The sequence below is a fragment of the Athene cunicularia genome, assembly GCF_003259725.1.
Source record: "Athene cunicularia isolate RWA chromosome 2 unlocalized genomic scaffold, athCun1 chr2_part1, whole genome shotgun sequence".
Classification (NCBI taxonomy): domain Eukaryota; kingdom Metazoa; phylum Chordata; class Aves; order Strigiformes; family Strigidae; genus Athene; species Athene cunicularia.
In genome coordinates, this window is record NW_020799095.1 from 33,420,270 (window position 1) to 33,487,588 (window position 67,319).

Consider the following 67,319-nt stretch of genomic DNA (forward strand, 5'->3'; position numbering starts at 1 on the left):
CAGCGCGGGGCTGCCGGGGCGCTTCCCTGGTTCCCCCTCTCCCGCCCCGTCCCCCCTCCGCGGCTGGCCGCTTACTCTCCAAGGATTTTTTTCCCCGCAGGATTTGGGGCGGCCCCGCGGTGCGAGGTCGAGTTTGCCGAGTCCCCCTGCGGCGCGGTGGGAAAGTTCATGACGCTGGTCAGCTGCAGGCGCGGGTTGCCCTACTCGTCTGCAGGGTTATTTCTGTGTTTGTATTGAGGTAGATGACTCTGGCTGTGATCTCATAATTTATTTTTATTTCAGGGAAAATTTCTCAGTATAACACACTTACTTCTTCGTTTACTTCCTCGTGCTCCCGTTATGGCTTTACATATAGTATAGGAAACGGGATTCCCGGTGAAGCCAGAGCTGACTTGCCAAGGAAAGCCTGCTTTAGAAGTAACTATTTTTATATGTGTTTTACAAGTTGTTCCTAAATTCTTCAACGCTTTTCGCCGGCGGATTTGCTCTGTTTAGGAGGGATTCGCTTTTTGTTATATTGCTGTCGTGGGATGTCATGAACCAAATTGAGCATTTTTAGAAACAGGAGCTGTGGGAGCACTTCTACCAGCTGTTGTGCTGCTGGCATCTGGCAGACCCACTCCGCTTGGCCGAAGTTCCTGGGCTTAAATGGAAAAAGAAATGCTCAGTAATTGATTACCCGAAAGACAGTTGGAAAAAGTGCTATAAATTGGTAGTTGGTTTACCATATGGTATTCATGAATTGGTTATGTTTTGGTTTGTCTTGATTTTGTTTTTAATACTTGTTCTCAAATCTAGTAAAGCTGTCAGTCTTTTCTGAGATACAGTAGGATCAAAAAAAAAGAAAAGAAACCCAATCATTTAAACACTTTCAACTTTCTGCTGTATTTACAAATTTTTGTTAAAATGGTTTTATTAAAAATCACTTAAATTCTTGTTAAAGAAACATTTGCTTTGATAATGGAAGTGGCATGTTGATACCAGGCCTTTTGTATTACCTTGCTATGTCTCTTGATTTTTATGTTTTTTTTTCACTCTTTCAGTGAGTTAATGTCACTGCCTTAGTTTGTAGAAATGATCATTGTTTACCAAAGGGACATCTTGGCTCTAGGAATAACTGATGCCTTATTTGTAAGAAGAGGTCACTCTGTCCTTTTACAGTGCTGGTTTTAGCTGCTCACAGAGAGATCCCCATTTAGGCAGGTTTCTTGCAGTTCAGTGTTTTGAGAAATGCAGAAAGTTTCTATTTTAAGAAAGCAAACCAAATGCCAAGCTAACTTTGATGACATTGTATTTCATCTTAAAATAATTATTTGATGTAATCTGGTTGGTAGCTTTACTGCAGAACTGATTTGTTTGTGTAGAAGAAATGACCAGTTCAGAGGCCTGAAATTTTCTTCTGCTCATAGCCGGCGTTGGTGTGAAGGTTAATTTTACAAGGATCAGACTTTGGGGTAGTAACATGGAAATGCGCATTTGTGTAGGTTATCATCCTTCTTGGCTTGTTCTGGTACTGAGCTGCTTTTTATCGTAGGCTTTGTTTTTTTCAGATGCTAGAAAAGAGGGGAATGTTGGCAAATACACTGTTCCCTATTACAGTTTCTTTGAATGGCTGAGGCCCACAAATATTCTACTGTATTCCCCAATTTATACCTTTAATTCATAGTAATAAAATTATAGCTGTTAGTTTTGAGCTTTTTTTGGATGTGCTGGATATAGATTTTAGAAACTCCTCCTAAATGAAAAGTGATTTTTAAAACCTCCCACCAAATGTGATTTGGTCCTTTTTTAAAGCACTTATACAAATATTTTGAGACATAAGTGTCTAGCAGATAACTGTCATACCTTTTATGGTCTTGATCGAGTGAGCTCTGGAGGAATGACTGGAGAAAGCTGTCTGTCTATGTATCTCTGTATAAATTCATATAGGAAAGGATTGGGAGCTCATTTGTTATTCTGGTAAAGAAAGTTAGCTATCTCTTAGGGAGGTCACTTTTAAGAAGACGTGGAAAGTCTTTGCCTGCTCATTTTCCCTTAGTTTTAGGAGTCAGAGGCAACTTGCTGAGTTCTTTGGTTGGATCTCAAGTATTGTTGGGATTTATCTTTTTCTGTCTTGAAGCATAAGGCAAGATTATAGTTACTCACATCCAAACAAAACTGAGCTCTTAAAATGTACTGTAGCGTATGCTTGTATTATTTGCCATGGTTTATATTCCTGGAATATCCAAAATTCAGACTGGCAGCAGTGAAAGATGACTGGTTAAGAATGAAGTGTTTGGTCCCATTTTTAGAAGTTCTGATAAATACTTAATATGTTGTAAGGAAAATAAATACTAGCTTGGGACCTTGTTCTTTGTGGAAGTGTCTCTGGATGCTATGCTAACATAATGAAAGATGGGATTGTGTATAAAAATGCAATTCTTTACTGCACTATAAGCCAGTTTCTGTGCTATTAAATTGGGTAGAAGCAGTGGTATTGCTGCAGTCTGCCATCTCCTACTTTGCAACATGGAGGGTAGCAAGTGGCCAGGGTCAGAGGTGGGAGTTTCTTATGCTGGTTTGGCTGTTGAGAAATCTTAAGGTACCATTATTTGGAGACTCCTGTGTAAGACCTGTAAGGAAAACTGGCAGGAACTGGCAACCTGGATAGAAGGTCAGAGACGGCCAACAGGAAACCCACCTTTTCCCAAGGTGTGTCTCTCTTCTGAGGTTTCTGGAGCTCTGGAGCTTCCTTTCCCACTGAGCAGAAACCCCAAAAGTGATTGTAATCAGGGAACTGGAATCTGGCCTTGGACTTTGACCCGTTTGCACAGCACTGGTGCTCTCATGGTCAGGAATGTCCTGGGGGGGTTAGTGCCTGGGAGCTCAGCAGCTTTCTGGTGGTGGGGAAGTGCAAGGAATGATCAGAGAAATTCCTTTGTCAGAACTCATTCCTATGTGTTTTCCAACTCTGTGGTTGGCTTTGATAAAGTTGTTCCTTATGATTGATTACTACCATGAATAATAATTGCGGGATTTGTCGTTTGAATGTTTTATTAATGGATACTTGGGGGAAAAAAATCTCCTCCAAAACTACTAAACTTTTTCCGTTTAGTAAATATATACTTGGAACAATGTCAGACAATTAATTTATCAAATCTTGTTTCTGGAGGGCTGCTGATGGATGGGAGAAGCTACTTTGATAGTAAAGGTTTTAAACATATTGTTTAAAAATAAATCTACTCAATTGGCAGCTACAGCTCATGAAGCTGTACTGTAATGCATTATTGAGCTCCACACCCCCTCATCCTTCCAAAATTTAAAATCTTAGAAACAGACCATTTTCAGTTATAATGGCAGATGAACTTAATCTCTCTTTCTTGTACTGAGATTTAGGCATCCTTCTGTTTTTTAGAGAATTTAGAAGAAAATCTGAACTGGTTCCGGTATGTTTCTAAGAGTGGTACTCACTGAAGGCCTAATTCTTCTTTCTTCATCTGCCTTGTGAAGTGCAGCACTGTGTAAATAAATAGAGTTTTGTTTTGATTTTTTTTTGGAGACATTTACAATTCAGCATTAATAAATGTGTCGGACTAAGACTTGAATTACTTCTGGATATTAATTTTTGTATTCTCTCATAGTATGAATTATTTATTTTGCAGTAGAGTTTGTGGTGATGGGATTGTTGCTTTTAATTTGTAAGTTATCTAAATTTTTAAGTTTTAAATTTTAAAGTTTTAATTTGTAAGTTATCTAAAGTTTTCTTGTGAAAGATATTACAAGATCTTTAACCCCTTTCTTGGAGCTGATCACATTCTTAAGCATAATGGCTGTGGAAGTCATAGGGAAAGCTGAGTCTGGAACATGGAAAAAGAAATTTGAAGCTGTGTGGTCTAGCGGCCTGTGTGTTGCCATGGGACTCTGTGTGCTGGGACCCTGCATACCTGGGTTCCTGTCTCACTGCTGCTGGGCAATTACTGTGTTGGGCAGATAACTTCAACTTCTGTTCCTCTGCCTTACCTACTTACTGGCCAGTCTGCTGGGTTCCACAAAAGTTCCAAAATATCAGTGTAGAGGAAGACCCTTTCCCAGCGAATCTCTTCCAACTGTCAACCCATTCCATCCAGCCACAACCCTGAGCTCAGGTCTTTCCCTCCAGCTTCGTATCAGTCTACTTCTGAGGCCTTACACTCCAGCATACAAGCTATATTCTGGGACTGAATCCTCTCCTTCTCTTTTACCTCTGGACATCATCTCTTGTACCTGTTCCTTACAACTCTGTTCACAAGAGGCTATAGCTTGGGGGCAGGGCTTGTCTGCGTCAGACCAGGGCTCCATCACATATTCTTGTGGCATGGCAGATTCTCCCTTACTTCATGGTCTGTTTTTTTGCAAGTAAAGGATGATGTCATGAGTTTTGGTTCTCTCCTGGCTTCAAAGCTATTCCACTGGCGACGGGTTTTAACAGTTGTGTTTCCAGGTCTGTGGAGTGGTTTTAGGAGTCTTATTTTTGAGAAAAGGCTGTTCAAATTCATTTCTCTCATCCAGTTACATCGAGTCTTTTTGCCCATGCTTTTCTCAACTTTTATTCCTAGAGTATGTATTCTAAATGTACCTAGTTTGAATGTGACTGTTGGACAGTTGGCCCTGTGTAAGGAGGATCAGACCCTGGAAAGGAATTTCAGGATGTAGTTCCACGTTTTAAGTAGTATTGAAGAATGTGCTCTGATAGCACAGTGCTTTGTAGAAAGCATGCTGGGAGCGTAGGGTGTGTAGGGAGGGTGACTGTTGAGTTAGCTGTGCAGAAAAAGAGCTGTTCCCTTAAAAAAATCTGTGCTCTTGTCCTGTCTGGACCTTGCAAGTGGATATGCATGGACAGACTCCAGTGCCCCCATATAGTGAGTTTCAACATTTGGGTTAATGCACCCTCCCTTGTGAAGGATGCACTTACCTTTTTTTTTTTTTTTTTTTTTTTTTTTAAAATTATGTTGAGTTAAAAGCTTTGCTGAGCTTTAGTGGGAAAAGTGGGAGAGAAGTATGCAGTGTGGCGTGAAAGGCAAAATGTTATCTTTGGAGTTGTAGTAGATCAAGTGAGGAGAGTGGCTTTTCTTGAGGCTTGATGGTGTGGTGGTGCCTGTTGAAGGGAAGAAGGAGGCTATGTATTAAGGAAAGTACCAGAGAGATGACAGAGAAGGAGAAAGTAAATACAGCTGAAGCTGGAGCACTGGCTTCTTCTATAACTCAATCAACTGAAAGCTCAACTGCTTTAGGATTCCTCCTCCTGTTGGCCTTCTGGCCTGTTTGGAGGAGATTTGCAAGTAAAATTTCAAAGCAAGAATTTATTAGGAACTTCAGTCTCGTCTTAACAAGTTAATTAAAAGAATGAAAAAGAAGCAATTCCTTGTGACCACCTTGGTTTTGGTGTGTCTCTGAAAGACTGCATGGTGGCCACTAACTAGCCCTGTGAAGGGCATCTTAAGAAACTCAGTCCTCTTGGAACAGGGTTAGTTCAGCTCCCTTAATGTAGAAACAGGGTCTGGGAAATGATCAGCCAGATCAGCTTTTAAGGGGCAGAAACTTATTGCTCCATGATCCTTTGGAAATCTCCAGCCCCTCTGTCAAACTGAATCTGCATTATATCCCATGCCATCTGGCAATTGCTGTATGAATTACTTGGTTACCCAGAGTCTCTATTACCAAACTGTATTTACGTTCCCTTTGATATTTGAAGGATTGTAGTTGTGGGATTGTGTTCCCTTTGATATTTGAAGGATTGTAGGAACCGTTGCAGTGAGGAGCCCTTTCTTGGGGTGAGTCACACTTGAGGAGTATGTACTTGAGACGTGCATACCATGTCATCTCTGAAAGAGGCTGTGTCGAGATGAGTGAGTGTGCAAGTTGTTCTCTCTCTCTCACTATTCTTCTGGGAAATTTGTTTCACTTTCCTACTTAAAACTCGCTGCTATGCTGCTTCTCAGAAAGGGTGGTTGAAGATAGGGAGTTGGGGTGAGGCAGAAATGATTTTCTGTTCTATCTCCTTGTTAGAGAAGCTGATTTTGATATCAGGAGCCCTGAAAAATCAAGGTGATATGATGAATGTTTGAGTGCTAATGTTAGCTTGGTGGATGTTCTTAGCGTAACAGCTAGCACACAAAAATGACAACATTATATTTGATCCAAAGCATAAATTAGGACAGCATCTTCAAGAGTGTGTCCGGAGACAACACTAACGTAGAATGACTTTTTTTTTCCACATTTACATTTTAAAACCAATAAATTTTGCTTTTAAGGAAGGGGAATAGTGTAGGAGTGGTCATCTTCAGGTGCAGAAATGCAGAGAATTTAAATATAGAGTGACATTTCTCTGACTTGTGACTTTTCATATTTGACAAGGGTTTGGTAGGGTTATGACTTATGACTTTTGACTTATGACTTATGACTCTGACTTATGACTTTTCATATTTGACAAGGGAGGAGAGTAGAGGGTTTCTGCATGACTTCCAGGTGGTTTTCCCCAAGAAATCGAAATGTCCAAATGAAGATTGCTATCTTCAGAATAGTGACTGTTTGTTTGGCTACAGAAACTTGGAATGAAAAAACCTGGAATCTGCTGCTGCCCTGAGTGTTGTGGGTTTTTTTTCTAGATAGGCAGCAGCCAGCATTTGCTTGCTAAAAGAAAGTGCATCAGGCCTGTGCACAACAGATCCACTTGAGAAGTGTGTGTCAAGGGTGATTCAGCTTCTAAAGGAAAATTGAGGATAGAAAGGGAAACCATTCCTTGCCCAAGGTCAGTGAAGGTTCAGTGATGCAAGGGAGAATATTTGGCAGTAATTCTTTGTTACCCTGTTTCTGAGTTGCTAGTGGGAACTCTTCCAAAACAAATCTAGTCCAGTGGTCTAAATGGCTTATTTTGTAGTTTAGTTTCTGTGTTGCTGCCTTTGAGTTCGAGTTAATGAATTTCCTACTTCTGTCACAACAGACTTATTTAGAAGAAGACCAAAGAGTTCTACTAAAGTTTTCAGCAGCGAGACACTGCTACTCTCTGCTCAGTATGGCCCTGTTCACTTGACTGAATGGTAGAGGTAAAAGGAAATTGTTGGAAGGTTCTTAGTGATTTTCCTGCTCTAAGATAATGTTAAATAAATTTGAATTTATTTCAAAATGGTGATAGGAATCCTGGTTTGGACCTCTTTGGAGAAGAGAGGTAGACTTTGCTGTAAACAAGACAGTCAAAAGAAAGGAAGAGATCAAATAGAGGAGGTCATCAAATACAGCTGTCTCTGGGAGAAGGAGCTTGGGTTGAGTCCAGGACAGGAAAGCCTCCTCAGGCACATCTGTCCTTTCCAGTACTATCTTCAAAAGTCATAAGGAGGACAGGGGGACATCTTGGCTTTCCTGTAGGTGTTTTAGTGGAGACCATACAATCTCGTTGTAGTTCTAAGTGTTGTAAAGAAATAAACACTCTCTTTGCTGAAGATATAAAAATCATGACAATGGTGAAAACTCCTCAAGCAGTTGATCTTTCAGGGTAGTCAGAGATGATGGATAGCATCTTGATGCAGAGAAAGAAACTGGTTTTAGAGGAGGTGGGAAGCAGAGGTAAAAGCTTTTAATTATGTTCAGTGCACAGGCATAATCTAGACCTATACGCTTCTCTCAATTCTCAGTTAATCTGATGTCAATATAAGGCTTGTACAGCAACAGGAATTGATTTTTCTTTTTCTTGTTCCTTCAAAGCTCTTGTCATGATAATTATTTGTTCACTGTCTTTTCTCACATTCAGACATCACTTTGGGAAAATACAGTCTCCTTGAAGATCAGCACATTTGCTATTATTTCTGAACCTTTTCCATCCATTCACTGTTATTTTCAACCCTGCTTGTGTCCTTTCTTCAAACAGTAACTCCCATTTCACTTTTCATCTGTTTCCTTGCCTTCAGTTTCATCAGCTAAAAAAATTGCAGTAGAATGTTTTGTGCTGACACTTAAATGTCATCACCAATCTTTACATGGTTTACACTACCATAAAATGAATGGTACTGGTCATGGGGAGGCATGCTGCTTGGAAGCATGTCCAGGCTCAAGGCTTTTTAGCCTATTCTAAAAGTGAAATCTGTATCAACTAATCTTGAAAATACAAATGATATAAATCTTATATTTGGGACAACTGAAAGCATATAATATGTAAAATTTCTTAAATGTGGTTTTACATTTCGTGGTATCTAGGTATGTCATGCAGACCAGAAACCTGTCACATGGTCTGGACCTAGCTCATGGGTTCCTCCTGGATAAAGTGGTTCTAGACTCTTTAAGTTTTGCTGGATTTTGAGACCATCACTAGAATTGAACTGTCTGCCACGTCCTGGTTGAATGTCCCACCCATCAGGCTCTTGGCTTTTCTGGGATCAGGACACTGCACAGTGAAGTGTTCCTTTCCCTCTCCCGCAACCACTTCTAACAGTCTCTTTATATTAGTAAAGCGATTTTTTTTTTTTTCCTGTTTATCAAATAATCTTGTTTTCATATTATCTCAAGTTAAGGTCTCATGTTAATATCTGTACACTAAATACAAGTCCTAACTGTTCTTGCTTTACTGAAATACCTTCAGTGTAAATGGAGTGAGAACAGCATGAAGTCCCCTTAGGAATTTCAGCAGCTGTTTGGCCATGCAACTGATGCTAGAGGGAAGGACAAGAAAATGCCCTCTCCTAGAGGGTACAGGTGACTTGCTAGAAGATAGTTCACTATAAATGTGAGTTGGGGCCAACCCCATCTATCATGTTTATTTGTTTTTACTTTTTATTTGTCACAGAAAGTACTTAGTGCATTTTGATATGAAGCATGATTTGCTAGTGGGACCATACCTGCGTGCGATCTGAGTGTTTGTGAGAAGATGTCAATATGATGACCACATTCTGAAGTAGTGATTTCTGTAAGTGCTAAATGAATTCACACAGATCTTATAATACTGGAGGATCTAGCTTTTGTCTGTTGGTACACAGGAGTCCTCTTTCAGCTCCAGGTGGGTTTGTCAGAAGTGTGAGCATGTTGCAGCTATACTACAGACCTATTTCTATAGGTTCTACATGTACATGTTCAATTAATTCATGTTACAGAACCATTTTTGGTGCTTCTGTAGTGCTATCAGACATCACAATTTCATTTTACTTCCCTCCTTTTACTGTGTGCCTCCCTGAGACCTATGTTATTTTGACTTGTGAACATCCTGGGAGCCTGTACCTCTCATGGCAGCTCAGCTTCTTTCTGGAGTATTGACCTTCCCAGAATAAATTCATTAGTGGTCAGCATGGCCTCCATGGTTAGTTTTACCCCCCATCACCACTCTTTCAGAGCCATGTATAGATTATTAGACTATTTTCTTCCTGCTGGGAGCAATTTGGTTTTAATTTAAAATAAATGTTCTCTGTGAGAATTACAGTGCTTCTCAGCTCACTTTTTTTGTTCTTTTTAGAGTGCCTTTCTATACAGAAGTATGCTATGGGTGTAACTTGTTATAACCTCCATCCCTTTGGACAATTCCTTGCTCTAATGCCCTCAGCTTTTCCTTGTCATGGTGTGCCTGTTCTGCACCTGGGTGTCATCTGCATTAGGCAGTGATCCCACTGTTGTGGGACTGTTGCACCAAAAAGTCTTTGTTCAGTCTTGAGAAGGGAAGTCTTTCTTTCTTCCACAGTCACTCAGATAAATCTTTATCTTTGTTAGCAAAAAAATGTAATGGAAAGAACTGAGACAGCCAATACAGAGACTTCTGACTGTAGCTCTGAGTGTTTGGTGTTTTGTTGTAGCACTTCTGCATCTTTAGAGCATTGCTTTCTGTCTGAGGTATAAAGCTCAGAGGTATTAATTCATGCAGCTGGCTGGTACAGGGACAACACTTTTGGAGAACCTCAATACGAGTAATTTTCCCTTCCCAGACCTTATAAATCACATTTTTTAATGTAAACATGTGGATCTCATTTATATCATATTGCAGAACCTTAGTTTAACTGTAGGCAGAGCTTCCACATACACAGTGGTTATGTTTGATCATCCTTATTGCCTTCACTGAACTTTTTCAGTTCTGCTGTAGTAGAGGGTATTAAATGTAGGATTTATACAGTAGCATGGTGATGGTCTGTGCTTTGGCCTCTATTTCTTTCCAAATAATCCTGAGTGCTCTGTATACTTCTGTGGGTAAAGTTTCTTCTCTGATACAGAGCAATGAGACAGTAGCTCCATGGAACTTTCTACCATTGAGATCTTTCTCCTGGGTGGCAGTGATCTGTTTGGGGTCCATCAGTGCATATGGGAGGCTGGGATTGGCTCCCCTGTATGTTCTCCGCTTCACTTGCCATGTTGTTATTCAGTCTCTGGTTCTGTACCAATAACTTTGAGTCACCAGCAGTCTCACCTCACTGTTCATGCTGTTCTAGATCATGGATGAATACTGAATGGCACATGTCCCAGCACAGAGGCCTGCAGAACTGCACTGTAACCTCCTCCCTCCTACTGCAAGAATGGAAAGCTTACTCCTTCCTATTTTTAGCCAGATGTTTATCCATGTGAGGACTTTCTTAGGCCCTAACTGCTAATGGTTCATGTCACGGCTGCTTACCTCACCTATTATTGCAAGTATGTATTGTAAGACCACCTTAAAGAATGGAGTTTCATATTCTTTCATGTTTAACTGATACACTGTGGACTCACTGGTGAAAACACATCATAAATAATAACTTGATAAGAAAATCTTAAACTCTTCTATCTGGAGTATAATATATTATGGTTATTGGTCCCTAAATTGATCATTGCTGATAATAGATGAAATGTAATTCAATGTAGAGGTTCTGCTGGCATGGTGAATGAGTGACATTCCAATGTCAGCTCACCAGGACCTACAGATGAAGATTCCTGTGCACACTTTTAACACATGCATTTTATATAAGTTTGAATATACCTTCTTGTCTTGTCTGTATACTTTAAGACATGTATTTTATATATGTTTGGACACATGCATTTTATATATGTTTGAATGTACCTTCTTTTCTTGTCTGTATACTTTAAGATGTATTTTATAGATGTTTGAATACAGCTTATTTCTACATGTGACTTTTCTTACATTTCAGAAGTGTTTTGTACCTATGAAAAATGAGCAGAAACATTGCTATGCATCAGCAGTGCTATCCAAGTGCTGACATTATTTCACTGGAACACCTGGATTTCCTACAAGTTCTTACTACCTGGAAGAGCAATTTAATAGGTTTTTATGAATAAAGGCAAATGTTTATAAAATTTTCTGCTTACCAAATGGGCTTTTCTTTTCCTGGTATAACTCAGGTGTAATGTCTTTGCTGAGACCTCTTTTGCTGGATGTCATCCCAACTATTCAACAGACTGCTGCTTTGGCTCTTGGGAGACTTGCCAATTATAACGGTGACCTGGCAGAGGCAGTCGTGAAGGGAGACATTCTTCCACAGCTTGTGTGTTCATTGTCTGAGCAGAATGTAAGGCATCATTGTTTTCTTAAGTAATCTTTTTTTTCTTAACTGTTGCACAGGGAAAAGGAAATCTTTCTGTATCAGCTATTTGTTGTTATTCTAATATAGCAATAAATGTACTGAAGTCAGAGACAGCATGTGTGTTTGAACCCCTGAGAGATCAGTATATACTGTGTGCCTAAGTTTGACTTCAAATAAGCTTGACTTTATCATCTTACATTTTAGTGCACTATAGGTAATATATTTGTGACACTGTGATGTTTCTAAAACGTTGTGATGATTTATCCCCCTTTAAAAATGTGACAATTTGAAAGCTGTAGTGGTAATTGACTAGGATTTGTCGATAACACCAAACATTTGTAAAATACATATAAAAATCTGAACTTCTGTAAAGAAATATTTAATATCTCCAAAATTAACCTTTTAGAAATCTGTAGCATGAGAACTATCAAACCACTGACACAGGAAAATAGAGTGAAAGGTTTTTGTCTTAATATTTGTCAACAACAAAGACGGTGTAGTCGAAATTGCAATGCAAATAAATCTGGTGGTCACTTTTCCTCCCTTCTTGCCATTTTTCTTCAGGTTTTGTGTTTTGATTTTTCCAATGATCCTAACCTAGATTAAAAGAAATACTTTCAAATAAGTTTCCCAGTAACTAGAAAAAGAGACAGCTGAGAGTTAAGTGCATTGATACTGCGGTCATACTTAGGTTCAGTTTTGGCTTATTAGATTTAGGAGAAGTAGGATTTTGATGGAAATATAATTTGGAAAACTGTATATTTTCATTTTCAGTCTTTTGAGGAAAACAAATGTAAGTCCTCATTGTATATTTTTTGTGCGTATTGGGTCATTGCCTATACAATTAATCTTTAAAAAAAAAAACCCCTAAAAAAACTCCCTTGATGCCAAGATACTGGTGTAGTATGTAAAGAAAGTTAATGTTTTAGACAAGTTTATAACCATTTTGGTTATTTTATTTTTAAGGGAAGGAGGGGAACAAAACTCTTTATCCTCTATTTTGATTTGGAAACTACCCCCCTGCTACAACTCAAAGCCCTCTCTAAATTAGCTTGAGAGTACCCTGATTTATCTCTTCCATGTTACTGCCTGTGCTGTCGTTACATCGAGATGGCTGTAATTCAGAATCACTTGGGGCACCAGCAAGATTAGTGTGAGGTCATGGAAAGCCTACTATGCCTTGGTGACTGAGGGCAAGTGAAGGAAACTCATTATCCAGTTCATGCAGAGTTTAGCAATGCATGCAGTTGGTTATTTCCCATAGGCAAAAAACCCTACCCCAGATAAGTTTCCATTCCACTCCCTCTTCATGTATCAACATCTATATTTAAGGAGCAGACTCTTTGAGCATACAATAAATACTGATCCTGCTGATTTATGGAGAATAGTTACAGGGTCATATCGCAGATCAATGTTTTGTCAATTAAACTGAGCAAAATACACTTTTACAGTGTGTTCTGACTGTGTCTGTGAATATGGTTTGTTTGTAAATATATGTGTTTTGAGTAATAAATATAAAGTGTTTTTCTTTGGCAGGAGCATAATTACTTAGCAGAAATAGCATATCCATATTTGCACAGACATAGATTGGTATAAACAACTATAACTCCATTGAATTCATCAAAATGTATGGTAACTTATATTAGCTAGGGATTTGACCATTTGTACTGCTTCCCTTAACTTCTTTTCCCCCTAAATGATGTTTAATGTTTTGCTTGTATATTGTGTTTAATATACCTGCTTGTAGGCCTTAATTTAGAAGACTAGATTTTGGGATTAAGGAATTATATCGGTACTGGTAGACTAGGGAGGGTCAGAGCATGTGTTTAAGCACTGGAAGATGGCCATGCTCTTCAAACGTGAGCGGGCTCTCTGATGTGGGTTTAGCCAATGCCAACCATCAAACTACTTGGCCGTGCCTGGACATAGTTTAGGGCATAACACAAGGCAGGGACAGTTTCCAGTAGTGTAGATGAGGCTATTGTGCTGTGAGGGAAGAGGAGTTCAGGTGGATGCATGTGGTATGCTATGTCACTTTCCTTCAGGGCCAGGGAGCGGGTCTGGGTCCATTTTACTTCCTGTGGAGCTGTTGCGGATACTCCTCTGTTACCATACCTTAATGCTTTAGATCAGAATTTTGAAGGTGTTTGGGCACGTTACAGGATGCACATAAGCACTCACGTGGTTATTTGTTTCTCTGAACTTGATCCAAAAGGGATGTGGGCTTTGCACTGTTTAAGTTTTGGGTAACTTAACAGTAGGAATCTAGCACTGTAAAGTGCCCAGGCTCTCTATGCAGAGCAGGGGAGAATCAGGCATTTTGGAATGAGATTAAAGCCAGCTGGCACACGTAGAGAGAGCCCTCTAGAGCTTGTCCACATGGATGATCTAATGACTGCCAGGCCGGAGAGCATACTCCGGGCACATGGACAGAACAATAATTATTTGTGTCCCAATGAATCTTGCACTCCTTGCTGCACAGTGGCTTCAGGAGGGAGGGGAACTGCCTCATATCTTGGTTGCTTCTGGCCAGAGTACTTTAGCTGGGCTCTGGATTTTAAAACTAAGGCAGAGGAAGAAATTTAATGTTCAGCTTCCACATCCCAGTGATGGTTGTGAAACCACAGGAGACTGAAATGTGGCTTTTGGGGGGAAGACTTTAACTGTACTTTGAGAAGAAACTACAACCACCACTGAAGTTTACATGGAACCCCATAATGTGTACAACATCGTATGTTATATATATGCTCAAAACATGTACTTGGTCCAGCACTGAGGGAGATGGATAGAACTGAAACAAGTGCTTGGATTTTGCTTGAACTAATGACAGAGGTGCCAAGGTGCTTAGTCCTGTCGAAAGTGAGCTGTTTCTGGACACATGCTGAAGTAAAATTGCAGGCTGCCTGCTCAAAACCAAGGATCATCCAGTGTTGGGTGTTTGGTGGGATGGACTTTCATGATCTTAACTGTGGGCTTAGGCAGTATCTAGGCATTTCAGGATTCAGATCCTAAACCCTTTTGTTGGATCTAATTCTGTCTCGGTTTCCTTTTTGTAAAAGTAAACAGTGTTTTCTCATAGAGATGTGAGAGGATATAAATTAGAAATGGTGAAACTTTGCAAGTGTCATGGATGGGTAGAATTATTTTAGGAGCTTGCCCTGCATAACCTGTGTAATCTGGTTAAATATGTTAAGAGCTATTGTTTTTGCAGCTCTTATCATTCACTACTCACTTAAACAAACAGACTTATCTAGACTATTATCTTTTCCCCATATCCTTTTAGCCCTCATTTTTTCTGTTTGTTTATGCACTTACTGCAAATTTTAGATCATGAGCTGTCTCAAAGCAAGATTGTAGGTTCATTGTTTGTGTGATTTCTGGTGGTCCTGATTTGGATCTGTATGAGTTATTGCTACTACTAAAAAGTCTAAATTATTCATGTCTGTACTGTATTGTGCTTTAAACTACTTGATGTTAGTAAAAGTTTTTTCTTTTTCTAATTTGTGTAGCGTTTCTACAAGAAGGCAGCTGCATTTGTGCTAAGAGCAGTTGGTAAACATTCTCCACAGCTAGCTCAGGCAGTAGTTCAGTGTGGAGCACTGGAAATGCTTGTGATTTGCTTGGAAGATTTTGACCCTGGAGTCAAAGAAGCTGCATCTTGGGCACTTGGGTATATTGCTCGACACAATTCAGGTAACAGGTTTTACATGTGTTATCTTTCAGCTTAATGCTATGTAAGAATTATAATAAATTGCATTATTGTAACGTTCACAAGTAGACATAAGTAGAGCAAGATACTTTTTCTTTTCTAGTGTTATAACATTATACATTTGTAATAAAAACCTATTCTAACTACCTGACAATGCTGTACCTTTTGTGGGAAACTGGCATATCTGACACCAGGGATGCCCAGTTATGAGAGGTGCTCTAAGAGGAGTTGCACTGGGCCTCTGGCCAGGAAATTACACTCTGCTTTATTCTCCTTCATGAAGAATTTTCAGAATCTTTATGTATTGTGTAACTGTTACTGTGGAACAAAGTTTCTTTTGCTCGACACTAGTTCTTTTATCTACATAGTAAAATGGAGAAGCCTAGGTAGAACCAAGTTTCATTGGGCTTACAGCAGTGCCTCCAGGATAAACATGCCAAATTCATTGTGCTGACTATACTATCGTTAGCCAGTAGACCACACTCTTCTCTGAGTCAGGAATAGATCCTAGGAATCCGATGTTGAGCAGTTCACTGCTGTCTCACAAGCAGTTGTATAACTCCCTGGCAGTGTCATGTTCCTATTTAAAAGCTGATCCATGTGGTTGATAATTCTTTTACTGGCTATTTATATAGTTCATGTAAAAGTTTAGAGCTATGAATCAAAGAACTGAGGGAAGAAACTGCGGGCTGGAAAGGGTGGGAGAAATGGCTTGTGTTCATATTGTTTAAACTTATTTTAGGATCATAACATTAACTTAGGAATTAGTTTGATTTGGGCTCTAAATGTACTTAAGACTGAATTTGGAAGTGATTTTCTTCTTTCTTTTTTTAATTGATATGGAGTGTTGGACTGCAGAAGACATGGGGGATTTTCCCTTCGCATTTAGAGAGAGGGTTACCTTACTGGGATGAACTCCAAAGTTGTCAACACCTTCCTAATAGACTGCTTTTTCTGGGGAACAATTTACTTCTTGGGGCACCTCTGTGGTAAAGATCTTTTATCTTTCGGTTACTGGGTCTGAATCCCACCCTTGGTGGAAAATAATCATTGTTTCCATCTAAGAGATATTTGTTTAAGTGTCATTTGGAAGTGTTCATTTGTATAAATGTGTGGAGTGTAAGTGTGTGTCTGTGTTACTCTTAACATAAACATTTCTGTAGTTTTGTTATGTCAGCAAATCAATATTGACTCACTTCAGTTACCCTTCATGCTATTCACTGCATGAATGCTGGCAGATCTTTAGGGTGATCCAGTTCACTCTGGGATAGCATTGTCTGCAAAGATGGATGTGATGTGGGGGTATTAAAGACAACAAACTCCTTGTATAAATTTTTATTCCATAGTTACAAATTACTTATTCACTGACAGTGAATGGTACCTGTCTCATCTCAATTTATGCCAGCAGTAAGAACAGCATTTTCAGAAATTGGGCTGAAATTATGAGTGTTACCAAGCTGTAAGCATAAGGACATAGATCACTAGATGTAAACAGTTAAATAAAACCCCACAACCCCAAAACAAAACAAAAAGCTGAAAAAAATTGTTCTTCCTCTGCCCAGCTACGGCCAGTTTGGGGGATTTTACCTTCCTCTATAACAGAGTCACAGGAAGTCTCTAAAATTACTTAAGAAAGTACTTAAGAAAGATCACTTTGTGCATGGAATGTTTCTTACACTCCTACAAGCATGCCTTTGCAACAGGATATTGTTGGAGATGGGATACAAAGATAGATGGACCTGTTTTTATCAACATCTGGTGTTTACTGTTCAAGAAACTCTGGATTAGACCCACATGTTTGTGTTGCCAAAATAACAGTTATGATTCTCTGTCATTGGCTGTCTGTGGACATGTATTGCAGCTTAAACTCTAAAAATAGAATTGGGTGTGAAATGGTTTTCCCCACCCACGAAAGGTTTTTTCAGTTTCAAAAATTGTTTCAGTTACAAACTGGGACAACATTAAGACAAGATTTTTTTCTCTCCTGAAAAGACTGTGGAGCTAGGGAGGCTTATTTGCCCCTGCAAGAAAAGTTCAGTAATTAGGGCATATGTCTGGGATGTATGTGGGAGACAGATTAAAGTCCTGATCTGTCATAGGCAGGATGTGAACCTCTGTCTCCCTGAATGCAGGCAAAGGCTCCTGGCATTTGGCAATAACTGTTTGCAATGGGAGGGTCTCTCTGCTTTTAATCAGAAATTCCATCCATGACCTGGTAAAGTTGCTCTCTAGGAAGTGTTCCCATGAAAAGACTTCCATTCTGAGAAGTGAAGAGTTCTTTTTTTGTTTTGTTTTGTTGTTGTTTGTTGTTTGTTTTTTTTTTTTTCCTGATGAGAACATATTCTCATTAGCCTGTTCCCTACTATCTTCATAGAACAGTCTCTTAAAATGCAGTTCTTGTGTGGACAGTTGCCTCCAGAAGGCCTCTGAGATTTTAGGTTAAGACAGATGTCTCATGAGATTTCAAGATACTAGAGATCTTGCCAGGTTGGATTCCAAAATTTTGGAACACGACTTGCAGTTCAGCTCTTTATTGGAAGATCCTTTTGAGTTGAATTTCAGATGCTGATCTTACTCCAAAGTATACAGATCAGTGTGCTGTAATTTTGCCATTCATTACACTTTTTTCCAAACATAAATAGTAGAAATGAAGTGTTTCAAATATCATTAAAATACTATCAGGTCCATGAAGGGTATTTTGTAGATTTTTACTTATACCATATTCAGTTACTTTTAAAATGTAAAATTCTTATGTTTGAGGTATGCAAGTAACTTAGATTTACATTTGCTTTGCCTATTTAAAAGGTGTGATTTATTAATAATCTCTTACCTGCTTCAGCATATTGTAAATTAGTAGGAAAACAAAAATAAACAACACTCTATACTCAAGCATATTGCTGAGAGTGAAATTATGCTTATTTTCTGTCATACAGTGGTACCATTAGGGTCATAGGATAGCTCAGCTTGGAAGGGACCTTGGGAAGTCTCTAGTCCAGCTTCCTGCTCAAAGCAGGGTCAATGACAATGTTAGATCAGGTTGCTCAGCTCTTCAGGGATTTGAGTCTAGCAGTAACTTTGTCTTATTTCAAGATCTAAACTTTCTTTATAATTAGTGACCTCCATCCTTCTCCTGATGAAAGTTTTCCAGCTGATTCCAGTGGAATCTTTAGCACTGTGGTTGTAGCGGTCTGCATAAACCTGTGATTTTGAAGTGCAGTCTTTGGACTACTTGTGGGGATTAGAGCCTTTCTATGTGGCCATTACATGATCATGCAGTCCTTAGAAAAATACAGTATTGGTGGTTGTTTTGGTCAAAATCTGTTATTTCCTGTGGATACATCTGCCAGCATAGCAGGGTCTGTTTGAGAACCCTGCTCTGGACTGAAACTTTCATTTGCTTCAAAGCAAAGAAGGTTTTGCTGCTGCTCCACTATGTGAATATGGCATTTGTTCAGAGCTGATTTTCCTTCTCTGGGGACTACCTGCACATTCACTTTCCAACCTTCATATATTCTATCTTTTCTCCTTAATCTTTTTTATCCATACTATTATTGCCAACGCGTTAACGTTAGTATGTTTTTTGGTTTCGGGCGTTTTTTGGTAACACTTTAAACCGGTTTAGATCAATCCTGTAAGACTTCCCATTGATTTCAGTGGGTATATAGTCAGGATCTTATTGACTCCTCCTCGTTCACTTTCACATAAATCCATGACTAAGGCCTCAACTTACTTTGAATTAATTTCTTAGTCCCTGATGAGTACTTTTGTATTGAGATTGAGATAAATTGGTACAACTCTAGTACAGCTTCTGGTTGAATGGGTGACATCTTAAACTCTAAAGTCTTTCTTTATCTGTGTGTCTTCTACCTCCACGTCAGTCTGTCTTCATATCTGTGGTATCTCCATTTGCTAAAATCTTCCTCATATTGTTCTGGACAAAACCAACTAATTTATGATGGGCTTTAAGTCTTAGTTCTCTTGTCTCTGAGCAGATATAGAATAACATTTCCTACTTTCACTCACGGAGGGAAAAGTCCAACTTTATCATTATGTAGTTGGACAGGTTCCTTAAGCTATACCCCAAACTAAAGTTCCAAGCCCAGGGTTTTTGTAACTTTCTGTGGAATTAGAGGTTAATTAGTTTCTCTCTGCTGTGTTTCTCCTCTTCAGCTATTGGTCTTGTCTTTGCCCTCATAGTGTAATCTTGGCGTAGTGTTCAGAAAAGACTTTTTCTAACTTGTTCCGTTTTTTTTTATTTAACTGCATATGTTTTCAAAAATTTCTTGACAACTGTATTTTCTCCTTTAACTCTTCCTCAGCATTCTTTTTTTTTTTTTTTTTTTTTTTTTTTTGGTGTATAGTCTGAATTAAAAGTGTTCTACCAAGTGGGCCTCTTTCTGAGGAAAAAGTATTACAATTATCATAGAATAATTAATACTTAGAGTCATAGTTTTGAGCTGAGTTTGCAGGGCAATGTGGTGGGAAGATGCTGTTTTTCTGACAGTCTGTTTACCGCTTGTCAGTCTTCTGACACATGGTCCAGCCCTCCATGTGGTAAGTTACTAGCTATGAACCTTAAACACCACTGGCAGAACAGCCATTTAATTAACTGTGACCAACAGTAGCCATCAGTATTGAAATGATATCAGACTTCTAACAGCAAGAGCTGATCTAAATTGAATCAGATTTAGTTTGCTCCTTTAAAATAACTTTTATGGTTACTTTTGCATGTCTGGGCATAGCTGTGACCTTAAAGTATTGCTCTTTCCCTGCTTGAACTTCATGATTTCAGCTCATAAGGCATCAAATAAACTATTCTTCTAGTAGTATCCTGTCCCTCTTGACATGATTTTCCTGATACTGGCATCTCCTAGCAGACTGTAGGCAGTTCAGTTGGTTGCTCTAAATTTGCTTCTGAGGCAGTCGGATGCATTAATCTGGATTGTTGGTTCACGACGTATTCCACTTGGTCAGTGTACAGCATCAAAATACAGTTGAAAGAAATCACATATGGCTTTTTCCATGAAAAGCTGACTGTAGCTTATATATCATATTGATTAGCTAGTTTTCAGGTTTGTTTTGAGATACTTTTCAGGTACATTTAATTTCAGATTTGTAAAACTGAAGATATAGCATTTGGGTTTTGTTGAGATTTATGTGTATTTAGAGGATGCACACTCTACCTTTTCAGTCAAATAATTACTTGAAGAGTGAACTCTGAGGGGTTAATTTAGTATTAGTTTTAAATTACTGCATTATTATTTTGTAAGGTAATATAATTTCTTTAAAATATTATATCATAAAATGACATGCAGTGTAAATATTTGACTTATCACATGTATTGGAGTTTGTGACTATAACTTACTAATTGAAAACAAATCTGTTCAGGAATACTATTTGGATATTAACATCGTAATGATGACATGACTTACAAATTTATGAAAAACTATATTGGTCTATGTATATTTAATGAAGTATGCTATATTTTTCTTAGTATGAAAATCTCTTTATGGATGGACTATAAATCAAAAGCTAAGTTAGAGTCTTGAAATACAACAGCCATATGTTGCCATGGTACTGTAAGTCAAGATAAATGTTAAAGATAATAATGGATATGCATAATAAGGTGTAGCAAAACTGAGCTAAGAACCTAATAGATTATTGAATCCCCCATGATTTTTACCACTTTTTCAGCACTATTTTAAAATAGCACAACTTGGTTATAGTATGAATTTTGCTTCTGATATCCAGTAATTCTTATTTTAGAGCTGTGATTAATGCTGCATACACAGAGAGAGCTAATGAATTTCTAATAGTGTAATTTTTGTCCATGTCAGCTAATCATATGCTCAGATTTTTTTTTTTTTTTCCTTTTTTATTTAAGGTGCAGTTAGTTAAGGGTATTGTACTAATCTCAGACACACAATATCCCACTGATGATATTTCTCATTTGTCTAATTGTGTATGATAACATTTTCATGTCATTAAAGTATAAATTCTGTCTTGTCCTATGTATGGTAGCAAAGCCTAGTTTTGATCGGCAAGTTCCATTTTTCCAATCTTTTATGTATGTTTTTTGTATTTCTGTTTTTGGCATTTGATCTATGCTAATATCTGCTTATCATTTAAAGAGGGTAAAATGCTCTCTAATTAGGTGGTTGGTAAAATTTTGGTACTTTGGCTTTCTGTGTTGTTGTTAGCCATGCATAAAATGCTTTCCTATTGATCAGTGTAGAATAGCCAGGGTTTAAACAGCTGACATCTGCTTACTTTAAAAAAAGAAAAAGAAAACAGAATAACAAACCATTTCAGCCTAATCTACCTCAAATGTGTGCATGTAAATGGGGGTCCATCTATTGACCTGCATTCTTTTCAGTTGTGGATTGGTCCACACGGTTTATGAAACCAGGAGGGCTGATTTGAAATGCAGATGTCGAGACAGTGAACTACACCCTCCCCTTTTTCCTTTGCTGTATCTGTCAGGGTGAAAAATGGCTTGCACAAGGGTCAGTCACCCATACTCACTTAATTACTTTCCTTGGACCTACAGAACTGTCACAAGCTGTGGTGGATGCAGGCGCTGTTCCTCTTTTAGTGCTCTGTATCCAGGAGCCAGAAATTGCTTTGAAAAGGATTGCTGCTTCAACTCTCAGTGATATTTCAAAGCATTCTCCAGAGTTAGCACAGACAGTAGTGGATGCAGGAGCTATTGCTCACTTAGCTCAGATGATCCTGAACCCTGATGCTAAACTGAAGGTACATTTAAAAATTATTTTTTTTAATCTCCATTATACCAATCATTACTTGATATTGAATCGAAGACACCGATGTGCGTATTTATTTATGAAGCTCTTGTTTTGGGCATTAACAAAATGTAACTACATAGTTAGTGACAAAGAGTTCTGAACATATTCACAGATTTAGCTACTGGATAAAAACTGCTGCTCTGTGAGGAACAGCTAAACTAATCTTTAAAGTGAATAGTATGATTTTTTTTTTAAGAATTATGTCGTATATGAAGAATGCAACAGATATTTTTAATAGATAATATTTGCACAGTTGAGTTCCAAAAAAGGTTTTGCATACTTAAGATTATACTATAAACAAGTTAATATTAAATGTATTATTGCATTTTAGAATGTAGTATTTGATGTGAATAGCTGTCACTGAAGGTTTAATCACTAGTTTAATTGACAAAATTACTTCTTTATAATTTTTCTTACTCTAACAGAAACAGAAGACAACATAAAAATATCACTTCAAACAAAAAGATAAAAAATCTTTAATATAAGGTCTGACAGACCAAACATGCAAATAAAGATACTTTCTATAGATTTCACTAAATTTCAAATTATAGTTTTAAATTATATATATATATATATATATATATATCCTTTTTTAATACGCAGCAAGCTTGAATGGGATGAAACAAAGGAGAAACTTTTATTCAGGAACCAGCGAATGTTCTGTGCCATTATATTCCTGCATGAATTGACTCAGTGAATTGTAAAATAGCTGTAATTGTTTTCCCTATCCTGCTTTGTTTTCCTTGATGCAATAGATTTTTTTGTGCAGGAGGAGTGTGTGTTGTGGGATGTTTGTATACTATTGATTTTATAACAATTTTTATTTACTAGCGTCAGGTGCTGTCAGCTCTAAGCCAAATAGCAAAGCATTCAGTGGATCTTGCAGAGTTGGTGGTTGAAGCAGAAATTTTCCCAGTTGTGCTCACATGCCTGAAGGACTCAGATGAATATGTCAAGAAAAATGGTGCAACTTTAATTAGAGAGATAGCAAAGCATACGCCTGAGGTAAAACCTTGAAAATGCAAATGCAAGGTCATATCATTAGATTTTACACTTTAAATAAAATACAGGATTATTCTGTCATTTGCTTTTCGAAAGGGAGGGCAAATAGCTGTTTGGCATGTTCATTGGAAAAATATGGAAATGCTTGCTGATATTAAGAGATGTGTATTGAATATGAATTGGGTGAGGAAACTGGGAATCATATCATGTATACCTAGCTACTTCATTCCATAAGATATCTGCACAGAGAGGGAGTTTTAGGCTGACAGTATTGTCAGTCCTAGATATTAAAAATATCATGAGAAAAGCCTCACAGAAGTCATGATAGCAGCTAATAAATGACAGCATCATCCTATAACAATAATAGATGGTGTGTGTGTTTTTAAAAAAATCTTCTGGAGTGCTGGGATCACATTTTAATTATTTTTCCAATGACAATGAAGGTTAAAAATTCTCTTACTTATTATTAAACTGATGGTAGTTTCTTTTATTAGCTTGAGTTTGTAACTTGAGTCTCAGCATTTGCAGTGGTTTTGCCAATAATTGGTACAAGAAGGTGGGGATGTTTGGCAAAGTCAAGACAAAATGAGTAGGAAAACTAAATAATTATGTTAATCTGTCAGATCATAGAGATAATTAACAGGCTTTAAATATGACTCTGAAATTAAATGTAAGCAATGTGTTTGTGGAATGCAGTAATGCTGAGTGCAGCCATTTCAAAATCATACTAGTTTCACAACTGAGAAGTGTTTAAACATGAATATTGTGCAGTTTCTTCAGCCTGCTAGTCTTTAAGCTGTTGGTGATTAAAAGTTGCAGTCTTGTGCAGAGAGAAAGAGAAAATGTGACCTCATGAGCAATGCAACTTAACTTTCTCAAAAAAAGTGAAGAAATCATTATCAAAGGGGAGGACTAGAATCAGAAGCCAGAGGCCAAACTCACAAGACTGAAGGTAAAGTTGGAAGAGCTGCTAGCACAGGACCTCCATGCAAGGGAAATTGACCATTCTAACAGCTCTCCAAAGGAGCTGGAGGATGTACCTTGGTGACTCCCAGTGGGAAGGCACAGTCACGTTCGACTTGAGTGACAGTGATCTCCGTCCATCTCTGAGCAACTCTATTCAAGCAACACATGTTGCAGCAGAGACAGATTGGCAAATGATATTGCTAGAGGAGCTGGCTGTGTCAGTCATGTGAGCATTGTGGCTTTTGGACCTCAGCTCTCTGTCTGCATATGCAATAAAATGCTTGTGAGGGTCAGGATCTGGGGGACTCACAGCAGGACTTGAGGGTCACAGCCATAGCACCAAGCGAGTGTGTCTGTGCAGCAGGTCTGTGTGTCCAAGTGCACATAGCTGTGCCCAGACATCGGACTTGGTCGTCACTGGCTGCAGTTCATAATCATGTAAACAGTTTTTCCTAAGCAATAACTTTAAATTTTATCTAGCTGTTTCATGAATAGAACAACCCCCTTTTAAAGGCTCTAAGGCAAATGTGGATTTCATGTTTACAGAAATCAACTGGATTGGAAATCCACATGCCTCAGTTTTGTTCATTTGATTTTGACTTTTAAGAACATGTTTCTTTTGCTTCGGAATCTTTGGGAAAAATGGGATATACTTAAAAAGATAGAAGAAAATAATCATGATATGAAATTATTTCAATTTCTCTGCATTGCTGAGATCATACATACTCTACTGCTGTCCCTCAAGTGATCTGAGAAGTGGTACCTTTTGAAAAGAAGTATGTGACATAGCTTGATTATCATTTATAAACAAGGCTATATAATTTGGCATCCTGGGGCAAAACACACTCATCAAGTATGTTCCCTGAACACCTCTCTTGGAGTACCCTAACATGGCAGAATGATGTAGTCCAAGTCAGTTTTGCACATCTATGACAGTTGTCTTTGGCTTCATGCCTCAGTGGGTGGATCCACAAAGGCTTTTACAGTGCAGAGGTCATCTAGAATGCAGGTGAGAGGAGGTCTTGCCCTCAGTCCCTGCATAGAACATGTGATGTTGTCTTGGGAATGAGTGAGCCCTAGTATGAAAGAATATCTTGCTCATTAGGTGTGTCTTCAACGGCATTCATGTATTGGGCTGTTGTTTGCACGCTTCTTTGGTGTATACTAATGGAGAGTGTGTCACTCCAAGCTATACAGCATCAAGAATTCAGAGTCACAATTTCCTTGCAACAAAGTCAGTCAAAAACAGGGTAGCAAAACAGCGTCATTTGTGAGAATTTGATGCTGCATTTAGTGCCCAACAGTCTATATGATACATCATTCTTATTCCAGCTTTATTTTGTAAATCAGGAGCAATAAATTTAAAGACTTTTCTAATGTAGTGCTTTATGCCTGTTGATACTCCACAGTATCTAATCTCTTCCGTTTATCTTTTCAGCTTTCACAGTTTATAGTAAATGCAGGTGGAGTTGCTGCTGTGATTGATTGTATTGGCAGCTGCAGAGGGACTGTCAGACTGCCTGGCATCATGATGCTTGGTTATGTAGCAGCTCATTCGGAGAACCTGTCAATGGCAGTGATTGTCTCCAAGGTTAGCTATCACTTTGTCGTCTTCCTATAATTCTTCAGTGGTATTCTGAGAAAGAGATACAAATTACCATAGGCAGAGAATGTATTTTGTGACAGAATTATATACTTGCTGTTGACAAATACACTTTCTCCAAATATTGCTGCTTGCTATGGCTGAAATTATGTGATAACCTGATCAGTGTGTCTTTATGAAGTTGAACCTTTTATAAAATGTCCTGGATTAGTTTGAGAGCATGCATTTGTATTACAGTACGTGATTTTTCTGTTGCAATTGCATGGGTACAAAAAATAAGTCAGTGAATATCTGTGGTCTGTTTCCTCTTAAAATGAGTATTTGTGGCTACATCAAAACCCTTTTTGAAACAAGAATATTTAATGGCACGTTCGTCGTTGCACTAGCATGACTCTGTTAGTACCACTAGAGTAGTCTTGCAACAGAATTCTTCAGACTTGACCCTAGTTTCTAATGTAGTAGTATTGTTTGATTCAGTTGCACAAGTGACATTTCAAATGAGATAAGCTATACATTTTCAGGTTTAAATAAATTCTGCTATAGAAGGGAGAGAATTTGCAATATTCACAGTAGGGGAAATTAGTGCCTGACATAATATTCTGATATAAATAATGCTAACTAATGACAGGAGGAAGGAAGTAATTTCACTGAACATTGTTGGCCCATTTTCATACTATGTCAGTCATTTAAAATACACTGTATGAGTGGAAACAACAAAAACAGAGGCATTCTAGTAGGAATGCAAGTTAAAAACTGAAAATTGCTACAGCATAACATCAGTAAGTATGCAAGGAAGGTAGGAGTGAGCAAAAAAAATGCCCCCCTGCATTTGAAAACTGAAGAAATAGACACTTTTCCCTTGCCCTCTCTGGAGGTCTTTCTTCTCTGGGTGTGTCTTTGTCTCTACTTTCAGGGATGCTTAGAGCAAATAGGCTTCTGCTGTTGAGTGCTTGACGTTGAACGGGATGAATCCAGGATTAAGTTCATGAGGAAGCACCTAAGTGATACATCTTTGAAGACTAATAATGGTTGCTACCATAACTGAATGGGAGTGCAGTGAGAGATTTTGTAGGGATCTGTGCAAATTCTCATGTAATTAAATATTTTGAAGAATGATCCACAGAAGAAACCCAAAGCCCATTATAAAAAAAAAACATTGCTTCAGGGGAAACTAAGCTTGTGGGGTGGCACACAGTACTCAGTACAGGGCTTGGTAAACTGGAACCATTTGAAAGAAACACACTGTAGTATAAACACATGCAGTTATGCATTTATGATGTTATGTTATAAAGTGTTAGCTCCATTCTGTGGTACTGTGTCCTGGCAAGGATGAATTTTGAAAGATGATTTTTGGGGTCATACTGGACAAGCACTTCACTGTGGTCTTCTGCTGTGGTGCAGTGGGCAAAAAAAAGACAATACTGCAAAAGAACTTTGCGGTATTAAAGAATGGAAGATGAAGCGTTATTGGAAGACAGAAGTTAATGTATGTGTACTATTAGGCATATAGTTCTGTTGTCTGTATTTGAAAAGGATCTTGAAAAAACCCCAAGAGTGTGCAGAAAAGACTGAAAAATGATCCGTGGGATGGAGAAAAATGTTTTCTAGTTGGTACTAGCCTTGCCTTACCTAAAGTAGCATGAAATGATTCCTATTGAAGTATCCTGGCATAAAATACCAGCTACTAAGTAGCTCCATAATTCTGTGGAGAAAAGATAAAGACTGTGACCCTGAACCAGAACAACTTCAATAGCAGTTCTATGCAAGTTAGGTATTCTCCATCTCTTGATGTCTTCAAATCAAGAGTTGAAAGCTTTCTGGTAGTGATTGGATGAGTCATACATTAATTACTGGACTCACGAAGAGGATGAGCAGTTGAAATTTAGTGCTGTGGACTTACAAAAACCCCCAAAACCCAAACGACTCAGTGATTGAGCCTTTCTGGTCTTGAACTGCTTTCATAGATTTGTAAACACTTTTATTCTTTTATTTTCAGTCTGACAAAACTGAAGACTTTACCCTTTAGAAGAGCCTGAATTGTGTCGTGTATTCCTTTTATCCCTTAAATTTCTGTGTTAGCTCAAACTGCCTTCTGACTTAAAACATCGAATCTGTTTCTCTCTTTTAATGTTAATAACTCTAGTTAAAATTCTTGCTAGTCATGACGTTGTAAGAATATGACACCACTAGCATGCGTTCTCTTATAGCTTATTTAGAAGAGTGTAAATAGAGAAACATTTTCTAACAATCTCTATCAGTTTCAAGTTGTCCTTCGCTGGTATAGACTTGTAAAGGTTGTGCTTCTGATTAATGCTACAGGGAATACCACCACTGTGTGCCTGCTTGATAGAAGAACATGAAGATCATATTAAGGCAGCAGCTGCTTGGGCCTTGGGACAGGTTGGAAGACATACTCCTGCGCATGCACGTGCTGTTGCAGTAGCAGACGTGCTACCCACACTGCTTGCTATATATATGGACACACGCGGTTCAGAAGATCTTCAAATGAAAGCAAGTATATTGGTAGTATTGTGGTATGAGATGTTTATTGTTTTTAAGTACTTATACCTGTTGATTACTACTAAATGGCATGTACTTATATTGATGTTCATAGAGTCACAGATTTCCTGGGTGTAGGGTGTCAAAAGGCTGTGTGTCATTTATTAGGACTGGCTGGCCCTAATGGGTGTGCATATGGTGCATACCAAATCATATGGTACAGCCACAGCAGTCTAGTCCCTCATTTTCTCCCCAGTTTAGATCAGTTGCATACACCCATAAATGCTATAATTTCTTGTGACTAATTTCTAATTTTCTACTTTTTCTAAAAGCATAAGCTCTTGTACAGAATATTATAGTCTTTGTAGTAGATTTGCTTACATTTATATTATTATAATAAAACTGTAACAAATACTTAAAGCTTTGCTCTTGAAAACATGCAGCTGTTCATGTTTAGGGCCTTCCTTGTGTGGGAGCTAGTAGAGTTGCAGTTTGGTAAAGTGTATTTTTGATGGTCAGAAAGTGAACCAACTGAAGAAAGTAATATGACAGTGATGGTCTCCCACTGTTGTACTGTGCTTCTGTTAATTCCACTGAAGTATAATGTTCCATATCTGTAAAACAGCTTTTGTACAGTTATTTTCAGTGGTCACCAAAATATCAAGGCTAAATTAACTGTACCTATAATCCCACCCAAGAAGGTCATTACTGATTGTAGCAGTCAACATTTGAGTCTGTTTTCAGAAACTGAGCTCTGATATACAACTGTTTCATTCTCTTTCCCTCCCTGCCTGGACAGCAGTACATTTTGCTGTCCCAGACCAGCAGACTCTCCTAGTAAGCCACTTCTAAAATACAATCTTTTAAAATGTGTTTTGCTTTATCTTTCTTATTATATTACAGTACTTCAATTTACTTAAAGGGTCTACTCCTGCTTCTGTTGTAGTCAAAGGAAAATTGCCATTACTTTGACTGTAGATAACATAATAAGAATATGATGCACCGTAGGTTTTGAGGTTTAATAAATCTAAGTAGAAAATTGATTCTTTATTAAGTGACCTGATAGCTACCATACTTTTTATTAGAATGTGTTCTTGGAGAATTCTGATCAGTTTGCTTTTTTGATCAGACTTCAGTGATATATAACATGAATTCTTGTTGTTTTCATTGATGTCTTACCAGAGAAATTTTATTTTGCATTTCAATAGACTAAAAAAGCCTTAAAGAACATCCTTCAGAAATGCACATATCTTCCAGCGCTTGAACCATTGCTGCATGATGCCCCTCCCAATATTATGAAACATATTGTTGGGCAGTTTAGTAAGGTAAGAAAAGGCTCTGCTTCATGAGTAACATGTTGTTTTCCATTTAGCCAGGAAGCTATCTTTCCAAAGATGAAGTGTCTCTAAAGGTCCCAGTTGTTTTCTCAGGATCCTCAAGCATCCACTGCAGAAGCAGTTTAGAGCATCCCGTTCTTTTGTTTGATAAAACTGGATAGTGTTTCATCTGGAACCTGCCATAATTCATCCTAAGACTGGGAAAACAGTTGCTTATAAGCAAGGTGTTTTTTTCTTCCTTGCCTCTTGCGATTAAGTGGAATATTAACCCATGTGCAAATATTTTCACTGAGTCAGTGTATCACATAAATCCCAGTCACATCTGTTTTAGATAAAGTACAAGCTGTCTGTACAGGATTGACTTAAGCGAGGTATTTACAATAATCTAGAGTATAAAGGCTTCACCACTTTTGTCCTCATTAATTTTCAGTCTCAGTTAGGGAAGTATAAAAATCCCAAATATTTTCTCATCGCTCTCAAAATTTGCAACTGTTTATTGTTAATTACATTGTTGATTTGAGTGCAGCATGTAAAAAGTGATACAATTTAGTCAAAATATTTCTTAAGTAACTGATAACTAATCAGGAGATTTCCAGTGTCTGCAGTGTTCACCAGCTGTTGGGAATCCTGCTCAACTACGGACTATCTTTTGTGCAGCACTCTGCAGTGTAATCTGTTAGCAGGGGGTACCAGGCTCTCTTGGTGAGATGTTCTTTCTGGAAATGGCCAAGTAAAACACTCTTTATATTCAGTTCTGATTATCACAGATCTGGAAGCACTACTGTTTCTAGTGCAGATTCATTATTACATTGCAACACTTAGGTTTGTCCAGTCTTCATGATAAATCTGTACAAAGATGGGAGATTTGCACAGAATCCAGTGCCTTTTGCTTCTGTGTGCTGACTGGAGCTATTAATGAGTTAAGTGTATAGTAATTGGTTACTGAGTGTATAGATTTGAATGTTTGCTGTTGAAGTGGTTTTGTACCCTTCATATCAGATGATGTTTTGTTTTTCTTCTTCTCCTACATTGTATTAAACAAACTATACTTGTCTGGCATTTGCTCTTCTGAAGTATACATTTAAAATTAAGTTTGCTGCAGTAAAAGCATTTTTCCCTCCTGTACCATAGCTTGGGAATTTCCTATTCTTAGAGCTGTGGTGTATCACTACTGCAGGCTTATTTATAGCACAGTAAAAGCCTTACTTCCAAGCTGTACTTCAGACTGGGATACTATCCATTCTTGGTGCTGGACTGTGTCATTTTAACACTATTGTTTTCAGGGTCCATGCAATTATGTGCTGTCTCAGTTTGGACTGAGGGAAGGGGCTGTGTCTCAGAGGTGCTGTCTGGCTTTAGGGCCTCTTCCAAGAGAGTTTTCTGCTGTCTTACCCAGCCTGGAAGTCACACTGTGGAAGAGGAGGGCAGGGAAGGGGCCATATCCTGTCTCCTTGCTAGTTCCTCCTTGGCAGTTCTTCTTGTGGGAGATACATGGAAATAGCCGTTGTTTCAGCTCTTACAGTGAAACAATCACAGTTATTCCTGATGCTTCTATGGAGCATATAATAGCAAGAAGTCCCTGTGCTCCTCTGTTTTTTCTTTACCTGTCTGTTGATTTTGTACAGCCTAGAGGGACAAGAGAAATGAAGTCTGTTTGCCTATATGCACGGCAGAAATCTCATCCTTCTTTTCCTTCATCCTTTTAGGCAATCCCTTTCTCTTTGAGACTCTTGTTTTACACTGAGATACAGTCAAATTTATGGCTTGATTTGTCTGACCAGTGTAAAGGCTTACAAAATGCTTTTACCCCCATAGTATGTAACTCTCAGAGTTGGTTTTAAACCTGACTGTTTTTGTTGTAGATGAAGCGCTGACATCTTGCATTCTCTGTCCCTCTCTCTCTTTCTTTTTTTTTCTTTTTCCTTTTCTCTATCTCTTTTTTTTTTTTTGTCATTCTCCCTCGCCTGGCCCAGCCCCCACCTCCCTGCCTCCCTCCCTCCCTCTCTGCCTCCCTCCCTCCAGTCCTCTGGACAGAGCTGCATATTGGCATCACCCAGAGAGCGCAGAATGTATTGTCTGATCATTTCTGCTTCTCATCCCCTTTGGCTGCAGAAACTTCACATTTTTGCTTTGTGTGTGTGTTTGTAAAAGGCTTCCATGGCTACACAGTGTGTTGTAGGATTTTAATATCTAGGAATTTAATAGTAGCATGTAATGCTTCAAGGCTGCATTGTTCACTTGCAACAATTCTCAGTATTGTTTTCATGCGCTAATCTATACTAGATCATTATAATGATATAAAATTCTACTCTACAATTAAACTGTGGGAATTGACATAAAAGACCTGAATAACTTGGTTTAAGTGGAACAGATGCTGTTGTTATTCCATGTTAGTGTTCTGGTTTTATTATCTATTTAATCTCCACAATCTTATTGTCTCTGTAGGAATAATTCAAGAAATATTATTTACGTAAAAATAAACATTCAATTCATTATTTTTATATATGTTGTGTATTAAAGTACGTGTTAAATATGTTATAACCATAAAGGGCTGGGTTATGATTTTTTTCCTGTACAACTGGGTGTTAAAATACAGTAGTCATTACAGATGTTGTACCTCTGATGTTCCATTTTATCTGTCCTCTAAAATAAAACCAGATAAATTGTATTTGAGCCTTGTAGCAGATTCCTTTAAAAGAAAATATTCTTTTTCTTAATGTACTTTTTCTGTGTGTAGGTGCTACCACATGACAGTAAAGCACGTCGTCTCTTTGTAACAACTGGTGGACTTAAAAAGGTTCAAGAAATAAAAGCAGAACCTGGGTCACTTCTTCAGGAATATATCAACACCATTAACAATTGCTATCCAGAGGAAGTAGTAAGGTAGGGAAAATGAAATTAAAAAAATTAATACTTATAACATTGCTAGATGTTTTTCACAGGAACAATACAAAGCAAGGATTTAAAATATTAATTTAATTTCTACATGAATTTTGTTTTTAATAAAACAGCATAACATTTGGTTAACTGCCCCAGTGGTAACACCAGCTGCTAAACACATACTTGTGAACATTTTCTCTTTTCTGATTGTTTTTGAAATAAGATTTTCTGTAAACAAAGCCCAAATAATCAGTCTCTGCCAGGAAGTCGGTCCTGCACTACCCAGACAGGCTCTGAGGCTTCAGCACAACTGCTCTCATATTATTTAATGTCTGTGGGAAGTTTAGTCTATTTTGGTAACTTATTTATGGATTACTCAGGCTCCAAAATACAGGTATTGGTGAATCTTTGGTTGCATCCTTGACTTCCCTAAGAGCCTGTCTGAACTAGTGTATTCAGAGGCTCCTTTGAAACTTCCTCTGATGTATGGAGGGTCCAGAGGCTCTCCTGCACAGTTGCTTTGCCCACAGCTGCCCTTCCTCCCCCAGCCTCATCATGAGGCTTAAATGTTATATAAAAGGACCATACACCAGCTGTCTGCACCAAGTTGAACTTTGCCCTTAATGAATACAGAAACACTATTAAATAGCTTACAGTCAAAATGTCACCATCCTAAATTGTAATAATGAGAGAAATGCCCTCCTAGATTCTAGATATCCATTTACCAGTCCTTCACTCCATCAGCACATCAAAAGGATGTTGTACTCATGCACTCCCTCTACAGGCTCTGAAAATCTGCATCATCAATTTTAATTATAGCAACAGAGTTCTTCAGCTAATAGTGGCTACAAACTAAGTCATGCAAAAGGAAGCCCTGTTTGTATCCACAAGGAAAAGCCAGTCAAATGGGTAAAAGCAAAATCATAAAGTGACTTTAGTCTGGAGCTAATACTTCAGAGGAAAAGAGAACATTTGTTTAGGCTTTTCTGGATATAATTAATTTTTCTTTGTTACAGCTATTTTTTTTTTTCCCTGTAAATGAAACAAGGTTACTCATGTAGGCTGGGATGCAGTGAAAAGGGCCCCTTGGAGCATCTCCTGCTTGCCTCTTTGTGCTATTGCTTGATGTTGGTTGTGCTGCCTGAGGCACAGCTGCTATAATAGACTCCAGCTCTGGGTTTGTCCTGGAGACCTGTTATTTTAGGCTGCTTGCAGACTGAATATAATAATGCACTGGAAAGTCTTTACTATCAGAGAACAATATGAGTTTTAAAAAGAGTTACATTATGCAGAAATCATCCAGGTAAATGGATCTTCCTTCAGTGTGAAAACATTGGGGTTTTCTGCTTTAATACATTTTAGGCATGCGTTACATGGAAGAGTGTTCCTCTATAGTTAAAGCTTCCAGAGCTCAGAGATGACACTTTACATGCCTGCAAACCCAGAAATGTACTGAGATGGATGTTTTTAGAGTAACGCAGTAATACATTTCAGATACTCTTAACCTGAAAGACAAGTACTGCATTTAGCAGCTTTGGTGATGCTTGTGTATTGGAGGCATGTAGTTGGTCCATTGTGCAAAACCAACTGAATGACAGCAGGACAATAATGGCACCAGAGAGTCCTACTCTAATGAAAACTTGTTGGATAATCTCTGTCCTTGAGTTGGCATTAGAGACAGAAGGTCATTGTGATAAATTTTTTTGTTCCAGAATCAATGTCTCTTGCATTGATGTAGACTTCACAGTAGCTTTGGGGTGTGTGCCTGTGTTTGATGAACAGCAGTAGACTATTGTTGTCTGGCAGCCTATAGTTCTGTGTAAACTCATGCTTTTTTATTAAAGGCCATAATTTCAAAAGAAGTTAACATCTACATTCCTTAGTAAAGACAATGCTTACGGCTGCTGAACCTGTCTAAAAACTAGCCACATACCTACATGCCCTAAAAGAAACTAAACATATTTTTGAAATTTTGACTTCCAAGTATAAATTATAATGTAAGTTGAAAAGCAGGCCCTTAAAACATTGTAGGGGAATAACTGTAGAATTGCTTGACTGGTGTTTAATGCTAGAATTTTTTCCTGATCAATAGAAATATGAATAGTATTTCATTACTTAGCACAGAACATGCCTTGTTGTCTAATGCACAAACAAAATGTTTCTCTTTCAGGTATTATTCCCCTGGATATTCTGAGACACTTCTGGAAAGGGTGGAAAATTACCATCCAGTTTTATAAACTTCAATTTTTTATTAGAGCTGTATTTCACTTTTATGCCTCACTGTAATACAAATACAGCTGTTGAAACTCTTGTTTGATTCTGAAATCTCCTTCTACTGTTTGAACTGCTGAAAGAGCTCAGCAATTCCAGTAAGCTATCTTTTGTTCTTTATAAAGTTGTTTGTTGCTAAATTTTTGTTACCTTTTGTTTTCCTCTAACATTACTACCAGATATTGCAGCATATATGAATGGAATTTCAGGCAGGGGTGATGATTTATCACAGAGGCTTTTTCAGAATCAGTCATTTCCTTTTCCTTCCGCAAGAAAGGTTTGTTATTATCTCATTCAAATTTTAGCCTTCTCAGTACTGTAACCATTTTCCCCTTTTGCCTTTGCATATTGTTTATAGCTTCCCAAGCTTGATGAAGGGGGAAAAAGCTGGCCCCTGTGCCTTTTCTAATTATGGAATCCATTCTGCACTGAGATGTCTCCTACTGCTACCTTTCAGAAAGTAAAGTGATGTGATTTTGCATCTCCAAACATCTTAGTAGCTTCTAAATAAAGAAATAATCGGATCTGATGGTGATAGAAGGGCTGAATTCTGTATGACATGATAGTGTGGGTGGTCCTAGCAATGGTAGATAATACATCCTCTGCAAAAGTCCTCCTAATTAAGGCAGGGTTCACTGTGGAGGGAAGGAGCAATGCAGAGTTTGGTGTATGCATCGTTGTTCCTCTTGGAAAGGACAGAGTGAATTTAAAACTTCCACTGGCACAAAGGGAAGGACCCTGGGATGTTTGGCTTCATTTGGGTCAGCAGCAAGTTTGCGCGGCTCAGAAGAGAGGAGAATTGCTTGGCTGCAGGAACACTGTTAGCACAGTTCTGATCACATTCAGAGGAAACCTGAGGATACTTGAGTCCTGCTGATTTGAGTGATGGGACTAAGGCTGCTCAGTACTTCAAGAGCTGAAATTGCTGCAGAATTGAGTTGAAACACCCTTGGAACTTGAAGTTACGGATTACATTGATGTGAAGGTATTGGAGGTATGAACTCTTGCCTGTCTATAGAACATCCTGGAAATATTTTTGCCTTCTTATGTAGAGTGAAAAGACTTCTACATTTTGCCTAATCCTCTGGTGTACTGCAGCAGCAGGGAGCAGCATATAGCCCTTTAGTATTCCCTAATATGTAACTGTCCTTTACCATCTTTTGTTCTTCTAACCATTTTTCTTTTCCTCACATGCAGTAGTTTTTTGTGTGTTTTTTTCTCCTAAGGAGTAATAAACAGTGTTTCTGGAACAGGATGTTGAAATACTGGCAGCCACAAGGAAAGACAATATTTGAAAACCCCTGCAGGAGAGAAACTTGTCTACATTCTTAAACATATTAACTGAATGAGTTTATAAAACAGGGATAGTCTCTTCTATTACTCGTAAAACAGGAGCAAAGGCTTATTGCAGTTGGAAATGATTTAGAGTGGCTTTTCTCTGCCAAATTCCAAATGACTATTTTCTTTTATTCTTGTCAGCATATTTTTCAACAGTTCACAAAAACACTGATGGGCTATCTTGTGTTAAGGTTTAATTCTACAGGGGGCTGTGTTCCTGCTGTGAGGTACTTGGTACTCTCAGACTGTGCTCTTCAGGAGGAGCAGGGATGCACAGTACCTTGCTGTATGGAGCCTAACTGAGATGGAAACTGTTGGTGTCATGAGTGCTGGTATAGAAACCACACCAGCTGGGTTCTTTGCTTAGCCCACATCAGAGTGAAAAGTCTTGGAACTGACTAGCTTCTACGAAATGCCTTTTCATTTTTGGTGTTTATATTCTAACATTATTAATGCTAGAATACTAGTGGAAAAACATTAGGTCTATTAAAAAGATTGTTGCAATACTCAGTAGTTTCCCACATGCATTATGGACATTTAAAAATAAAATCTTGTATAATCTCTAAAAGAAAATATAATGGAAGCGCTTCCAGACACTACTGAAGGATCTGAAGCCTTTATTTTCCCTAATGGAACAGAAATGGTGCTCAGGGCTGAATGCAGTTGCAGTGCAGATGGGAGGCAGGGTAGGCATGGAGCTGTGTACCCATAGCTGCATCATGTGCTTGGGAGCACACCCACACCACACAATGCTAATGTATATGTTTTGTGCGGAGAGAGCAAAGAGGCTTCAGTCCCCTGACAAATGTGCTCCTGCTGTGTCACACTGTGCTACACTGTAAGGATTCCACAGGGTTAAATTTCAATGCCTAAACAATTTGTTCACAGTCTTTTCACAGTCTTTTTCTGATTCCTGACAAAGGAAATGATTGCACAAGGCAAACCTTCAAAGCGATCTGATTGTGCAGAGCACAATCTAAATCAGACCTAGCATAAATACATCTTTACACCAGCTAGGCAGTTCTGTCCTAGGCCAGTGGCTGTTTGGCCTCTTGTCACAGGACTCTCCTGGATGGTGCCACATCCCATTAAGCTGTGGCAGTGCAAAGTCCTCTCCCACATAGTTTGAGACACCCCTCAGCTCTCCTTTGCTGGCAGGCTGCTTCCCCACATTGTACACCTGGTGGCTGGAGGCTTCCCTGGAGGCACTTATGCGAAAGGCAGATCTATCTCTTTACAGCACAATTACCACTAATTTGTATTTTAGGCTTACATTAATAGGGCAAGAGTTGCTTTTTTCCTGTAGTGTTTCACAAGCGCTGATGTACAGTGTTTCTATTCCATCCTCTCATTTGGCTTAAATCATCATCTAAAACTATATTAATGTTTGTAATGGCTACTGTGGCAGGCTTCAAGTGTGTCATTTGTCTTGATTTCATCGAATAAAATATAGATTTGCATTTTAATTCATTGTGTAAATGCTGTTGTCATGCTAGTTTATGACTGTGATGCTAGAGAAGATGAAGAACAGGCTCATTTTACAGCTTGAGCACGACACCACCTTTGGATGTTTGTCTCAGTTTACCACTTCTGAGCTTAGGACATACAAGCATTTCAAGTAAGAGTCCCTCTCACAGAGGTGGCTTATTAAGAAACACAAAGAAAATTAAGCCAGTGCTTTGGCAGAAATAAATGTAAGCGGAGACAGCCCTTAAATCATTTTGCCAGTTCCTTTGACTGCAGCATTGGGACTTTTCAACCCAAGTCTTTAAAGATCTTCTCTGGGGGCCTGAGCCGTGATTTTTGTCTACATTAGTGCAGCTATTATTACATCTACAGATGTAAACCAGGGCCTTGAAAGAACATATGGATGTGTAAAACTTTACCATATTTCATTCAGTGGATGGATTAGCTGGCCTACAAAAGCTCCATTCTTTATCTGAATGACTGGAAACCAAGAGGATCTGAAAAGGGGAAATTCAAGGAGTTCAACTCTTGTGCATATAATATGTTCTGCATTTCCAGAGGGATTTACCAAGGGGTTGCTTTGTCTCATCTGAAGTGATCAATCTGCTGGAGATCCGCATCTTAACAAACAAACGAACAAAATGTTGAAGGAGCTGAATGAAACTGGTGAAGGAAGAAATGAATCTCATTTTGTGAAGTAAAGCATAAAGTTACTGTAATTAGGAAGTGGATGGAGTGTGGGTAGATCCTCAGTGTTCTTGATTTGGTCTAGGGGGCTGTGAATTAGCTTGGCCGAAAGGGAGTTTTAGGCATGGAGGATGCTGTGGGATAGCCAACAGCTGGTGTAAATTGGAGTCCTCTAATTTGGACTGACTGAGGACTGTTGTCCCTTCAGGTGAGGAATCTGTGAAAGCACGCTTGCCTCAGTATCTTCCTTAATAGCTGCTTGGTGTCCAGTATCTTGGTGGTTAGCATTTCAGATCTCACTGTGTGAGCAGGGTAGAAGGGAAATACAGACTAGCACTAGATTACAAAGCCAGTGACTTCACTTCTTGCACTGACAGAATTGCTTTTATGGTCTTGGATAATTATTACAAATCCCTATGCATTATCATCTTCAGCTGTGAAGTATCTGTTATACTCCTTTGTTAGCTTGCAGAAGTGCTGGGAAAATTAAATTCATATGAGAGGTTGATGCAGCAGAACTTATGTTCTTTATAACTAATACCATATTCAGAAAGGAATATTGCTCAAGAACCTACAAAAATTTACCTAAGAAATCTTTGAGATGATGTTTTTTAGAATTTGAGTTGAACTAGAAGCCAGTGGATTTTGTGAGTTTCCTCATCTGACACGGTTTGAAGGGATCTTGGAGAAAGAGAAAATTACAATGTCTCTCATGACTATACTAAAACTATTGATGTCATTTTTGTAACTGTTAATATTGATGCTACTATGCTGTATTCTGCAGTCAGCTCTATAATTTAGCTAGCGAAAATACTAATTACGTTATTACTTCTGTACTGTATTTCTAGATACTGCACAAAAGATTGAATTAGGAAATACATATAAGCAATACTAAAGCATATTTGAATGATGAGAATGCCTTTTAAACCAGGAAACGGTATTGTGCTGCCTTTCACAAGAAGTTACTCAGGTTAAACACATTTCGTAGTGTTCTCTGCCACTCAGAGGTCCAATCATGAAGCTTGCTGAGTGCTCAGTGAAGTGCTGAGGACCATGATCTGTAGCAGAAGCTGGTTGTGTTCACTATCACACATCAGCAAGCTATGGAGAGGAACAATTCGAGTGTAGTTAGGTCATCATCTTAACAGATTTCCATAGAGGTTTTGAAGGCTTGCTTTTTCTTCATAAAAATATGCTTGTGCCTACTAGTTCCTAGCTCCAAATTGAGTTAAAGAACAGGTACCCTGCTTGACTTTAGCTATTCTATATTTTGTTCCTTTTATAACAAAAATTAAATTTTGAGGGGGGGAAGTGTCTTAATGTCTTCCTTTAAAATAAAGTTCTTGATTATTTTTGTGTCAAAATCAGCCACAAGACTCTTCATAATCTTGTGTCAAGATCTGTGCCTTTTGCTCTCAAGAAAAGTTTTGTCTCACTGATACAGATTACTGATGTGTTTTATCCCTGTTGTCCTATTTATAATTAGGTCTGATGGCCTCTATCCATGTTGACCTTTCAATATTAGGTCAGTGTTAAAGCCATTATCAATCTAAAAGGTTGTATGACTACCAAGATTCAGGCTTTATTGCCCCACAGTGCTATAAATTATATTACAATCTACTGTTAAAAATTAATAATACGCAACGTAGAGGTCTGATGGAATCACGTTAATGAGAACGCTGAAGCTTCATTGACTTGCAGTATCGTTAGAACTCTGAGACAGGTTTATAGGCTTGTGCAAAGTATATTTGTGTTGGTTTAGACAGAGTATTTATGTGGTCACACCCAGCCAAATGTTTCTTTACTGGATTAAAATGCTGTTTGTAGCTCATTGAACTAAAGATATATAGTGTAATATCAGGTTCTCAAGTCACAGAAAATAAGCCCCAACAATGGAAATCAGTAGAGGATCAAAAATGGTGGATATACTACAGTGAATATGAACAAAGAGGGAAGGGAGTTTACTGAGTAGGGTGAAGTTTACTTTTTGTGACTCAAGCAACATATAAAATTTGGAAAGAACAGCTCCTATTTGTAGTTTAGTCTGATCTTTATGTAATGCCTCCCTGTATACACATGTATATACAGTTGCAAAGCGTTGTCAACGAAAGTGTAATGACTTCTGTCTTTGCTTTCACAAGGCTTGCCTCTGTAAAGCATCTTTAGTGGCTGGAGGAGAGCACATCATTGGCAGATCCTCTGTTTACTAATGCCAGCTTTATGGTACTACTTTCCATTAGGGTCAGCAACACCCACCTGATTTCCATTGCAGTGAGAATCAGGCACTGGATCTGCATCACCTGTGCTCTTTTGTGCTCTGAACAGCTCTGCTTCTTGCTGGAGACAAAGCAGAAGTGATAAAATGACTTTGTTCTGTCATTCCCCAACAGTGCTTCAAGTGAAGGAATGGCAGGAAAATCTTTCTAGAGTTTTTGGGGAATGGCTCGTGCTCTGTGTGGGAGACTGGATCCTCAGCTGTGCAGGGCCTGAGATAGAAGGGAGACTGGAAGAATTAGTAACATACTGGTGTGCAGCTATTATCTGCTTTGGGGAATGAATATGTAAGGAATTTTCACGTTTTCTATCTCATTTCAGGGGTAATGAAACTTGCTGTAGCCACCTCCGAGTTTAGTCATGGGGCTCTGCCTCCTGCTTCAGGGCCAGGCAGTTGCATCAGTTGGTGGACACAGTAGCAGTGCTGCTCAGGCCAGCCTAGCATTGGATCATGATTCCGACAGATGTTTTTGTTTTATAGGAACAGAAAGGAGCATAACTCCAGCAATTCTATAAGCAGTTGAACAATATGAAACTTCCTTGCTTTCAGTCACTCTAAAGCAAATCGCATACCAGCTTATCAGTGGAGACTACAAGAGCTTGGAACACACCAGAGAGAGGGAGATTTGGCAGTGGGAAGCTGGTCAGGGTTCAAGGAGAACAGGCCTTGTTTCTGTGCTGCTTGTATGCCATCGCAGCCAGAGAGATGGAACAGAAATCAGTCTGTCTTTAATTGTGTGGGTTAAGACCCTGCCCTGCCCTGCCCTGGAAAAGGCAGAGTACAACATATGCCCCCCATAGGGCTGAGAGGAATTACAGATTCCTCTCCCCTCCTCCATCCCATGTCTGTTTGGCAGCAGTGCACTAACCTTACCTGGTTGAGTCTGGCACAGGGAGGACTTCCACCTCCTCAGGATACTCCAGGGATGCTGTTCATTAGCGCTTTGAAGTTGAAAACTGCCATGAGTGCTAAGTGTTACTACGATTAACCAATGTGACCAATGTGTAGCTGACCACAACTCATTTTCTTGTGGTAATTCCCTTGGTTAAAGTGGAGAAGATGACCCATTTTGATGACAGTGTTTTAAGAAGCTGCCATTTCAGAAGCTATAGCTATGCCTGTGATACATCGCCCTGTCTGACAACAAGGGTGGAAATTTGGCTCGCTTTCTGAGGTGTGGAGCTCCAGTTCAGACCATCTCCCTGTATTTATGTATCTTGTTATATCAGACGTGACCTACTAGTAACAAAATCTGTTAAATTTTTGCTATTGACTTACCACGAAGTCATGAATCATTATTTTAGGACTACCCCTTCCCCTTCCAATTGTTTTTTTTTAAATCCTGATTTTGTGTTTATGCTAATGTAGTCGTGCAATGGGAATGTTTGGTAAAATTGCTGTTTAATTTACAGTAGGAGAATGCTCTAGCAGCTGTTTTATAGCAGTTTAACTACTCTGACCTAAATGACTGTTCTTAAGAGTTTGAAAAGTAATTGAAAAGGTGAAAAAGTCCAGGTCTGTCCTCTTTTATTTTTTTGGCATCTTGTGTGTTTCTTTTTTAAAATATCTTTGAAACAGCTTTATAAACAATTTGAATTCCTCTGCAGAATTCAGATGAGAGAGGAAAGAATACCAGTTTACTGGGACTTGTTCTCTGACCACCCGAGAAAAATGAGTTTTTCATCCTCTTGAACATCATCTGGAATTATAACAAAATGAGCTCTCAGCTGGATTCCTTCTGTGTGAAAATAGGCAGAGCTACATCGTTGCACACCTACAGGAAGGACACAGAACTACAGAAGCAATCTGAAATGTAGATTTTTTTCCTGCTCCTTGGAGACTACAAGTAATTTTCTGTAATCTTAATGAAAATTATTTGAATCTTGAAGGAGGGACGTACCTCTCCCTTCCCCTCAACCTGAGTAGTCCAGAGGACCAGAGCTAGAGATCCTTTTGTAAACAGCTAAGTATTAACCTGTCAGGATCACAGTGTGAAAACCCCTAGCAATAGCTATTGAAGGAACAGAAAAAAAATTTCACAAAACTAAAAGGTAATTTAGGGAAATTCACTAGTAAACTAATAAAAGCTACGCTGAATGTTCATTCCAATCTGTTGCAGATGAATAAAATGTCTTGCTCGTGTGTTGGAATCTTGATGTGACAGACACACGGAGACACGTGAAAGATGGATGTTTGTTAACTGGTGCTGCAGACAGGCCATCCTACTTGTCTGGGGAGCTGGTCCTGAAAACCCTCAGCCAGGCAAAAGCTTTTGTTGATTTGAGGGTGACTGTGCACTGAAGGAAGGCTTCTGGGCCTGGACATATGGCAGTCAGATGACAGCAGCGCAGCTCCCGTAATGTGCTGTGGACTGCTGGAATGGTTAGATGACAAAACTCGCAACTTCACACAAGTGCGCTGTAATTTGAAGCCATTCTATAGGGAAACCGTAGGCAGCAAGTACAATTTCTAAGCCTGATATAAATTCAGTCCTGTTTAACTGCCATCAGTTCTACTGCTGCAGATTAGCAAACCAAGGGAAAGAACAAAGCAATGGAGAGATTTGATCTGGCTTCATAATACAGTTGAAAAACTGCACAGCACTGAGGTCTTCGCTGTCTTGTGTTGCCATATCGTTGTGCCCTGAGTGGGCAGCTGGTCCATTTGGTTTCTTCCCTTTGTCCTGCTGAATGAAGTAGTGACTCAGTCACTTTCTTCTGGATTTCCTTCACCTTGTCTCTGTCTTTTTGTTTTTTCATTCTTTCATTTGCTTTAACTCAAATTCACTGATGCACATACCTCCTACATGACTATCTGTGGGAGACATGAAAGAATCTCTCCTTTAGCTCCTTCCAATGCTTTTCCAGACCTCAGGTACTTCCCTCTATTCCTTGATTCCAGGTTGTGATGCACTTAAAGAATTTGTCTGGTGGTTTTGTTTACTTGGCTAATTACTCTTCATATCTCCTTTAGCCTTACTAAATTACCACTCCACACATTGCTTGTCATAGTTCACACTCCTTTTGTTTGACTTAGCTTTTTCAAAGGCTAGTTACTGAGGCTTGGTAGAACGGTTACAGCATCTCACAGCTGGTTTTTGCTGTGACAGTAGGCTGATGTATGACTCAAAAGTGAACATACAGGCCTGCGTATTAAATGCTTATAGTATTTTGACAAGCACAGCCAATTTGAAAAAATTCTTTAACAATGTTAAGGTCGAGATTAAAAATAGAAAATAATTGAAAATAAGCTTTCCCAAATTCAGGAGCAGACATGCTTGAGATGAGCCACATAGTTTCAGCTGGGAGGAAAATCTCACCCCCAGCCCTTGATTCTGTGCCGGGTGGTGTCAGTGCTGCAAGGCAGAGCCGTAGCGCGACAGGCTGCGGCAGGGGCTCTGCTTCTTTTCGGTAGTGGTATTTCTGACAGTGACCTTCTGCATGGTTTAAGACATCCCTGTCATGGTCGAGGGAAGACTGTGCTTTGGAACAGAATCAGGCCGTTTGTGGCTACCAAAAGTGTGGTGATGGAGCTGGCAGATTGAGCCACTGACTTCTACCAGTCGCTTCCGCCGGGGCCGGGTCCACAGCGGACGTGGGTCGGGGAGAGGCAGGAAGGAGCATCAGCACACCCTGCCTTTAAAAGGCACAGGCCTTCCTGCAGCTTAGGGATGGATGTGCCTGCACCAGCAGACTGAAGAGGAAGAATCCTGGACCTTGAAAGCATGCTCTCCAAACCCCAGAAAAATCCAAGGAAAGGTGAGGAGGTGAAAGCAGGGATTTCCAGTCAAGTGTTTGTGGTTTTGCACAGACCTTTACTCTTCAAGGGCTGCTAGTGGAGGAGGAAGTGAGAGAGTGCACACGTGTGAAAGCACATCTGCAAAGCCTGTTTACTTCTCTCTTTAACTGTCCTGTGGTCCTTGAAGGGTTTTATATTTAGTGTGCCTAGCAGGTCAGCCATGCCCTGACATGAAGGGAGGCAGGCAGCACTGGCTTTGGAGACTGAAGCAATTGGACTCCACAGGTTTTTACATCCCAGGGTTAGTGCCAGGCCAGGAATTTGCCCCATCGGAGTGTGCACTTAAACTAGGAAGTGACTTGGGACAGTGTGCAGAAGCACATTGAAGAACGTAAGACATTAACTGCTGCTGCATCAGACCAGTGCGCCAGCCAGCCCTGAGACTGTCTTCAGGTGGCAGGAGGCAGTGTGACCTACAGAGAGTGGGTGAGCCTGGTCACGTCCTGTGGCCTGTCCTCTCTGCACTCTCCCAGCATCCCCAACTGTTGGATTTGCATGTTAGAGGCTCTGCCTAACCATTCTAGTACCTGCTTGTAGGCCCATTGCCCACTCACTCAATATTATGAAGTCCTTCTAGAGTTACTTTGCCTGAAAGAGCTTAGTGTCACATACAAACTTGAGGTCTTCACTGTATGGTCCCCTCTCCAGGTACTCACTGAAAATGTTGAGTAAAGCCAGTCCCACCATTAATCTCACAGCAGGGAGTCCTTGCTGATGCCTGTTCACCACCTGAAAAGTTACTTTTAAGCCTTATCTTTTGCTTCATGCCCTGCCTCCAATTTTCTATCTGCAAGAGTCTTTCCTCCCATCTTGTGGCGTTAGTTTTTCTGGGAACCTTTGGTGTGGAACCTCATCAAAAGCTTTTTCAAAATTGCACTGTGTCTGTTGGACCCACTCTTTGTATTTACTGATGCATTCCAAGGACCATGGTGGGTTGGTGAGGCAGGGTTTCTCTATGCAGAAGCCATGCTGCCTTGGTCCCAACATACTATGTTTACCCCTGTCTACAGTGACTTTAAGACCCTCCAGCCATTAACAAGTCCTGTTTGTGGCTGGGAGTTGTGATGGCAGCTTGCCAGCCCTCTGGCAGCCTGGTGCTTACCATACTGGGTTACCCTCCCCGTTCTGCAGAGGCCAAAGCTGAAGGATGAGGATGAAGAGTAGTCAGGGACAGAGTGGAGCTTTACTTAGGAGTGGAACACACCATCCAGAGAAATGTCTGTAACTCATTTTTTTAAACTTCAAAATACATTTGCTTAACTTCTGAAGCGAGTACTTAGGTACCAGTTATTCCTTCCCACTCTTTACTCCATAGGGACAAGGCATTTGACATGGCTTGTCCTACAATGGTCTGCAAAACATAAAGAAGGTGTATGGAGATGAAGTGATAACACAGTTTCTGTCATAGGTCTCATAGCTACTATTGATATATAATTGGCAATTGGTGGAATATTCCCTATGGTGTGATGGGAATATCTGCACTGGCAGTTTATTGGAGTAAAGGCGGAGGAGAGAGATTGTATCTCTACACTGAAATCATATAGATTAGGATTTAACAGAAGAAACGAGCGCAGAACTGAATAACATAGCTAAATACAGACCCACCTGGGTTAAAGAAACATCACAATGAAAAGTTTTAGGCCCAACTACTAGACACAGGTATTTCTTACATGATATCTGATGAGGGACAAATGCTGCTAAGGAGACTCAAAAGGATCCAGCTTGGGAAAGAGGCTGGAAGGCAGCGAAGACTTTTCTTGAGCCCACTCACAGCCAATGTGGTTTTTCAGGTAATGCTCTTTACTGATCATCACCAAGAAGGAGAGAAAGGAAAATACAAAAGCAAAAAAAGAAATAATGAACAGTAAATAAAAACACAGAAGAGAGCAGTAAAAGATGTCAATTTTTTGTTGGGCTCAAGGCAACTACCGAGGAGCTTTGTTCTGGGAAGAGAAAGTGCCACAGCAGGATGGGAATGCTTGGCTTGGGCAGGCTGTCATATTGTCATCATTGTAAGCATGGACAGATGATGATGATCTCTCCATTCTGTTTCTGGATTTTCTCAGTCTCCAGAGATGCTCATCCAGCTGTTTTTACCACAAAATGTATTCAGCTAATTTGTCCACTTTCCTTTCTTGTTTTCTTACAGTGCTTCTTACCTTCATCAATTTGGTAGCATCTTCTCTGTGCCCACTGCTACTTCCAGCCTTCCCTGTTCCTGGAGATGCTGACTACTTTCCGGTGCCTGGTGGTGTGTTTCTGTCTTCCTCCTGCACTGCTTTTCAGTTTGCCTTTCCCGCACAATGTGGCATCCCACGCTGTGTGAGGCGGGGGAAGAAAAGCAGGCAGTGACCGGGGCCTCTTTAAGTGGGTCACTTTTCATAGATACAGACTCCTTCCTCTCCTCTTATGGCTCCCTCTCTGCACCCATCCCTTGGGTACTGCCCCCATGTTTATTTTCTAGCCTGCAGCAATAGTGTGTCTAAAACCAGGCAGCTGACAGCACAGCTCTTTCAACTACTGCTGTAAGATTTTTGAAGACAAGCAGGTTTCACAAGGCTGCAGCTGAAGAGAAAGACTTTCTAGAAACTGGTTCCTCTCCAGAGTTTTCAGAGAAGATGTGTATGATCACTGATGCTTTCCAGTCTTGGGTTTTGGTGAGTTGAAGAAAGGTACTCTAAATACTTTTTTTTTTCTTTTTCAAATGATAACTAGGATATAGTAATCATACCTAGTTATATAGCTCTCCACACCCTAAGCTTGTCTGTGTCTGAGGAGGACCGCTCTGAATGAGATTTATGTGTGGGTATTTGGTATAATTTGAAACAGACTGAAGCTTAGTGTCAGGGAATTTCATGACATGGAGAGCCTTAAAATTATGATAGAAGTCATCTGGGGACCTGCACTGACAGCATGCAACCCTTCTTGCCGGAGTTGCTCCTACCTGCTTACCGCATCCTGCAAAACAAACAACCACCCATGCAATCGCAGTGCGGAGAAAATGCTGCTGTGATGGATGATGTCCAGGTGTGACCTTTCACCTGTTACGGTAGCCAAAAATCTTTGTGGGAAGAGTGCATGATGGAAGATAATAATAATAATAATAGATGGATAATAATAATAATAATAATAAAAAAGATCAATCAGTTGAAGGATTCTGTTGTTAAGAAAATATTAATTATTTTAAAAATACACAGGCATCTGACAGGCCAGGCCACACCTAAAAGGGCTAACGATAAAGCCACAGTTGGCTGGAATGGTTCAGTCCAAAGGGCAGGCTGGTTTGTTGGTAAATGCAGAGCATATATCTTCAGTAGGCTGCTACAACGGATGCAAGAAACTGAGCACACAATCTATTATCAAATGCATGGTGGAAACTTGACATTTCAGCAATGTAATAAACTTGTTTTTCCAGCAGTATGAGACTAATATACTCCTTTTCTGAGCTTGATGCAGCATCGTTCACATCTAAGCAAAATAAATGGAGAAGATGATTTTGATATCTATTCTTGGCATTGCTAATTTTAGCAGCACTAAGGAGAGGGATTTTTCCCCCCCTTTTTTTTTTTTTTTAAGAAAATGTAACAAAGCATGTGAGTCTTAGAATAAAAATAATTGTGAAGGGCAACATTACTGCTGTTTCTTTGATACTGACACTTCGATAGCTGCTGTACATCCCTTATGTTGTCTGGAATGAAAACCAGCCATCAAACTCTGACACAGTGGCATTATGAAATCTTTCCAGCTTCTCTGAAACCCCAAAGCAAACCAGGGTTTGTGTAGCTGAAAGAAATATAGAATGACCATGAATGAAATCTTCTTAATTCAGCCCCATTAGTACAAAAGATTACTTTTCTAGTCTAATTTCTATGCTGCGTGCAAGAGGTTTTGAATCCCAATTTTGCAATCAGTTGCCTGTTTCCCTTTTGCAACACATCCTTCTACTGTTGTGGTAGTTTGTAACACACAGATCCTCGGATCAAAAGAAAATGGTGCAGAAGGGGTTGTGGTTGTGATTTTTTTTTTGCTTCCAGTCCTACGTTCTCTGAAATGCATGCAGACATATTTATTTCCCCTATGATATAGCTCCTATTGTGTGCTTTGCACCTTTAAATGTGCGAAGCATCGTGGCTGCCTGGCAGGACCCTGAGATTCAAGATGGAAGAGAGACAGGCTTTGTTTTCTCTCTCATAGAGATTTTGCATTCGGTCTTCCTTTACCATTACACTGGCATGCGGAGGGGGTTAGTTAACACCCCTGTCGTCTTTCCCAGTTTCTTTACATTTTCTATGCACAGAGAGTAACATACACATTTCCCCCCTGCACAAGGAAGTGCCAGGAAAGGAAAATGTACAAAACCTCAGCGCGGGAAGCAGCGTCTTCTCTGCTGCAGAGCGTTCTTGCAGCAGACAGGCAGGCTGAACACTCGCATTTGTAACTGTAAAACAAAATAAACTAGCAGGCATACATTCTTGAGTGCCTAAGGACTATTTCTGTTCCTCACCAACCTGCTCGCAGCCAGTGCAATAACGAAGGCACACTGCTGTGGGGAGGCCCCATATCCTTAAAACTGCATTTTGCAGATTAGGCATTTGCCATTGCATTTTAAGATCGTTTATTTTCTAGCTGGTTCATCCACAATCTAGAGTGCAAGAAAATAAGAATAGTATGAAGGTTATTCCTCACCTGTGGTATGTTACTGGTTAAATTGGTTAAGCAATTATCTGATTTTGTTAACTTGTTCCACATGAGCAAGCAAAGGGGCTGCAAACAGCAGGGAGCAAGGCTTGGCTCAGCTGTGGCTTTCCTGTGGGGTGATGAGTTTGGAGCCCTGAGTTTTTCAAGGAAAAGTTTCCTTTTCGCCATTCTCACATAGGCTGCAGAAGCTGTATGGTGGCTGCTTTCTGAGAGGAGGAGGGTCCAAGGCAAGCCAAAGTGAGTGAAGCCACATTAGTATTTGGGTTTGTTTGTATGGTCAGAGGCTTACCCATGTTGTCAGTTCTCATGAGTTTGTGAAGAAGTTATGGCAATTTGTGGAGAGGCCTCCAGGCTTTCAGATGAGGTGTGGACTGCCTGTGGTTGGAGCTGCTTTCTTTTTTCCCCCATACAAGTGACCTCCTTGAAAAAAAAACCACCATGACTTATGTCAGAACAGTATTTTGAATTCATTAAAGAGAGATGCAGCTGCCGTGTGTGTAGCTGTGTGTGTACATGGAATAGCAGTGTTCATACCAACATCCTCCCTCAAGAATCCTGTTGCGGGAGGACAGTTATAAATAACTCTTTGGCCACTATAATTGTTCTGCCAGTACAAGCTGCCAGGGAAATACATTGACTCAGCACATGCCTGAACGAGATCCTGTCCCAGGCAGCACCTCCCACCATATAAATGTCCCACAAAGTCATGTCGGTGCCTGGTGGGGCAGTGAAGCCCCATCCGACTGCTGCTGCAAGCTGGCATAAGCCAGGGCTGAATCAAAACTAATGTTTGTAAAATATACTGAAGATAAAAAAGTACTGCTTAGGCACTAGTTAATATTTTTTCAGTACCCCCAGTTATAATTCTGACTATTGTTGCAAGAACTTCAGGTGCCTTTCCCTGCAGTGGTACTCTGGGTGTTTCTCATGGAGAAACGGATGCTGTTCTGCCGCTCGCACAGAGCCACACTGGTCTTTTCTGAGCCAAGTAAGATGATCTTGTATGTGTTCACTGACAAGTGGAACAAAATTGTCCCCCGTGCTAATGTTTTTAATGTCTGCTGCTACAATGGTTTTTATGCCTCTTCTGTCTGCCACAGTCTTACCAAAGAAAACTCCCTGGCCCTGTACCAGGTAGGAGGCTACAGTCCAATTTTTTGCTGCTGTTCCTGGAAGGATATTAATTATTTTTGATAATTACATGGGAGATTCTTTTTCTTATTTTAAAAATTACTTTAAATATAATAATTAGGAAGCTGTCATTATTATTTTTTTCAAAGCAGGTTCTACATGGAATAAAGAAGCTAGAGATGTGATTTGCTTTTTATCACTCGGAGCACCAAAATGGCTATAAATGAATTCAAATGTAATTTTCTTGAGAAATTCATTCCTCTGTTATACAGAGCCTATTTTCTATACTTCCCAGGGTCTGTTTTACCTGTGTAATTCAAAATTATTCAGAAAAAAATCTGCCTTTTTTGTTTATTTAAATCTCAGTTCTGCTTTTTTATTCTGCTAATTCTGTCTCTGAGACTGCTTTTTCTACTACTACTAATTCCTACAAGTAATTGTAAAAGACTTATATCTTCAGAATATTACTCTCTAACCTTCCAATAACCTATTTGAGCATACACAGTATGTTCCTTTAACTACATGGCTCCATTTAAAATAGTACAATTGCTTGGTAGATATGTAGGTATACTAGTGTGCTATTCTTACATTGCTGTATCTCGTTCCTGAAATGGGGATGACATAACATATACTAATGAATCATACCTTTATATGAGTAAATTGCATATGCAGTAAATGTTTTACCAGTATAACTACTTTGGTAAAATAAAATTATACCCTGCCTAATTATAATGAAAGAAAACGAGAGTGTAGACCAAAACTCATGGGTTACTTCTTCATTACAGTATGTTTCCAGCTGCAACAGAATTTAAATACCATGTTTTCCATTGTGGTTATTTTAATTTTTTTCCATAATGTGACAGATTTATTATTTCTAAATGCAATGACAACATCAGTTACGATGGGAGCATCTTTATCTTTGCCCCGTGTTCTGTAGAGACAAACCTCTAGAAGTCAGACAGTGAGCTTTCAAAAATGAGTTTATCTCTGAGGTTAAACAAGGTGCAGCAACCCTGACACGGGTCTTCTGCATCAAGAAAATGTTGTTTTTCCAGCCCCTAATAGTGGTCCTCATTCTGTAATGTGAAGATAGTTTTATATCTGTGTATTTACATATTTTTAACACCGTCATATACTTTCAATGGAGATGTTATATTTAGAAGTTTCTCAAAATGTGGAGCATGTGTTAAATTTCCTTTGCGTAATCCATCAAGACTAATTTGATTTGAGACCAGTGCCTTTTTTTTCCCCCCATCTGTTTGGAAAAGTGCAGTTGTAGAGACATCAGTCATGTAACACTTTCTGTGAAACAGCTTTACTGACAGTTGGGAGTTGTCAGTAACCATGTGGATTTCAAGCTCTCAGTCTGGCTACGACAAGAAAAACCCTCTGACACATAATTTCCACAGAGCCACAGAATTTAAGACCGGAAAGACCCAGCGTGATCATCTAGCTGACCTCCTGCCTAGCCAACCCAAGAATAAGTCATGTTTCAAGCCTAATAGCTGCAGAAAACACCAACTTTTGGGACAAACATACACTCCATTTAATAGCATTTGCTTGCCAGTCACCAGTAATTTACTTCAATAGTTAACGACCGTTATTTAGTTCATATATATATGTTGTGTACATAGCTGTGGCTTGTTTCCTGTTTCAACTGATCTAACTTAAACTTCCAACCTTCGGGAAAGCTTTAAAAGATGCTGAATCTGTGTTCCTTGTCTACATACACAGATACCAAAGCCCGTCCTGGGTGAGGGTAGAACAGGCAGATGCCCCAGGCAGAAAATTGCTGGAAGCAGCAAACCAGATATGCAGAGGGGGAGCCACATCCCTGCTGCCTGTGCCCACAGCCCCGCTTTGAGTTTGCTCCCCCAGCACGGGGGCAGAGGCAGGAGCAGGGTCTTGCAGGGCTTGGCACAGGCTTGCAGGACTCACTGGACATGGGCATGCAGGGCTCACTGGCTCTGCCTACGTGCAGGAGGTGAAGGAAAACACACCAAAGTGACCATAAAAACTCTTTTCTTTTTCAACTAGAAAGCAGCAGCACTCAGTTTTGACCCTATGCCTCTGAGAAATGTAGAATCGTCTCTTCAAAGCCATACAGAAATCTCCATTAGGTTCACCTTTGAAAAGCTACCATACTGAGATGTTGCAATCTCTCACAGTAAGATGTTTTGTACCCTCTAGGACTCTCTCCTGTTCATTTGTATTCTGCTTGGGAGGTGGCCAGCAGAACAGCCCACAAGGGCTGATGTCACAGGTGACGTAACCTACTGCGTCATACTTGGCATTTCCTTTTATCTGCGTTGGTGTGCACCAATCTTTGTATATTAGCTCCTTTTGTGACAGCAATATGCTCTGCAAATTCAAATTCATTTACTGTGTTCTCCAAGTCTTTTTCCCTAACCTCTGCTGATCAGCATGGCATCTCTTCTGCTGTAAATCTTCCATGCTTGTAATTGTCTGAGCTTGCTTTTGGCTGCATTGGAAAGCTTATGTTTTCAGTGTGCCTGTGTAAATGATCAAGTTGAGTCTTTGTGTTGCAATCTTTCCTCCTTGTTATTTACTCTTCCCCCGATCTTGGAGTTTTTAAAAACATTTCTCAGGAATCACTGTATAGTTTCTTCTAGTGCAGTGCAAACATGAAATAGTGCATATTTAGCTATGTTCTTCTTGCAAAGTGGAAACAAATCCATTTAATCACTACAAAAAGGACATAGAGTTACTCGAACATGTCCAGAGAATGGCTACAAAGCTGGTCAATGGTCTGGAACACATGAGGAGCGGCTGAGGGAACTGGGGGTGTTTAGTCTGGAGAAGAGGAGGCTGAGGGGAGACCTCATTGCACTCTACAGCTCCCTGAAAGGAGGGTGCAGAGAGCTGGGGATGAGCCTCTTTAGCCCAGTAGAAAGCGACAGGACAAGAGGGAATGGCCTCAAGTTGCACCAGGGAAAGTTCAGACTAGATATTAGGAAGCATTTCTTTCCAGAAGGGGTTGTTAGGTGTTGGAATGGGCTGCCCAGGGAGGTGGTGGAGTCCCTATCCCTGGAGGTGTTCAAGACTAGGGTTGATTTAGAGTTTAAGGCTATGCTGTAGGTGGGAACTGTGCTAGGAGAACGGTTAGACTAGATGATCTCCAGGGTCCTTTCCAACCTAGATGATTCTGTGATTCTGTAATCTTATTTATAATAATATTTTGTTATAATTTCATACAGTTATTATTTCAATTAGTTAATCGTAGAATCAAGGGACCTCTGGAATCCATCTAATCCAACACCCTGCTTGTGGTGAACATGTCTTCTCATGTCCAGACCTCAGCTTGTGGCCACTGGCCCCTTGTACAGCCTCTAGCACTAAGATGACAAGCTTGTTCCTCTTGTCTGTGTAAGCACCCTTCAAAGAGCTGTGGGCAGCTGTTCCGGCAGCCTGTAGCCTCCCCTTGATCAGACTAAACAAGCACACCTCCTTCAGCTCCTCTCACCTTGCTCCAGGCCTCTGATCATCTCAGTAACCCTCCACTGGACCCTTTCCTGTTTCTTCATGCTCCTCTTGGACTGCAAGACCCCAAAACTGGATGCAAAGTTGAAGAGAGGAAGATAGTAACTTATCTCAGTTTTCTGGCCACTGTCCCCCTAATGTAGCCTAGGATGTGATATGTCCTGTTCAGATGAGAGCATGCTGGTGACACATGTTTGTCCTTTGTAATCCCCAGCTCCTCTTCACCGGGATGACTCTTTAGCCAGGTGCCTGTAACAGATCATGTTTCCTTGTTGAACCTCATGAGATGTCTGTTGGCCCAGATCTCAAGTTTTCAAAGGAACCTCTGCAGTGAAGCTTTGCTGTTTGTCAGTCCAGACAGTTTAAGTCATCAACAAGTCTGACTGTCACCATCAAGGCTGCTGATGAAGATACTGAACAATGTGAATCTCAGTACTGACCCCTTGGGTGCTCCTCTGGTTGCTGGTGACCTGCCAGACATGACCTCCCAGTTTTCAGCCACTCTTACAGCCTGTCTTTCTAGCTCACACCCTCTGAGCTTCCAAATGATGATGTTGTGCGAGATGGTCTCAAAGCCTTACTAATGGCAGGGTAGATTACACCCAGTGCTTTCATCTTTGTCACACATTCAGTGATTTCATCCTAGAAAGCAGGCCAGTGTGTCAAGTTCAGTTTGCAATCAGTAAACCTGTAGTAACTGTTCTCAAATACCTTCTTGTCCTTCATGGCCTTAGAAGTGGATCCCAGGAGGGACATACTCCTTGATCTTCTAGTGACCAAGATGCTGCTGATCAGCAGATAGTTCCCCAGTTTCTTTTCTCGCCTTTTTAAAGACAGATAAAGTGTTAGATTTTTTCCAGACGTCAGGGACTTCCCCACAGTTGTCACAGACAGTAGACAGCACTCTCACAATCACATTGGCCTGTTCTTTCAGGAAATTGGTGCTGTCCCTCACATCCATCTCTTATATGCTCCTTTTTTACATCTGGCTTCATCAAGAAGATGGTCCCATAGCCAATCAGGTCTTGTGCTGAAATTCCATCTTCCTGCACAACAGGATCATTTTTTGCTGAGTTCTTAGTAAGATCTCTTTAAAAATTGTTCAGATCTTCCAGGCACATTTCCATTTCATGGTTGCATCCCAGGGGATTTTATTTAGCAACTCCCTGAGTAAACTGGTTTCTTCTTCTCAAGTCCAGAATCATAACTCTGTAACTTACCTTCCTAGCCTTCATCTAGGTCCAGAATTCAATTATGGTGACAGAGCCCACATTCACCACTGGCAAGTCAAGTAGAGCGTAACCCCTGGCTGGCCCCTCCAGCATTCACATGATGAAATCATCACTAGCGCAGTGTAAGAAGCTCCTGGATTGCCTGCTCAGTGCTGCAGTGCTGTGTTGCCCTTCTAGCAGATGCCTGGATGGCTGAGATCCTCTATAAGGATCAGGGCTGTTAAGAAGGATGGTTCTGCCAATTGTGTGTAGAAAGCCCCGCTCATGGGTTCCTGCTTGGTCGGGCGTGCTGTGAGAGGCTGCCCCCTCTGCAGCAGGACTGTCCCCTTTGCTCCTCACCCAGATACTCCCCCAGTCTCAGTTTCCTGCTGGATCTTGGTACAGTCAGGGAGCTCCTTAACACAATTCATATCATTCACGTTTGATTCACTGGGATTCACATCATCTTGATTCATTTTGAATCTCTTGATTCATATCATTCTTGCTTCCTAATCAAGATGTCGCTGATCTCTAACCCTGCAGTCAAATGCAGTCGAAGATAAGAAATCTAATTCCTCTTTTTATTATCTGGGCTTGGTATAGACTGTAATAATAATAATTACATCTATTTCTTTATCCTCAAGCTCTTTGAACCTGACCTGCACAGAATTTAGTATTCTCCAATTCAAGACGTTTGCACATGATGGCATCAGAAAATGAAGTTGTATTTGCCACAGAGCACTGTATTTGCACCCTAACACGCTGCATCTGTGAAGATGGAAGATATTAGAGGGGGACATGAGGAAATCTTTGCACTAATGAAAGTACCACACCAACATTAATATCAGGCTGAACAAGCAGAATTTTTTTCTTTATTGGTTAATCCCCCAAAGCCCCAAACAATCATGCAAAGAATGGAGTCTTTTGAATGAAAGTCACACATTAACTTTATGTTTATATTTTGCTTCCACTCCAGTTGAGTGGTGTTTTACCTCCTTCTCACATTCACTCATTTGACCAGGATTTTGTGTAAAAGAAGAACAGAAATAAAGGTTATCTTTTTTTCTTTATTATTATTAAAAAAAAAAAAAAAAGCAGAAAGGTTGATGCAGAACTTGGGCTGTTCCTGTTGCCAGAAGGTGCAGCAGCCTGGTTGCACAGTGACTCATGGCCCTGTGCCACATCGCAAATAATGCTCTTATTAATCTCTCCAGGCTTTGTTCTGGCCCCACTCCTAGCGGTGTCTGATTTCATGGTGTGGCGTAGCCAAAGGTCAGATAAACTACATGATGGCCAGAGTTGCTACTGAAGAGGAAATCGGAAATGCCTCTCCCAGCAGTTTCAGCAACCAGAATGGAGAGAAAAATAATTTATTTTATTATTAACCTGCCTAATGTGTTATCTTCTGTTGCTGTTTCAGTACAGAAAAGCTGTGGTACAGCAGTAACCCAGGGAACCAGTCAAGCCCAGCTCTGTTGCAAACACTTCTGGGTCTGCCTGGCTCAGTACATTTTTCAGCAAAAATGTTCTTTCTTTAGGTATTTGATCATTTGCTACAAATGACAGTCCCAAGCTAAAAAAGATGCTGAGCTTTGTCTCTAAGTGAGCTGATGTCATTGACTGATTCATTAATTACCCAGTTTTCCCCAGATTTGATTCAACATACTGTTCACAAAGAGATAACCAGTCACAAATTAGTCAGGCTGAAGTTTGATGTGCTTGGCTACAGGGCCGTTTTTTTGTTACCAGTTTCAGATGAGTGATTACTCCTTGTGAAACTAGCAAGTGCTTCTTGCAAGTTGTTTCTTTTCCTCCATGGCTACCCAAAGTGTTTTTATTCAAATGAAATGGAGCCCGTACACACTGGGCTGGAGCGCTTTGTGAGCAGCTAGCACGGCCAGATCAAACATGTATGCTTACTGTAAACGTTGTGTGGTTTTCCTTGCTCTCCTTTGAACCAAGCTGCCTGTGGTTTCTGGTGACTGCTGCCTCTGTACTGTAGGCTCCCGGTAATGCTGACACACAGAGGACTTATCAGGAAAAAGAGAAGGGAGTAGAAGACAACATCACTGAGACAACATCACTTCCTGCACACACGGTCCTGTCCATTTCTATCAAAAGTCAAGACCTTGTCAAAGGTCCTTTTAAGAGAAGCTCCTTGGGTTGTATTTGAATGATTTCGGGAGTGAGGGAACCTGCCTTTGGCTAGACATATATCGGAGAGCAGTTAGATTGTTATTCTAAAGCTTCATAATTTCATGGACAGGCATTGCAATTCCAGCATCATATTATGAGCTTCAAAATCACATTTGGGCAAGTCCACAGTGTGTGGGGCTGTGTTTTTGCTCTGTCATGTGAGATGCATGAGCCCTGCGCTCCATCGCTGCGTGAGGACTTTCCCCTGCAGCAGGGCTCCCCTGTCTATGTGGGCATAAGGCTGGATGCAGCAGTGGTTTGTTCCCACCTTGAGCACAAAGCACAGAGAGGAGAGAGACTGATCCAAGTGGTCTGCATTAAACCTGGCCTCCATGACAGCCGGGGCCAGGCGAGGCTCTGCAGTGAGCAGATTTGGGGTTTGTCAGTCTGTTGACTGCCTTCAAGGGGATCAGCCCCCAGTTCACTGCCCCATTTTCCAGCTTGCCAGCAGCTGCCCCAGGCCAAGGCCCTGTGGGATGCCGAAGCTCATGCCATTTCTGTATGTTGGCTCACTTGCTGTACCATGGGCCGTGGCAGGGACTGGGGAGGTGACAGCCAGGGCCAGCCCTCCTGCCTCAGCCTCCCGTGTCCCCTTTGTTACTGCCTGTCTCTGATCAGTCGCCTATTAGCCCGATGGCTGGCTGGTGGAAATTATGTGGGAGCTCTGGAGCTCTGCCCTCTTTGGTTCGCTTACCCGGGGGGGGGGTTTACTTTGCAGAGAGTGGTTATTACTGGTCTGCTTTTGTTCTTTGTCATCGGTCCTGTTTTAGTTTTATGTGGATTAACTGTTAATAATAATGTGAAGCGTTAAGCTTTGGCAACCAGCTGAGCTCTGCACAAATCTGAGGACAACGCAGGCACTGGTGCAAGGCTACTCGCTGCCGCGGCAGGCAGGCGGACACGCCGAGCGCTCGGTTTGGTGGCCAGCACGAGTGGCTGCCTCCCACCGAGGTGGGAGGGGAGACGGGAGGGGAGCCCCGCACATGCCGGTGCAGGGGTCAGCGCCGGCCCGGCTCCTCTTCAGCCCCAGGCTTCTCCCTGCGATGCCCTTCGGGGCTCCTTCCTGCTCTCCCTGGCTCCTCACCATCCCTCAGCAAGGCGGCGGGAGGAGGGAGGAGTGGAGGGACTAGAGCTGGCTTAACTCATGGATGCTGCTGCTGTGGAGAGAGGCACTGCCACGGGAATGTAGATGGACAGGCAGAGGTGATTAACAGTGATACATATTATTTTAATTGAGTCATGTTTGGCCTCTCGCTTTTGTCAGTACTCGTTTTTTTTTGCTATTGTTACAGTGTGAATTTGGAATTAATGTAAAGTATAATAAGAATCCCTCAGCTGGCAAATGCAAGTGAGACTGAAAATTAAAATGCTATGTAAATCTCACAAGATTAGGGCATAAACTGCAGCAGGCGGTGGAATGGCTGAAGCTTGAAGATGCTGGAAAAGCCTCTCCACATTATTCCTGATAATACAAAATCAATTTACATTGAATGCATTTTTTCCAAATAACCATCCACCACATGCTATTTGATATTACTAATGAATGCAGAAATTGGGTCTTAATACATTCCAGGGTAATATTCTGCAGAGCTTTTATTAGTTCTAAAAATACTTTGTGGCATCGCAGTACTTTGTCATTAAAATTGCCAGGTTTTGTGATACAGATATCACGGAATTGTAATTAAAATGCTGCGGCGCTGGTAGTGGCAGCATTCTGTTTTGAAATCCCAGGTCTTGTCTGAGGGTTTTTGAACCACCGTTTATGAGATCTGACTGCCCTCCTGCCTTTACCCCTGCTATAGTTGAGAGAATGGCAGCGGGCAGGATGGCGATGGTGCGCAGGAGCAAGGGAGATGTCAGCCAGACTCATGGACAGCACTGAACTCGTACACACAGTCCTTCCTCAGGGCTACCTCGTCCTTCCCTGATGCCTCTGACGAAAAGACAACAAGCGATTAGATGAGTTTCTCCCGCTTTGGATGCAGAGTAGGTTCAGGGCTGTGAACGTCGCGGGGTCCCACACGCGGCAGACGCTGTTCACCTCGTGTTTTAGGGGGCTGCCAGGGCAGCAGGAGGCAGCTGGGGCTGCTTCTCCCAGAAATCCCAGCAAATCCCATTGAAATGAAGGCATCTAGCACGTGGAGGGGGAGAAATCCCGAAGGGCTCGACGAGGAGATAAGACCTCAAGCGCTGCAGCGCACCCTCGGCTCACCGTCCCTGTGACAACCTAGATGGCTGCTGCGATTAAAACGTGCTGCCAGTGCTGCTGGATTGCACGGAGGTCGGGGAAAACGCTACAGAGCCCTCTGCTTGTAGGTCACCGGCTTAAACCTGCCTCGAGTTCCGAGGAGGTGGAAGTCCCCGCGCTTTTGACAGTTGCTTGGAGCTCCATCTGCAGCACTGTTGGGGAAAATATCGTTTCTCCTGCGCTGAAGCCAGCCCCAAGCCATTAATTCCCGGCTGCGGGAGAGCGGTCTGGCGTGCCGCAGAATCCGACCCACCAGGAAAGCACCGCTGGCTCCCGGGTGGCGGGAGAGACGGGGCTGGGGCTCCCAGCGGGTCCGTGTCAAGCAAGTGCTATTTCTGACGTGCCAAAAGGTGCTTTTTATGGCTGCAGCTTGAAGCCAGCCTGAGCACGGGGCTTCCCTGAAAGTAGGCCTCTCTGCGCCGACTTGGGCGGTCGGGCAGCTCCCCCTCCTCCCGTGACTCAGCTTCCTTGTCTCGGGAATTAGGATAATAATATCTGCCCGTGGGAGCGTCATCGGTTACAGCCAGTGGCTAAAATTGTCAAACCAAGTGAGAGAAAAGGGCCGTGTATTGTTCGATTTCCCATCAGGATTCTTTTTTTTTTTTTTTTTTTTTTTTTTTTTCCCTCCCCTTTTTCTTTTTCCCTCCCCCTTCATTCTATCAATAAAAACTAAGTGAACTGACAATGAGACACCAGGAAGAGAAAAAAAAAAACCCCAAACACCGGATCTAAATAAGACTCTATTTGTGTGAAGCTTCCTACTGTCTTCAACTATTTTGTTGTGCATACAGGCAAGCAACCTAACTCTGGCCCATAGGAAGGTTAAGACCCCCAAAATGATGGCTATCAGAGGCAAAGTGGAGAGATGAGTTACAACAGCAGCATTAATTTTTTTTTTTCAAATCCTTTTCAGCTGTGGTTACAGCTCCCATTTATTCTGCCACTGATTAATTTGATCAAACATTGTGAACAAATAATTTGTATTAAAAATCATACAACTTCCACCCTTCATGTAGTTGGCTTCAGGCAGGTATTTATTGGATAACATAGTCTCAGACTAGTGAATGTTGACATTTAATTAATATGGAAGCTTAGCAATGTGAATATGAAGAATAGAAAAAGGCCCAAGAAAATCCTGTGATAATGAAAGGAGATGACAACTAGGTTCTGGTAGTCAGACACTTCTGTTGACATTGAAGGGTCAAATGTAGATATCTGGTGGAAGGCTGCAAATAACACACTGCAGGTCAGGGTTTGCATGTACAAATAGCTCTGTACGACGCCTGACATACCTGCTTGAGCTTCTTGCACTTACATTGGTGGTGCTATGACGGATATTTTTGTCATGCCTGTACTAGGAAGATGCTACCAAAATAGGGAGAGTGGTATAATGTACCAGTAAAGCGCTATGGCTGTGAATGTGCACTACACAGCTATGGGATTGCTTTCCGCAGACTATGATGGTTAAAAAAAAAAAAAAGAAAAGAAAAAAAAAAAGGCAAAATTAGGCTAGTAAAACTGCATCTATATTAGGAGATTAGCCACCATGACCTACATACCTACACCAGCAGAACCCTGTAGCAGCTCAAAAGCACTTGTGTCCTGTTTAACCTGTGATGGGTAACATCCGCCCTAACAAAAAGCAAACAAACTGCAAAGAACTTGATTGTAATAAAAGGAAAGCACTTTATCATAGAAATCTATGGGATCTGCTTCTCTTGCATAAATCAGGAGCATGATATTGCCTGAATTTTCCATTCCATTAACTCCGTAGTTCTTGAGATGAAAATAGTTTTGAAGAAAGGAAACAGAGAGAACTATTCTGTGCTGTACACCAAGGATATCATAAGACATGCTAAATTGCCCAGTCACTCCGTTGGACATAAACCTACCACTAACTTCTGTTTATTCTGTGGTTTACCTTACAAATGTAATTGTGTTCAGAACCTAGTTTATTGTGTGTGCAGGAAGGATACTATTTTTTCCTTACATTATCGGGCTTTATAACTAAACCCCTATACTTTCATCTACTTCATGCTGAAATTTGACAAAAAAAGAGGTGAGAGTCTGTCTTTTTCTCTGTTTCATGTTGAGATTCAACAGAGAAGTTTCTACTGAGTGGAAACAGATATTCCATTAAAAGTCCACCGCTGCTGTATAATTTAAATGCTTTTTCAACACCACAAACTACCTCAAGCCAAACAGCTGGTGTTGACTAAGAACAGTATTTCAGCCCGTTACATGCTGTGATTATTACTTCCCAAACAAGAGTTTATACTTCATTTTCAGTGAAGATTAAATTAATTAGGGTGGCAATGTGATATGGGAATAAGGAGGCGAGTGAAATTAACAGTTTTCACCTACTCTGAGGTTTGTTTAATCAACTATTTCCATTTGGAAGTGTTCTTCTGGGACTGTATTTTAGCAATAATACTTCTTTTTGAGCAAATATTAGACATTGCGGGTCATGCAGAAAATCACAAGTTCATCAGAAAGAGTTACTTCCATTTTGACTATGCATGACATACTAAAGGAAAAAAAAATCACATTGAACACACTTAAAAGCTATCTTTTCATAGCATGTACTGAAAGTTTGCAGTATCCTCCCAATAAGTAGGAAGAATTGTAATGTGTGGAGAAATTGTATTCTGCTCCTTTATTATATTTGAATGAATTGCTTTTTCATGTTGCAGGAAAATTGTCACACCAGAGAAAGCTACTAATTCCTCTTTTCTGCATTAGAATGTAGTGAACATTCACCTAAACCATCAGTATTATTTCAATGCCTCTCTCTCCACAGATCAGAGATTTTTCTTCTATCATCAATAGTAAACTTTAGCCTTTAAAAGCTTAGCTCTGCATTCATAATGCACTTTTGATATCAAAAGTCTTCGCTATCCTTACAGTTGTCTCAGTATTTCATAAGTCATTTAAAAAAGAAATAAAAATGAAAAACATCTGCTTTAGAGACCAACACTTACGAATCTGATTCTACAAAGACACTGGTTGCCCTCACATGCCCTTAATGACCACTTATTGGCAGTAACATAACTTAAGGTTTTAATTGGTGCTTTAGCCAGGCTTTTGACTTCACAATAGTATTTGTAAAGATTCTAATTATCATGATATAGTAGAAATTAGAAAGCAATTTGTAAATGTTTAGATCGGTGTGATTAATACAGTAAAACTAGGGCAGCCTAAACATATATATAGCTTTAGTGATGGGAGCAATCCACACTTAGAAGAAGGATCTAAAAATAACTGCAGATTCAGGTTTTAAGAGATAAACCACCATCAGTCTGGCCAGGTTTTCATTGCCGCGGAAATGTGGTATGTACTACAACTTGTATCCCATCAATCCCATAAGTATAATTTGTATTCAATCAATTATATGAAGAAAATTAATCTCTTTGAATGTTAACTGTGAATATATATTGAGAGATCTGAATATGTTTGCTATTTTAAAATATGTTAGCAAGTAAATCTTAATGTACAGTTTCTTCACAAGAAGTTTCTGATGAGCATGTAGACATCTGAGGTATTTTGACTGGACCCTGAGGAATGTTTCTTTCCCTGAAACACAGCCCTGGAAACCTGAGTTTCCACCATGCACCGCAGTAAATTCCAGATTCCCTTTCTGTGAATATTTTTCCACTTTTGGTTAAAAATGACTGCATCAGTGACAGTCTCAGGAAAAATGGACAATTTTTTTGTCCCTCTGAAGCACATTTGAAAACACTGGATACAAAAGGAATGCAAGCAGAGTGAAAACAAAGTAATTAAACAGCAGAACTGTTTTGTAGTATCATTCTAAGGCATTGCCAGCCTTAAAAAAGAGCAGTTTAGAGGTTGCATATGCTATTCCAAACAAGTTAGAAAAGCTTTAACAGTGCATTACTTAGTTGTACAGTTCCTTAAAAAAAAAAGTCACTTAACATTTCCTGACCATAACATTTTTACTCATCTGCCAAACCGTGATCTTTGCATGCAAAAGCCAGCCATCAGTGTAGACTTTTTCACACGATTCTTAAAAAAATTAGTTTCCTTTCATAATTTTGATACAACTTGAGGCACCTATATTTCATAGAGGCAGAGAGGACAGAAGCATTTTGTTTCTGGGCAGCACGGAGTACCTGTTTTGAGTTAGCTCTTGCTTGTCTGACTCCCCTGAATGATTCTATTGATTTCGAGGGGTCCACTTGCATGAGAAAAGTGAGCAGCAGAGACTGGATGCTCATTTTATTGTTTCATCCAACACAGATTCATTTTCTAGGATCAGTTATTCTGCGTGATGAATGGGAAGTGCAACTAAAAAATTGAGCCTAGAAACCTAATGTTAGCAGAGACCGTATGAAAGTCTGATTGTGAAATATGATCCAGAGCGCATTTACTAACAGACAAAACTCGAGACTCATTTCTCACACAGGCAGGACTGTTAAAGTCAGTAATACTTTGCTTTTCCATTACAACCAACAGTATTTCTGCTGCACAAAGGCTAAGCAAAGCAAAGATAGAAAGATCTGGTACTCAAAGCAGCAATAGTTTAATTTACTGAAACCACGTGCATGCAGAAGGTAGAATTAATTTAATTGCAAATAAATGTCAAGAAATAAATTAATGGAACAGTATTAGATTTTGCAACAGTAATATGTTATGGGTAAGATATTCTTTTGTGTCAGTCTTCTTAAAGAGAGGGAGACAAAGGAAAATAGGTAGGGAAAAAAAGGCTGTACTGAAAGCACATACAGAAATCAAACACAGGAAAACTGTTGGGGACTTAATAGTGCTAGACGTAAATTGGCCACTATTCTTTCTATCAGAAAGAGACCAGAGTATTTGATTAAGTTAAACAGGAGCCATTTCTTTGTTCTTCAGAGTAGAGAAAGCGGCGTTTCAACCAGACAACTGAGACAGAGAAGCCAGGGGGAAAAAAAAAAAATCTATTAGAGAGATAACAAAAGAGAAAAGCACTTACACTAATTCTGTCAAAACTCATGAAGCATCCTGAGAGGTTTATAAAGGTGATATTCTTCCAAGGCACATAGAGTAGTCTGTAGTAAAATATTTGAGGTAGGTCCAAATGATTGGTGATTTCTTGGCATTTTTACAAGTTAAAGGCCCAGTAATGCCTATGAAATAAGATAAACAGCAAAATCTATGAGGGCCAATGAAACAGCGCAGCTGTCTGGATTAGAAATTAAATGTTATAAAGACAAAAGCACTCAACCTCTGTAACACTGAAATTATTTCAAGAGGCGCTGTAGAAAGGCAGGCCAGCAGATTTGATGAATATTTTGGCTGTTTTACCTAAAACAGGCAGCTCTTGCCTTCTAAAGAAGGGGCCGGCACTAGTATTACTATAAATAAGAGGGTAAAATGCTGTGATTTCTTGAAATTGGTCACATCAAATCAGTATTCTTTTATCTCCATGATAATTTATAATATTTACCAATCAGAGTGCAAAATAAAACCAAACCCTTGCCTGTACCTCTATTTGCTTAAATCACTGCTCACCTTCAAGGAAGAAACAATTCTAGACATCTGCTGTTACCTATTCTTTGAATTTTCATATGTGAAGAAAAAATCAGTTATCCTTTGAAAAAAAAAGCCTAATACTTCTATTTCTGATAAATTCACACAGACTGTATTTTACATGTCTGTATAATGAGCACATTCGGTGCAAATACCTTGATCTTACTGGGGCTAATTTAGGGTAGATACTGATTTGAGGCCAAAATATGGCCCACCAGCTTCCATATTTAGGTTAATGCAAAGATTTATTGGTCCTCTAGGTAAACATTGACCTTGGCTTCACCTTGGTCAATATTTACTTCTCAAGTTAATAAATCTTTATATTAACTGCAATTGAAGTCACTCTCTGCTTAAGAGATAAAGACCAAAGAGGACCTCATATGAAGACAGCATTCATCAGATAAACTCTGAAGCTTGATGTATCTTCTTGCCCACTCATCTTAAAAAAATGTTGATCCATGGATGGTGAATGATGTTCCTCTCTGGAGGGGAAGGTTCAGGTTTTTTTACCTGCAGTTTTGTGCACTTCACTTGCATTTTAAAGTAATGGCACAGCTTTTTGTCTCTGGCACTTAAGAATGATCAGAGTTTCTAGGATATTATTCTAAAGGATGTTACATCTCTGCACATCCCTCTGCACCTATGGGCAATCCTGGAGACTATTTTACTAGTGAACAGCCCTCTCAGTCATAGAGTCCGTTGCTATTTGGTTTGAACAAGGTGATAGGTCTGACTTTCTGGAATTTATAGTTATTTTGGAAAAAAGTGTTGACTGGGGGTGACGAGAATGACACTACAATCAAACACCAATAATAAACAAATCCACTAACATGTGAGGACCTTGGAAAAACAGGAAACATTGAAATTATTGGAACAGAAGAGACATCAAAGATGACTTAACCCAACTACTGGGAATGGAAATCTCCATTACTGTAAAAGAAATTGTCTTGAGAATCATTTTAATAAGTAGAGGATGAAGTTACAATTAGAGATTTTCTTGAAATTAACAGTGAAAAGGAAAATCAGACAAGAACAGGTTTATACATCTTTTCCATGACTTCAGTCATTATTGCATCGATTAAAATCTCACCATGCTGTTTTCTCCACATTTAAGTTGTACTTTTAAAAACTGAAAAAACAACATACGTTTTGTCCATGGGTCTCTCGGATTGAGTCCAGACTAGATTGTACCATGTTTCACTTTTAAGTAGATTCTGAACCATATGAAGTCTTTCTTCTTGACTTTTGTCCAAAAATTGAGGACCTGTCACGAGATAATTACTCAGATTACAGAGAAAGTAAAGACTGAACTTTCTGAGAAACAGAATCAAAGCAGTATTAACCTTAGAAACTGAATGGCAAAACTGTTTCATTTTTAAAAAACATATTTAAGTTCTCACTTAAATAAACATCAACTATTTCACTCGTGCAGGCATTCCCTTTGAAGTCAATGGGATTAGCCATGGGTAAAATTCATGCTAAATTCTGTGTAGAAAGACAGGTACAGAGTCAGTGAATCATTTAAATCCCACAGATTCTCAGCATTAGGTTTAAAAGCTGCAGAGGTCTCTTGTTAGTCCTTCGGACCAGAGTGTTTCATCACCTGGAAATCTGGGAGGCAGGATTTGTCCTCTCTGGAAGGTACTTTAAGACTCTCTTCCATCAGGCTGCAGTTTCAGCATCCTATTGTTTTTCTTCATGCAGCGCTGACGAGTTTACAATGATGTTGTGATGCCTTTCTGCAGGCAGTGCAGGGAAATGTCGTGCAAACTCCATTAATAAATCATCCTATTGGCATAAACTGTTTGAATGGCACAGCCAGCTCTACTAGCAAGACAATATATTTACATGGTTGTGCGTGTCTGTATGTGTACAAATCTATACAAGTATATATACTCACCTTCCAAATCCCCTCAACTGATCTGTATATCTTCCCCCCCCCCCTCGTTGAAAAGAGCAGCTTGTTCAGTAAGTGACAAAGCATAGAAAAGGATGCAAGCTGTATAAAGCCGATGGTGACTGGTATTAACATACCTCTGGTTTTCATTGTAAATGATGTAACTATTCATTGCTGTGCTGCTCTCTACACTGTCTTTCTTATTTCTAGTTCATGAAAATACACCACAGATAGTATTTCAACATGGTTAAAAAATCTGCCAGGATTTTAAAAGAATTTTTAAAAGGATAAACATAAATAAATAAAGATGGTTTTCTTTAATTTGCTGGCATGTGAACTGAGGGTTGGGATTTAACCGTTTGAAGGCTACACTGCGAGTAGTGGGAGTCCTCCGGGAGGGGAAAACAAACAAATTATGGTTGCTGACTCCCAATATTCTACTTTAATTGGTGGGGGCTGTCTTAGAGAAAGGTACATGAGGCTTTCCCGGCGGCAACGTGATTCTGACAGACATAAATCCAGGGCAGCGTTTCCGTATCGAACCGTTTCCGTACCTGCATCACCCGTCTGTGCTCAGTGCTGGACCCTGTGCCCGCCCGCGGGTCACTTCGCTTTAACCGCTGCGGCTCGGGACGCGGGACCCGCCCCGGGTCACAAGCGCTTTACCGGGGGCCACAGCACAGCCCCCCCCCCGGCGGGGTTCCGTGCGCGGCACCCGTGCGGAGAGCTGCGGGGCTGCCCGCCGCGGGGCTGCGCGGAGCCCTCCCGGCCT

At 40.1% G+C, this 67,319-nt stretch overlaps 1 protein-coding gene across 1 annotated transcript; it reads left to right on the plus strand.

The window, feature by feature from the left end:
• The first annotated feature begins 10,044 nt into the window (after positions 1-10,044).
• SPAG6 (sperm associated antigen 6) lies at positions 10,045-34,708 on the plus strand. The gene is made up of 10 exons (XM_026843393.1): positions 10,045-10,611; positions 11,314-11,480; positions 15,005-15,188; positions 21,755-21,960; positions 22,842-23,015; positions 25,417-25,569; positions 27,901-28,092; positions 29,289-29,405; positions 32,155-32,300; positions 34,468-34,708. The coding sequence occupies exons 1-10, from the start codon at positions 10,578-10,580 to the stop codon at positions 34,532-34,534; spliced, it is 1,440 nt and encodes a 479-aa protein (XP_026699194.1). The 5' UTR covers positions 10,045-10,577; the 3' UTR covers positions 34,535-34,708.
• The last annotated feature ends 32,611 nt before the right edge of the window (positions 34,709-67,319 follow it).

What these genes read in the sequence shown, in the direction of transcription:
- SPAG6 (XM_026843393.1), top strand. Translation starts at nt 10,578, where the DNA reads ATGTCACGGCTGCTTACCTCACCTATTATTGCAA. An exon ending in GTTCATTGTCTGAGCAGAAT is followed by an intron (nt 11,481 to 15,004) that starts GTAAGGCATCAT and finishes TAATTTGTGTAG; the next exon opens with CGTTTCTACAAGAAGGCAGC. An exon ending in ACCCTGATGCTAAACTGAAG is followed by an intron (nt 21,961 to 22,841) that starts GTACATTTAAAA and finishes TTTATTTACTAG; the next exon opens with CGTCAGGTGCTGTCAGCTCT.